General features: G+C 45.2%; 1 protein-coding gene across 2 annotated transcripts; it reads right to left on the reverse strand.

Annotated features, from left to right (window-relative positions):
- Positions 1–17680: 17680 nt before the first annotated feature.
- On the reverse strand, positions 17681–57324 carry UBE2Q2 (ubiquitin conjugating enzyme E2 Q2). Of its 2 annotated transcripts, none has more exons than XM_077264266.1 (13): positions 56804–57324; positions 51206–51310; positions 42786–42890; positions 38401–38457; positions 37371–37511; positions 36619–36703; positions 35508–35568; positions 35196–35286; positions 30382–30440; positions 28400–28448; positions 28033–28128; positions 27891–27957; positions 17681–19934 (listed from the first exon to the last, which is right to left on the reverse strand). In XM_077264266.1, exons 1-13 carry the CDS (start codon positions 56960–56962, stop codon positions 19903–19905), a joined length of 1107 nt encoding a protein of 368 aa, XP_077120381.1. In that variant the 5' UTR covers positions 56963–57324; the 3' UTR covers positions 17681–19902. The 2 variants fall into 2 exon arrangements, with proteins under 2 accessions (XP_077120381.1, XP_077120380.1); XM_077264265.1 differs by having other exon boundaries at positions 27850–27957; positions 56804–57192.
- Positions 57325–72089: the final 14765 nt, after the last annotated feature.

Below are 72089 nucleotides of genomic sequence, written 5' to 3' on the forward strand. Positions count from 1 at the left end.
GAACAGGGGTGGATCAACTGGAGGGGATTCCACCCACCCTTTCCATAGATCCAATGAGAAGGGATATCTTGCCTCTAGAGGGTTCAGTCCTGTGAAACGTTTATCTGTCCGCTCCCTATACCTCTGAAGTAGGTCCTGAAACTCGGGATGATTGGCAAACATCCTATGCAAACGTTTAGTCTTCTTAAAGGACACAGCATGATATGGGACAGAAATAGAGTCCTCGTCCACCTTCAGGGTTTGGGTGACGGCCTCAATGAGATGGATCCATTGTCACCTGATACTCAGGCGAGTCCAGGTCGAGAGACTCTTAAGAGTCCTGGTCGCTGCAAACCCCTGGTGAGGGGGAGCGAGAAACGGAGCTTAAGGATGCAGAGGCACGAGAGGGCCCGGGAAATGTACTATGGGTTCGTTTTCTAGCTGTCCGTGTATTTTGTGCCCGAGTGCGGCCCCTGCAGGCCGACTGTCCCCATGTAGAAAAGGAATCTTCAAAAACAGGCACATGGATGCCCCGACCCGTGGAAGGTTCCTGGAGGGACTCAATCGCTTTAGCCAATGAGGCCATGGACTGCGACAGTGACTAAGCCCACTCAGGGGTACACTGGGTTCGGTAGCAGCAGCGGGCTCCTGAGCGCATTCGGGGTCACAAGCTTTGCAGAGATAATTACTCTGTCCCCGGGTAGCAAAGACTGACCGTACATGAGGTGAAGAACACTGTATGGGTTTTGGTAGCCTTCCTGGATGTCTTAGAAAATGACATGGTGTACCCCAGTATGTCCTGACTCTGCTAAGTGCCCCAGTGAGTGAAGAGTAATGCCCAGGGATATACTGCAGGGAATGCCAATGTGTTGCAGCCCAGCTCTTACCCACGGTCCTGTGTGCCCAAAGCGGTCCTCTCTTTGCAAGAAACCAGGCTGGTGTCGCAGATTGAAATGCACTGATTTAGCACATCAATGCATTTCTATTGCACACAAATCATCATGAGTAGCAAGAAGTGCAAGTGCTTGTTACTCGAGTTTGCATGGAGTATCAAGGGTGCTCAAGTGACACATTCGAGTCCCGGCATCTAAGCCACAAAACATGGGGACGCAGGGAGCTGAACACGTCACTTGATGCTCCATGCAAACTCGAGTAACGAGCTCTTGCACTTCTTACTACTCATGATGTTTTGCATATCCGAGCACCCTACGCAAACTCTAGCAACGAGCACTTGCGAACAACACTAATCATGATTTAGGGTTTCACTGTAAATACATCATTGTAAATACACACCTGTACTTTGCATCTCCCAACCTCATTATAGATTGTAAGCTCTCATGAGCAGGGTTGTTTTATTTTGCTTTAATCATATTATTGTTAACGCTGTTACTTATGACTTGTGCTTGAAACCGTTTAACTGTAAAGCGCAGCGGAATATGTCGGCACTATATAAATATTACTATTTAGGGTGCACCAGAATGCGTTGATGTTCCCATTCTTGGACTCTATATGGAAGTAAAGCTGCTTTAAAACGAAATGAATTAAAAAGAGGGATTTTTGATACTCACTGTAAAATCTTTCTTGAAGCCTTCATTGGGGGACACAGGTAACCATGGGGTGTATGCTGCTGTCGCTAGGAGGCCGGCACTAGGCAGAAAAAGGAAAATAGTTCCTCCCTTGCAGTATACACCTAACGTCAGGCACCAAGTACCTCAGTTGGTGTAAAAGAAGAGGAGAAGCAACAGAACTCAACATTTGTACCAACCCAACAACAAAGACACGTAGGTCCAAAAACAGGTACAAACAGTTAGGGAGGGTGCCGTGTCCCCCAATGAAGGCTCCAAGAAAGATTTTACGGTGAGTACCAAAAATCCCTCCTTATCGCTTCATTGGGGGACACAGGTAACCATGGGATGTCCAAAAGCAGTCCCGAGGGCGGGAACAGAAAGAATGCAAAGAAAATGGACTTAGGTCGGCCAATGCGCAACCGCCACATGCAGCACCTCCCTACCAAAGCCTGCATCAGACAAAACATGGGTATGAGCCCTGTAAAACCTCACAAAAGTGTGCAAGGACGACCAGGTCGCGGCAAATCGGGAAGGCCGAAGCCTGGCGACGAACAGCGCAGGAAGCCCCCACGGCCCAGGTGGAGTGAGCCTTCACCCCCGAGGTAGGTCGTTCGTCCTGAACACGGTAAGCCTCCGGTATCGCCGAACGTATCCAATGGGCGATAGTGTACTTAGAAGCTGGGAGCCCCTTTCGACTACCTTCAGAGAGGACAAAAAGGGAAAATCGGATTGACGAAAGGAAGCAGCCCGAGAAAGATAGACTCGAATAGCTCTCACCAAATCCAGCTTGTGGAGGGACTTCTCCAGGGGATGAACCGGAGAAGAACATAGAGAAGGGAGGATGATGTCTTTATTCTTTATTGATATGAAAAGAGCCCACCTTGGGAAGAAAGGAAGGAACCGGTCTGAGGACTACCTTGTCCTGATGTAGAATCAGGAACAGGGAATCAGAAAAATAATGCCGCTAACTCAGAAACCCTCCTTATAGACGTAATGGGAATAAGGCCACCTACCATGACAGGAAAGAAACAAATATCTTGAATGGGCTCAAAGCCGCTGAGAACAAGATTAAGATCCCATGGTTCTATCGGAGGATGGTAAGGTGGTGCCAGGTGGGGGCAACACCCAGAAGAAAGGTCTTCACTTGGGAACGGGAAGCAAGATCCTTCCGGAAGAGGATAGAAGCAAGATCCTTCCGGAAGAGGATAGACAGAGTGGAGACTTAACCCTTGAGGGTACTGCGCTATAGACCCCGAGTCGAGACCCGCTTGAATGAAACCAAGAATGGAAGGGAAAAGGACATTGGAAACAAGCTGTTCTCCTCGCACCCCCGGAGGAAAGCCTTCCAATATCTGCGGTAAATGCGCAAGGATGCTGGTTTTCTCGCTCTAATCGTGACCTGAATGACCTGTTGAGAAAAAACAAAAACAAAAAAAAAGCCTCATTCAGGACTGCGGCCTCAACGGCCATGCTGTTAAATTCAGAGACTGAACCCTGGTGGGCTCTGCAAGAGATCTGGACATTCTGGAAGCCTCCAGGGGACATCTGAAAGCACGGGAGAAAAGTCGATCTTGTAGCCGGACATAACTCTCTCTTACCCAGGCGTCATCGACCACAGACAACCATGCATCCCTGAAGAGAAGAAGCCAGCCTCCCACCCTGGAAAGAGTTCCAGGTGGGGGTGACCCATCACCTAGAAGAGAATCTGTGAGAGCGGGACCCAGAGGGCTTTGAGGAGCGGCCCTTTGGCCTCCAGTAAGGTGCTGGTTTGAAGGCTGGCTTCCTTCCTTTCCCTGGAGTGAAAGAACGGTCCTGCTGGGAGGAGGTTCCTGAAAAGGAAAAAAGGTTGAAAGTAATGAAAAGACAGAGAACCTTATGTTAAAAGGATGTTTAGGCCTAGACTGAGGCAGCGAGGTGCATTTCCCTCCAGCAGCATCCGAAATTATCTGGTCCAGCCTGGACCCAAAGAGCCGAGAACCCCGGAAGGCCAGGTTGGCGAGTGACTTCTTAGAGGTTGGGTCTGCGTTCCACGCTTTCAACCAAATGATGTGGCGCATGGCAATAATGTTGCTGTTTGCCCTGGCGGAACAGGATGCGGCGTGTGCAATCTGGTCTGCCAAATCTTCCAGCTTATCCGTAGAAGCTGCTGCTACGATGCCCTGGCGAAGAATTTTGGCCCAGACAGATGGTTTTCACGTCGGAGACGGAAAAAGGCGCTGAAAGACTGTGGGCGCCTGAAGGACTGGAAAAGAGCGTGATGAAATTCAAGCGCTCAGGCGGGAAAATCAGTGGGAGGTGTGGAAGGGAAGAAAATGGCAGCGACTGAACGACCTATTAAGGGACTGGAAATAAAAGGAGGGTCCCGCCTGTGCAACGCTGCCCGGGAAGAAGAGAAATGGATGCTAAAAAGCACCCTGTCCTTATCGGGAAGTGACCGAACCTGCCTGCGCTGCTGGGGTAGGGAGGAATAATACATTACCTGCAGGTGGGTCCATGATCCCTCTTCACAGCGGAGAATCACATCAGGAGCCCTCGGGTGGAGAGGTCGCTGGCATCAGGGATCCTCCTTCCCGCACCGTCTCCAGACAGTGTGGAAGACTGCGTCAACCCCTTACAAGAAGGGGAAGGCCACCGCTGGTGACCACCGTCTTCCTCTCGGCCCTCTCCGAGGAGATGGGTGAGGAGGGGAAAAAGGCGAGGACTGGCCACTGGGAATCACCCTGAAACACCCGTATGGGTGACAGGGGATAAAGTCCTGCCTGCTGGTCCGAGAGTGGGTGACACCACACTGCGCTCTCTGTTGCATATGTGTGGGAAAACAGGGTGAGAAATTACACCCTGTTACCCTAGATGAACCTGAAAAACAAAGGGAAAAGATTAATAAACACAAACAGGGAACCTGCAAAAGAGGGATTTTTGGTACTTACCGTAAAATCTTTCTTGGAGCCTTCATTGGGGAACACAGGACAATCATGGGTGTATGCTGCTGCTGCTAGGAGGCTGACACTATGCAAAAAAAGGAAAAGGCGTAGCTCCTCCCGGCAGTATACACCCGACAGGCACCAAGTACCTTAGTTAGAGCAAAAAGCAGTAGGAGAAGCGACAGAACTCATAACAGTAAAAGTACCAACTCAACTAGGGTCTCCAGGCCCCAAACATGGTACCAGAACAAACCAGTAGGGAGGGTGCTGTGTCCCCCAATGAAGGCTACCAAAAATCCCTCTTTCTTTATCGCTTCATTGGGGGACACAGGACAACCATGGGACGTCCAAAAAGCAGTCCCGGAAAAGGGTGGGTAGAAAGGAAATGAGAAAAGGTCTCAGGTCGGCCGGTGTGCGACCGCCGCCTGCAGTACCTTCCTACCAAGACCTGAATCGGACGAGGCTTGGGTATGAACCCGATAGAACCTCGTAAACGTGTGCAAAGACGACTAGGTTGCGGCATTGCAAACTTGTAAGGAGGAGGCCTGGTGGCAAACAGCCCAAGAAGCTCCGACAGCTCTGGTGGAGTGAGCTCGCACCCCCGGAGGAGGACGTGCCTCATGAACACGGTACGATTCTGAAATTGCCGAGTGAATGCAGCGCAAAATGGTGGATTTAGACGCTTGAAAGCACTCCCGACGACCCTCAGAAATGACAAGGAGAGAATCGGATTGACGGAAAGGAGCGGTTCTAGAAAGATAGACCCGAATGGCCCTGACCACCTCAAGCTTGTGAAGGGACTTCTCCAAATGATGAGCCGGAGAAGGACAAAATGATGGAAGGACAATGTCTTAGTTGATGTGGAAGGCCGAGACCACCTTGGGAAGGAACTCTGGAACCGGTCGAAGAAGGACCTTATCCTGATGAAGAATCAGGAAGGGGGAGCGACATGACAGGGCTGCCAACTCAGAGACCCTCCTGATGGATGTAATGGCAATGAGGAAGGCGACCTTCCAAGAGAGAAGGGAAAAGGGCACATCATGAAGAGGCTCAAAGGGAGCAGCCTGAAGAGTGCCAAAGACCAGGTTAAGGTCCCAAGGGAGGACGGAAAGGAGGGGCGATATGCGCAACTCCCTGTAGAAAAGTCCGAACCTGGTGAATGGAGGAAAGGTCACTCTGAAAGAGGATTGACAGAGCAGACACTTGTCCCTTGAGTGTGCTGAGGGATAAGCCCGAATCGAGACCAGACTGTAGGAAACCGAGAAGATCCGGAAGAGAAAAGGACATTGGAAAAACTTCATTGGTTTCGCACCACCGGAAGAACGCCTTCCAGTACCTGTGGTAGATATGGGACGAAGCCGGTTTTCTGGCTCTGATCATGGTCTGTATGACCTGGGAAGAGAGACCAGAGTTTTTCAAGACTGTGGCCTCAACGGCCATGCCATTAAACTCAGCGACTGAGAACTCTGGTGGTAGAGAGGACCCTGCGAGAGGAGGTCTGGCCGATCCGGGAGTCTCCAAGGAGTGTCCGCGAGCATGTTTACGAGCTCGGCGTACCACGGCCGCCTTGGCCAGTCTGGCGCTATCAGTATGACTGGAATCCCTTCCAACTTGATCTTTACCACCCTTGGAATCAAGGGGAGGGGTGGGAACAGGTAGGGAAACAAACTGGGACCATGGAATTACCAGGGCGTCGTGGCCGACGGCAAGAGGATCCCGGGACCTGGCGACAAACTGAGGGACCTTGTGGTTCATCCGGGATGCCATAAGAGCGACGTCTGGCGTACCCCAGCGGAGGCAAATTTGATTGAAGACTGCGGGGTGGCGTTCCGCCCACCGAAGAATCTTTGCCACTTCTGCCATTACTTGGCCGCTGCGAGTCCCGCCCTGGTGGTTTAAGTACGCCACGGCCGTGGCGTTGTCTGACTGGATGCGGACGGGAAGATTCGACAGAAGAGAATGCCAGCGGATTAACGCAAGGAAGATTGCCCTGATCTCCAGAAGGTTGATGGGAAGGAGAGCTTCCTGGGTGGTTTAACGGCCCTGAGCCGTGTGTTGTCGGAAGACTGCTCCCCACCCGAGAAGGCTGGCATCGGTGGTGATGACCTGCCACTGAAGGGGAAGAAATGATCTTCCTCTCAGGAGAGAGGAGGACAGCATTCACCAGGTTAGGGACTGACGGACCTGGAGAGGAAGGTGGACGGGACGGTCCAAGGACCTGTTCCAGGTGGATAGGAGGAATAGTTGGAGGGGGCGGGTGTGGAACTGGGCGAAAGGAACAGCCTCCATGGAGGCCACCATCTTTCCCAGGACTCCCATGCAGAAACGAAGTGACTGAGGGGCTGGGCGTTTGAGAAGGCGGACCGCCTTGAGGAGTACTGAGAACTTGTCCTCTGGGAGGAAGACCCGAGCTAAGTTCGTGTCGAACACCATGCCCAGGAAGGACAGTCGTTGGGATGGAATCAGAGAGGACTTGGTCCGGTTGATAATCCAGCCGAGACGGGTCAGGGTGTCCAGGGAGACCTGGAGACTGTGGGCACAGTCTAGACGAGAGGACCCCTTGAGCAACAAATCGTCCAGGTAGGGGATAACGAGGATCCCCCTGGAACGAAGGAGGGCCATGACCACCGCCATGATTTTGGTGAAGACCCTGGGGGCAGACGCTAAACCGAAGGGGAGAGCCGTGAACTGGTAGTGATTGTCCCGGACAGCAAACTGAAGGAATCTCTGATGCCGTACGCAGATGGGGACATGAAGGTACGCATCTTGGATGTCGACCGAGCAGAGGAACTCCCCGGGTTCCATGACGGCGATCACTGACCGCAGGGATTCCATTCTGAAGTGGCGAGGTCGGACGTGGCGGTTCAGAAGCTTCAAATCCAGGATAGGGCGAGAGACCCGTCCTTCTTTGGGACTACAAAAAGGTTCGAGTAGATCCCGCAAAAACGTTCTTCGGAAGGAACGGGAACTACGACTCCGGCGGCGACCAGAGACGTTACGGCTTGAAGCAAGCCGGGTAAATGGGACGGTTGCTTTGGGGGGCGAAAGAGAAACACCGGATTACGTACCGGTAATGCTCTTTTATAGAGCCACGACAGCACCCACTTGAGAGAGGGGATCCGCCCCTTAGGAACAGGAAACCCTATGGAGAGAATAAAAGGGGCAGTCCCCCTCGCTCCCACAGTTGGGTTACAGAGAATGAGAGGAACCGCCCACCAGTATTAGTAGGCAATCCAATATCATCGTTTATCTTTAGTTAACATAAGTATAGCTAACTACAAGAACCATTCACCTTTATCAGTGCTCATATATAAAATTTACTTATTAGGGAGGGAAGTGAAGGGGTGCTGTCGTGGCTCTATAAAAGAGCATTACCGGTACGTAATCCGGTGTTTTCTCTTCGCCACGACAGCACCCACTTGAGAGACTTACAGAGATAGTCATTTGGGAGGGATCACCGTGTTAAGAACTGATCTACCGAAACACAAGTCAGATGAGGAAGACAAGTCCAATCTATAGTGAGTATAGAAGGTAGTAGGAGAAGACCAAGTTGCGGCCTTACATATCAGTTCTATTGGAACCTCCGCTCTCTCAGCCCAGGATGAAGACATCGCCCGGGTAGAGTGTGCTTTTACAGTCTCAGGCAGATTCTCCCTTTTGCTGAATAGGCCAGACAAATTGCGTCCTGAATCCATCGAGACAACGTGTTCTTCGTGACACCAGAACCTTTCTTGTGGCCCTGGAAGGAAACAAAGAGACCTGCTCTTCCTCCAGGGGCTAGTTCTGTCTAGGTAAGCTATTACTGCTCTTTTTACATCTAAAGTATGGTACCTTTCCTCTTCCTGATTTGTGGGATTACTATAGAAGGAAGGAAGGAAGGAAGGAAGGAAGATCTCTTGGGATCTGTGAAACTTGGACCCTACTTTAGGTAAGTAAGAAGGGTCTGTTTTTAAGACAATCCTATCCTGGAAAAATGACAGAAAGGGAGGATCTACCGATAATGCCTGAATATCGCCTACTCTTCTGGCTGATACTAAAGCAACAAGGAAAGTTGTTTTAAGAGTAACATATTTTATATGGGCTGAGTGTATAGGCTCAAATGGTCCTCCTGTTAGGGCCTCTAGAACTAGATTAAGATCCCATGGTGGTATGTGGGGAATCTGGATTGGTTCTGCTCGTTGGCATGCTGAGATGAACCGGGCTACCCATCTGTCTCCTGCAATATTGTGACTATACAGAGCTCCTAGAGCAGAAACCTGCACTTTTAGTGTACTGACCAATAAGCCTAAGTCACGTCCTTTCTGAAGAAATTCTAAAATTGCAGAAACAGGAATTTCTTCTGATAGAGCTGCAGGGTAGAAAGTTAGACATTTTTTCCCATATTCTCACATATATGGTTGTTGTAGACCTCTTTCTACTGAGTAGAAGGGTATCAATCAATCTCTCTGAAAACCCCCTTAGTTTTAATAGTTGCCTTTCAAACACCAGGCTGTCAACCGTAAGCCCTTCACATGAGGGTGGTTGAAGGGACCCTGAGAGAGAAGGTCATGAGTCTCTGGAAGGATCCATGGATCTGCAACCGACATGGCCCTGAGGCACGAAAACCATTGCCTCTTGGGCCAGAATGGTGCTATTAGGATTATGCTCACTTTGTCTTCCCTTATCTTCCTGATTACGGTCGGGAGTATTAATGGAGGGAAGGCATAAGGTTGTCGGAATGTCCATGGAACTTGGAGAGCATCTAGGATATCTGGGTTGTCGGACAGGAACAATGAAGCGAACCTTTTCACCTGTCTGTTGCCTCTTGTTGCAAACAGGTCTATGTCGGGGGTGCCCCACTTCTTGGCTATCATCTTGAAGATATGCCGACTGAGTACCCACTCTTCTTGGTGGAGAGTGTGACGGCTGAGGAAATCTGCCTTCGAATTTTCCACTACTCTGACATGCAATGCCGACAAAGACCGGAGATGTATCTCGGCCATAGATAGGATCTTGTCTGTTATAGACATGAGAGTTCCCGATCGTGTTCCTCCTTGATGGTTTATATATGCAACGGATGTCATGTTGTCTGACAGTATCCTTGTGTGAGTTCCGTGTAACTGTGGAAGGAATTTCCATATGGCATGATAAACTGCTTTCAGCTCTCTTCCATTAGAGGACTCATTCGACTCACTAAGAGACCATTGGCCCTGAACTATCTGGTCTTCCAAATGTGCTCCCTAACCAGTAGGACTGGCGTCAGTAAAAATTATTTTTGAAGGTTTAATCACCCAGTTGACTCCACCGATCAGATGGTCTGGTTCTAACCACCAGTGGAGAGATTCTAACACATTTAATGGGAGGCAGAGGTGACTACTCAAATGTCCTTGTAATTTTTCATCTTCACGTAAAATTGTGTATTGTAACTGCCTAGTGTGGAATTGAGCCCATGCAACCGCCGGAATATATGATGTAAAGGAACCCAAAAGAGACATACCTTCTCTAAGGGAAATTACCGGGTTATTAATAACTGATTGTACTTTCTTTTTTATTTGTAACTGTTTGGATTCTGGGAGGAAGCATCGCTGACATTCAGGCTAAGTTCACACGTTGCAGAATTTCCGCGGAAATTTCCGCGGCAATTCTGCGCCTCCTGCCGCGGGTATATCGCATGCAGAATTTGCATGCATATACCCGCAGAAAACTAGCATTTTGCAAGCATAATTAGCTTGCAGAATGCTAGCGTTTTCCAAGCGATCTGTAGCATCGCTTGGAAAACTGATTGACAGGTTGGTCACACTTGTCAAACATAGTGTTTGACAAGTGTGACCAACTTTTTACTATAGATGCAGCATCTATAGTAAAAGATCGAATGTTTAAAAATAATAAAAAAAAAGAAAAAAAAAAAAAAGGTTATACTCACCTCAGCGGCGTCCGTTCCTAATGCTGTGTGTTCAGGACCTTCCATTGACGTAGCGGTCACGTGACCGCGGGTCATGTGACCGCGACGTCATCGCAGGTCCTTCACACACACCTCGGAAGCCGCTGTAGAAGGTCGGGCCGCCAGAGGGTGAGTATATCGCTATTTATTTTAATTCTTTTTTTTTACCAATTATATGGTGCCCAGTCCGTGGAGGAGAGTCTCCTCTCCTCCACCCTGGGTACCAACTGCACTTGATCTGCTTACTTCCCGCATGGTGTGCACAGCCCCGTGCGGGAAGTAAGCAGATCAATGCACTCCTATGTGTGCAGAATCGCCGCGATTCCGCAATTTTAATGAACATGCGTTTTTTTCTGGATTGCGATTCCGCTCAGGAAAAAAATGCAGCATGTGCACAAAAAAATGCGGATTGCATTCTGTTACATAGGATGCTTAATGTTAGCGTTCTTTTCGCGGTTTTATAGCGTTTTTATAGCGAAAAACCGCGAAAAAAACGCAAAAAATCTGCTACGTGTGCACACAGCCTAAGGGTACCGTCACACAGTGGCATTTTCATCGCTACGACGGCACGATTCGTGACGTTCTAGCGATATCGTTACGATATCGCTGTGTCTGACACGCTACTGCGATCCGGAACCCCGCTGAGAATCGTACGTCGTAGCGGCAGCACGGTGGCGCAGTGGATAGCACAGCAGCCTTGCAGCGCTGGAGTCCTGGGTTCTAATCCCACCTTGGACAACATCTGCAAAGAGTTTGTATGTTCTCTCCGTGTTTGCGTGGGTTTCCTCCGGGCACTCCGGTTTCCTCCCACACTCCAAAGACATACTGATAGGGAATTTAGATTGTGAGCCCCATCGGGGACAGTGATGATAATGTGTGCAAACTGTAAAGCGCTGCGGAATATGTTAGCGCTATATAAAAATAAAGATTATTATTATTATTATTATTATTATTATTATTAACTTTCTTTCGTCGTCTAGTGTCCCGCTGTGGCGGCATGATTGCATTGTGTGACACAGGTTGTATACGATGTGCGCACAGTAACCAACGGCTTCTACATCGCAAATACGTCATGAAATTATCGCTCCAGCGCCGTGTATTGCAACGTGTGACCGCAGTCTAAGACGCTGGAGCGATAATCATACGACGCTGCAACGTCACGAATCGTGCCGTCGTAGCGATGAAAATGCCACTGTGTGACGGTACCCTTAGAGTCTAGGATAAGACCCAGAAATGTCTGACGGGTTGTTGGAGATAATCTGGATTTTTCCCAGTTAATTAACCATCCCATTTCCTGTAGAGATGAGATTGTATCAGATAGGCGCTGTTCACATTGTGAGGGGGAGTTTTCTACCACCAGAAGGTCATCTAAACATGGAACTATGAGGGTATCTTTTAATCTTAAAACCCACATTACTTCCGACATTAGTTTAGTAAAGACTCTGGGAGCTATTGACAGTCCGAAGGGCCTTGCTGTGTATTGAAAATGACGCATTTGCCCCTTGATCATGATTGCTACATGCAGATATTGCTGGTGTTCAATATAAATTGGTAGATGGTAATATGCATCTTTTAGGTCGAGGACTGCCATAAAGCACCCAGGGAATAGAAGTTTTACTGTGGAACTAATTGATTCCATCGTGAAGGTTTGATTTACTAGAAAGATTCAATTTTTTTTTTTTTTTTTTTAATTTATTATAGTCCTATATGATCTGTCAGGCTTTGGGATAAAAAATAAAGGGGGGTAAAAACCTTTTTCCCTCTGATGGAACGGAACTTCCACTAATACTCTCTTGGATAGGAGATTAATTATTTCCTGTTCCAAAAATTGTTGTTGGGCTTGAGACTTTAAAGAAGTCAATAGGAATGAGTCCGGAGGGACTCGGGCAAACTTTAATTTTAAGCCTGAAGTTATGAGGCTAGTCGCCCAGGAGTTAGATGTTACTGCACACCATTGTGTGGTGAAAAAGGACAATCTGCCACCTACTGGCAAATCTGCATTAATGCGGTTTGTCTTCCATTTTAAATGGACGTTTCCCGAAAAAAGAGCCTCTTTGTTATCTCTATTGGCCCAGCGGTTTTGGTTTTTTAAAATCCCTTCTTTTATTAAGGATGGGTCTTCGGAATGCTCTCCCTGGCAAGGAAGGCCACATAATTTGGTTTTTGTTTGGGCGTCTCCCTTCCAATCTTTTAGCCACAGGGCGCGACGGGCCGCGTTAGTGAGGCCTGCTGACTTGGCAGCCAACCTGATAGAGTCTGCAGATGTGTCCGCTAAAAATGCTGTAGCGCCTCTGATTAGGGGTAAAGAAGAGATCAGTTTTTCTCTAGACAGGCCCCCTTTTAGACCTTCCTCCAGGTCATTAAGCCAGACTAACATGGACCTTGCCGTACATGTAGCTGATATAGCCGGTTTGAATGCCCCAGTACATGACTCCCATGCCCGTTTTAACAAAGAGTCAGCTTAACGATCTAGGGGGGCTTGTAAGGAACCAGAATCTTCCACAGGCAGTAAGGATTTTTTGGACGTAGATGCCACCGCTGCGTCTACCTTCGGGGTTTTAACCCACGCAGACATGTCCTCATCCTTAAAGGGATAACGCCTCTGATGACGATGGTAATCCTCTCTGCCCCTGACTCTCCCATTCTTTCTTAACCAGATCTTTGATTGGTGTTATTACGGGAAAGGTAGGCCTTTTCTTTTCTAACAATCCTGCGAACATTATATCTTGCGATGTCCTAAGGTCTTTACTTTCTTTTATACCCATGGTGTTACATACAGACCTGACAAGATTATCTATACTGTCTGTAGGAAAGCACATATCTTGCTCCCCTTCCGAGGAATTATATTCCAGGGACACATCCGTATCTTCCTTATCAGAAGAATGATCTGATCTTGGAGAATTACACTTTCTGAACTACGGAACGCTCGTAACTCGTCCCTGAACATCTGTCTGATGTCCTCGGATCTTACAGAGGCTTCCTCACGTAAGGTGCTCTCAATACAGACATAACACATTTTCTTTGTGTAATTATCCGGGAGGGGCTGGGTACATAAGGCACATTGTCTGTGCTTCGATTTTTCCGATCACTTTTTTGCCTAGGGTATATAAATAAGAGGGGCCATGATTAGCTTAATAGGGAGGGTACACACTCACCCCAGTGAAGCAGATGGTCAAGGTACCGGCCGTAGAGGAGGAGATGCAAGCGCAGGCTGAGATGAAGATCGGTCAGATCTCTTCTCTTTTGTGCTCTTTGAGGAGGATTTTCGTCCGCTGCTTGCGCTGCTGCGAGGGAAGTTAGCTGTGACCTCTGAAGGCACCGCTGAGTCCTGAGGTGGCGTCGCCATGCTTGGACGCCGAGGAATCAGAGCCGGCGTCATTCAATGCTGGGCGCCGCCATCTTCCTGTTGAACCCGGAAGTCCTCACTACTTCCGGGTCGCGGCCATCTTGGATCTTGTGTGCACTGCCCGGCATCATCTCTCCTCTGCTCTCGCCCTGGACGCTTCCACATCACCTCTAGGGGAGCCAAATGGCAGTTACACACTCGCACATATCGCTAGCAGTAGCGTTGCGCATCCAGCATGAATACCTGCCGCAGGCCCGCTGATGCGTCCTCCTGCCCGTGATCCATGCGACCTCCTGCCCTGGCCTCACGGAGCCTGCCAGCAGAGGGGGGAAAACTGACACCAGGACCCCCGACGCTGCTTCCAGCACTGGAGCCCCTGCCGTCCTCACAGGTAAACCGCACAGGCGGCATCCAGGCTAGGTATCCTCTTCTCCATGGGTTCCCTTAGGAACAGGAAACCAACTGTGGGAGCGAGGGGGACCGCCCCTTTTATTCTCTCCATAGGGTTTCCTGTTCCTAAGGGGCGGATCCCCTCTCTCAAGTGGGTGCTGTCGTGGCGAAGAGAAAAGAAGCGATTTTCCGGGAGGGTAGAAAATTCGATCTTGTACCCGGAGGTGATAATCTTTCTGACCCAAGCGTCACTGATCACTGACAGCCAGGTGTCTTTGAAGAGAAGAAGCCTGCCTCCCACCCTGGAAAGACTCCTAGGTGGGGGCGACCCGTCACTTGGAGCGGTATCTGTTGGAACGAGGTCCGGAAGACCTGGGAGGTGGAGCCCTGGATCTCCACAAGAGGGTTTTCTACGTTCACCTGTGGTAGCTGGTCGCTCTTGTTGCGAACAGGAATCTGAGGCTGCAAACGGACGAAAGGGGCAAAATGTTAGAGGAGCCTTTGGGTTAAAGAAGCTTTTTGGCTTGGACTGGGGGAGAGAGGTACTCTTGCCCCCAGTCGCGTCTGAGATAATTTGATCCAGACGAGCGCCAAAAAGCCTGGAACCTTGAAACGCCAAGTTGGTGAGAGACTTTTTGGAAGTAGCATCTGCATTCCATGCTTTGAGCCAAAGAATGCGGCGCATAGCGACAATGTTGCTGCTTGCCCTGGCTGAACAGGCTGCTGCATCTAAGGAGGCAGTGAGAAGGTATTTCCCTGCGTGGTTAATCTGGTCGGCGAGGTCAGCCAGCTCGGTAGGGGAGGCCGAAGCCAAAATGCCTCGGCGGAGAATCTTGGCCCAGGCAGATATGGCCTTAGCCACCCAGGTGGAAGCAAAGCTGGGGCAGAGGGAAGCACCCGTTGCCTCAAAAGCGGATTTGGCCAGCGCCTCAATTTGTCTGTCTGATGCGTCCTTAAGCGACGCGCCGTCCGGTAAGGAGAGAACAGTCTTGGAGGAAAGACGGGAGATCGACCTTGGGAGATTCAGCCCACTTGGAGAGAAGATCGGCGCTAAAGGGATAGAGCACGTCCAGATGTTTTCTACCCGAAAAACGTTTTTCAGGATGTTCCCAGTGTTTAGACAGGGTAGACTCAAACTCCTCATGGGTAGGAAAGGAGCGAGAGGGACGCTTCACCAGCTTAAGGAAACAGAGGAATCCTGGGGGGAAACCTCGTCTTGTTTTAGTTTGAGGGTTAGCGATATAGCCGAAATAAGACTATCTACGACAGCCTGCATGCTAGAAGCCTGGTCTGAATCGGAGTCAGAACCGGACTGGGAATCCACATCAGATTCAATGTCCTCCTCCGAAGAGGGGAATTGGGAGGAGGAGAGCAGTTTGAGCGCTGCGGAGGGACCTGGAGAACCAGACGAAGAGCCAGAGTCCTCTTTCTAGAGCGGCTGGCTGATTTGTCTCCCTGTGGTTCAGGGTCAGGTGCGGCTGACTCGCCATGGAAGACGGTCGGAGCGCTGGTGGCTGAAGGCTGTGGAAGACGTTCAAGCGCCTGGACCAGGGACTGAGATACCTTAGTCAAATCAGAGACCGACTGCGAGAGAGCAACGGCCCACTCAGGGGGAGGGGGAGCGCCCCCATCCCGAGAGTCAGAAGCTTCCTGCGGGGAAGACATGGCAGGAGGACTGCAGGACTGGCAGAGAGGCGACGATTGGCCTACAGACCACTTTATCTTACAACGAGCACAGGCGTAGTGAGTTATGGTAGGTTTGGTAAGGAAGAAGAGTTGGACATAAGGATATTCTGCAGCACTATACTACAGAAAAGGCTAAAGGGCCTAGTGGTATGGATAATACCAGGGAGGGGCCAATATAGCGTCGCAATCCTACTGCACCGCAGAGCAGAGTTGTCCGTGTCCCCCAACACACGATGTCTCCTGTGCACGGAGCTGCTGAAGCAGGAAGTGCCAGCAGAGAAGGGGCGGTGCTGTACTGAGAGGAATAAGCCAAGGCTCCTGATAGGGCCGCACTGAAAGGGAAGGGTGTGCCCGGGATGTAAAAACCCCTCTGAGTGGAGGAGGAAAAGAGCGCCGAAAAAGTGCGCCTGATAAGGGGGGCGTGGCCTATCGGAGGGGCGTGGCCGACCGCAGCCGTGAAAGTTAAAAAAACGGCCGTGACTCTGTGTGAAAGCACTGTATATTTAGACAGGGAAATACTGCTGCGGGGGAGCGGCTGCTGAAGCGCTGGTACCTGCATGCTCCGGTTCCACAGGTAGAGGGAGAGAGGATCGACCAGGGGCCCGATGAGAGAGGGGTCGCTGGAACAGAATCCTTTGTCCAGAAGACGGCCTCGAACCCAAAACAAGGGGGAGGGTCACCGCTGGTGACCACCGTCTTCCTCTCAGCCCTCTCCGAGGAGATGGGTGAGGGGGACTGTTTGGGAAGGACCGCCACCTTAAAGACCCTGGAGCACCTGGGAGGGTGACAGGGGATAATGTCCTGCCGGCGGTCTGAGAGCTGCGATGTGAACGACACCACACTGCTCGCTCAGCCGCCCTCCTGGGGAGGCAGGGTGGGAGATTGCACCCTGAATGCTGTATCTGAAAAAGAAAAGCCAAAATGTTAAAAACAACAAAACCTGTAAAGGAATCAAGATTAGCAGCGGATCTGAAGATCCAGGTCCACCTCCTACAGACACTAAGCACAAACTGAGGTACTTGGTGCCTGTCGGTGGGTGTATACTGCCGGGAGGAGCTACGCCTTTTCCTTTTTTTGCATAGTGTCAGCCTCCTAGCAGCAGCATACACCCATGGTTGTCCTGTGTCCCCCAATGAAGCGATAAAGAAAGAAAAAATGCGGATCTGGGATTAGATCCAGGTCCACCTCCTACAGACACTAAGCTTTAACTGAGGTGCTTGGTGCCCGTCGGTGGGTGTATACTGCTGGGGAGGAGCTATTTTCCCTTTTGTGCCTAGTGTCAGCAGCATACACCCCATGGTTACCTGTGTCCCCCAATGAAGCGATAAAGAAAAACATTTTTTTTTTTTGCTCCCTCACCATTTACTACTTTTGCTATAGTCTCTGGCAACGACACCTTTTCCATGCTCCGGAAGAATACAAGCAGCTACAGTGAGCTGGCTTCTCTCCTCTTTTGCAGATCATACTTTTGGGGCATGTCACTGCTCCAAAGCAATGAGCTACATCAGACAACTCATGGATGAGAGTGGTGCCTGGAAGGATCACTTCTGGGTTACATTAATAAAAAGCATGCTGGCTATAAACTATGGTTTTCATATATTTCCACCACTATCTTTAGCTCATATATGGTCTACTTCCATAAGGAATCATGTGGGCAGGATAAAAACAAATGTGGAGGATATGGAGGAGCAAAGTTGAATTATGCAGCACAGGATTATTGATTTTACATTACCCCTTTGCTCCATTTGTTTTTAGAAAGCAATTTGCAAAAATACAAACATATCTGCTGTTTCATGTTCCATTTTATTTCATGTATGCTGCAGGAATCTACAGTACAGAGAGAAATAATTAAGAACGCAGAATCAACAAGTTATATCTTAAAATGGTTTAATCATAAACTTGATGCAAGTTTACAGATTACTGTACATTGCCAAATAAGTCTGCAATGAAACGAAAAAAAAACAACAAAACAAAGCCCAAAAGCATGCCAAGTCAGCAACCTTCTAAACCCTATAAAAAAATCAATTCCACTTAGAATATTTTCAGGTTTTTGTCTTGCCTAAAGGTTCAACGAAAGATGTTAAACAGGGGTTGGTGGTGGTGGGGCCTTATAAAACATATGTACAGGCAAAAATATAGAATGGAGCACCCAGGGAGAGGAATATCTTTAGCCAGATCCTGCAAGGTACCCACAGAAATGGTGTCTGCAATAGTACAAACCATATTGGAGATTAACAAAACAAACATCAACATAGCAGAATATTGCATATCTGTTATGGGGGATTCAGACAATAAATGGCAAGATCCAGAACAAAAGCTTTGCGCCATCTTGCTCTGCATACCAAGTGTTAGAGGTAAACAAATACACATGAAGATACAACAGCAGTGATCCTAATGGGGTCAATCTGTAAAGTAACGGGGGAACCCACAAAGGAATAGCAGTAGACAGACCTACAGATTAGAACGGGTTGAAGGTCTTCAGAAAAAAAAATTTTTTTTACAGATCTGAGTAAACTTTGTATGGCTCTATTCACAGTTTGGTATCTGAAATGTCAGAGACTGTTAGAGAAAAATGCGTCTTCCCTGAAACAAAGTATCGAAAACTTTACCAGAGTCCAAATAAATGCCATTTCCTCTATCAGAAAGCACAGATTCACCCTATTAAAAACACAAAAAGGCAACCATAGAGCGAACCCCACCTTTAACCCTTACTATACAAAAGTAATGTCTACTTACAAACTAAAAGACATTTGGCGAGGAGAAAACAAATAAATGTGGGCCGATGTCAAGTTTACAATGTCTATAGAGCGGTCATCCTGAAGAACAATGTCTCCTGCTAACCCTCTTTATACAAAGCTGTACAGTCTCTTGCCTATTCAAAGTCTTGATTATGTGCCATTCACATTGAATTTAAAAAAAAAGTCAACAGAATTGCAACAACCCGTAAAAAAGAAAACATAATAATCTTAGACATTGGTTTGCTTCCATGGGTATTAAAAGTACCAGAAAAATAAATGCGCGAAACAGGGAGAAAAAAAAAAATACCCCCCACACTACTGAGACTGTAACCAATAGACTAAGCAGGCCAAGGTGTAAATTCCAGGGGCAGTTTAGGTGCAATGATCTAGATGCACGTCCTAGGAACTTTTTGGGGATGGGTAGTCATACTCCAATTTAGAAACAATGCACATAGACTAAGGTTAAAAAAGGCAGGAAGCTGAATCCATGTGATTACAGTAGTTACTCCGCCATCTCACGCTACCAGTGTAGCCTAGGGTTTAGGCTGGGTGGTTACCCTTTTCAGAAACTGGAAGAGGATGACAAATAACCACTGTAACTACTGTATACTATAACATGTGGGTTTGTTGCAAATGTACATCAGACATTTAGATGCAGACTAGTAAAATGTCCTACAACCAGAATAAGCAAATAATTGCAAAATCCTTAACATTTTTGAAAGAGTCATTGCAGTTAAATAATCTCCTCCGATCCTAAAAGGGGGAAAAAAAAGCCCCAAGCTGGCATTTTTCAAGCCATTCAGATATTTCTATTTAATGGCCTTTTAGTTTAATCTACCACAACATATTTGGCAATGCTACAATGTTCTTTGATATCTGACTGTAGCCCGGGTACTAGAATCACCTGCTGCAACAACTTCTTAAAAACTGTTCTTAGAATTTTAATAGTATCAAACATTTGTTTGGCTTTAAATGAAACTATACAAAGCAGTTTATTTTGCAGAGAACATTCTGCAAACAAACAAAAAAAAAAAACAAAACAAAACAAAAAAAAACACATGAACGAAGTGAAAGCAATTTACAACAGTCTAATAAAAGTGGAATGCTGTAACTAAGCTATATCTTCTTCTTTAAATAGGGCGTTAAAATATTTGGAGTGGCCTCTTCAGTAAAGGCAGCTGCTCTCGTTGCCAGAGATGCAGACTTGGTCTAATATACAGGTCAGGTCTGACAGTTCTTTATCTAATAAACTAACATTCTGTACAGAGGACCAAAAAAAGGGCAATATCGGATCGGTTTTGGAAAGAAATAGAAAAACAAAATGGTTTAAATCTTGGTCCAGGTTCGGTTCAAGTTACCCATCTTCTTTTGGAGGAGTGTACCAGCCTATATACAAAAAGAAAAGAAATCTATGATTTACAGCAGAGCACTGTACTTATCCTATAGACTAGTAATATTGTAAAGTCATGTTTACAAGTGTAAATACAAGACAATGGTCCAGAAAACAAAACATCACATGTCCACTAGGTTGATTCATACTCCTCATGGTCACCCAAATTCTAGCGATCAGAGGGGATTCCATCAGCTGGAACCCCAATGACCAACTTTTAACCCAAACCTATTTTAGCTTTAACCCCACCTTCCTGATGTGGCCAATTTCCGTCTTTTTTCCTCCTCTCTAATATGTGAGAACGGCTCAGATGGAGTTATCGACAACCAAAACCCAACTCAAACATAACCCATTCACACCAAAGCCAATTTTCATTCATGCGCTTATTCCCTCCACCTTCCCAGAGTTACAACTTATTTTTCTGTCCACATGAGACATATAAGGGCTTGTTTGTTGCATGTCGACTTGTATTTTTGAATTACACCATTCATTTTACCACATAATGTAATGTAAAACCGGGGGGGGGGGGGGGGGGAGTTATGCTGCTGTCCACTAGGAGACGACACTATGCATAATCTGAAAAAGATTAACTGTGGCTCCTCCTCTGCAGTATACACCCCTGGACGGCATCAGCCTTCTCCAGTTTGGTGCAAAAGCAGTAGGAGGAACATGAATAACAATTATGCCTGTAAGAAGGCAACTATGTACGAGCTCAAGAAAACAATATGAGAACTCAACAGTTACAACGGCCCGGAAAGGGCAACAGGGTGGGAGCTGTGTCCCCCAATTAGAGGCCAAGAGAAAGATTTTACGGTGAGTACACCAAAATCTCCTTTACTCTGTCGCCTCATTGGGGGACACAGGACCATGGGACGTCCTAAAGCAGTCCCTGGGTGGGAAGCAATGGACGAATATTGTGCAGACAGGCCCCTATACTTGGGGAACCGCCGCCTGCAGAACACATCTAGCCAGGCTCGCGTCCGCTGAGAACTGGGTATGAACCCTGTAGTGTTTAGTAAACGTTTGTAGGCTAGTCCAAGTGGCCGCCTTACACACTTGTGCCGAAGCCTAGTGCCGAATGGCCCAGGAGGCCCCTACCGCCCGTGTAGAGTGTGCCATAATACCGGCTGGAAGAGGAGAATTCTTAAGGTGGTAGGCCTCTTGCATGGTGGATTTGATCCACCTGGCAAGGGTAGCTTTGGAAGCTGGCAGACCCTTGTGGCTGCCTTCCGGAAGGAGGAAAAGAGAATCAGACCTCCGGAAGGACGCAGTCCTAGACCCGTATATACGCAATGCCCTGACAAGGTCAAGCGTATGCAGAGCCTTCTCCCCTCTATGAACCGGGACCGGACAAAGGGATGGTAGTGAAATGTCCTCATTGAGGTGGAAGTTGGACACAACCTTCGGAAGGAAGGATGGGACCGTACGAAGAACTACCTTGTCCTGGTGAAAGGCCATAAAGGGCCGTCTGCAGGAGAGAGTGCTGTCAGTTCAGACACCCTGCATAGCGAGGTGATTGCCACCAGGAAAACCACCTTCTGGGAGAGAAGGTGGAGCGGGACCTCTTTAGGGGTTCGAAGGGTGGTTCCTACAATGCTGTCAGGACCAGGTTGAGGTCCCACGTTTCTAGTGGTCGTCTGTAGGGGGGAACCAATCGGGAAACCCCCTGAAGAAAAGTCCTTACTTGCAGCTTGGTAGCAATGCGCCTTTGAAAAAGCACTGAGAGGGCTGACACCTGGCTCTTAAGCGAGCCTAATGACAGCCTGGCCTCCAGACCCGATTGGAGAAAATCAAGTACTTTGGGTAGGGAATAAGGGAGTGGGGTCTGGCCACGAGATTCATACCAGGTAAAGAAAGCTTTCCCGGTACGGTAAAATCTTGGCAGAGGCTGGCTTCCGTGCCCGGATCATGGTTCCAATGACGTCCGGCGAGAGCCCTGCCTGGGTTAGAACCCAGGTCTCAAGGGCCACGCCGTCAAATTGAGAGCCCCTGAGTTCTGGTGGTAGAACGGGCCTTGTGATAGAAGATCGTGGCGGTAGGGGAGACGCCAGGGGGCATCTGCTGTAAGTTGTACGATGTCGGCGTACCATGTACGTCTGGGCCAGTCCGGTGCAATTAGGATGGTTGGAACTCCCTCTTGTTTGATCTTCCTCACCACTCTGGATATCAGGGGGAGAGGTGGAAAAATGTACAGAAGCTGGAACTGGGTCCAGTCCTGAACCAGAGCGTCTGCTCCCAGCGACCGCAGATCGTGTGTTCTGGCCATGAAGTTGGAGACCTTGGCATTGAAGTGGGATGCCATTAGGTCCACATCCGGGGTCCCCCAGCGATGGCAGATCTGGCGAAAAATTTCACGATGGAGAGACCACTCTCCAGACTCGATTTCTTGTTGGCTGAGGAAGTCTGCTTCCCAGTTGTCCACACCTGGAATGTGGACCGCCGAGAGAACCGACCCTGTGTCCTCCGCCCAGCGGAGGATGTGTGACACTTCTCGCATCGCCTGGGTACTGCGGGTCCCCCCTTGGCGATTCACATATGCCACAGCCGTGGCATTGTCCGACTGTATTCTGATGCGAGAGGCTGCCAGTAAGTGATTGAAGGCCCTCAATGCCAGGAGGATAGCACGAATTTCCAGGATGTTGATGGGCATGGTCGCTTCCACTGGGGACCACTTGCCCTGTGGTGTAGGTGCACTGCACCCCAACCCGTCAGGCTCGCATTGGTGGTCAGAACTTTCCAATGACCTGTGAGAAAGGATTTCCCCTTTGCTAGCAAGGTTGGCTTGAGCCACCAGTGCAGGGACCTCTTGGTTGACGACATTAGCCGGAACTCCCTGTCGAGAAAGGGTTCTTGTCCCAGGACTTGAGGATGGCTGGTTGGAGAGGCCTGAGACGAAACTGGACAAATGGGACGGCTTCTATTGCTGCCCCCATCCTGCCTAGGACTCTCATGGCAAACCGGAGAGATCGAGGGGGTTTGCGGAGGAGGTTGCGAACTCCTAGACGGAGAGCCAGTGCCTTGTCCTTGGGAAGGAGCCCTAGACCCGTGGAGGTGTTGAATAGCATTCCCAGGAAGGTCAGAGACTGACTCGGGGTTGGTGATGACTTTTGTAGGTTGACTAACCAATCCATGCGACTCAGAGTGTCGATTGTGATTGAGACGCTGAGCTCGCAGTCCTTGAAGGTGGGAGCCTTGAGTAGATCGTCCAAGTATGGAACGACTACTATGCCTCTGGAGTGCAGGACGTCCATGGTGGCTGCCATGAATTTGGTAAACACTCTGGGAGCCGTGGCGAGTCCGAACGGGAGAGCCACGAACTGGTAGTGGTCCTGGTCGATTGCGAACCTGAGAAATCTCTGATGAGCAGGTGCAATCTGTATATGCAGGTATGCGTCTTGTATGTCTATGGAGGCGAGATATTCTCCCTTCTCCATGGACGCAATAATGGACCGAAGGGACTCCATGCGGAAGTGACGGACCCGTATGTATTTGTTGAGTTGTTTTAGGTCCAGTATGGGCCGCACGCTGCATCCTTTCTTGGGAACTACGAATAGATTGGAGTAGAAACCTTGGCAGCGCTCGGCCATGGGGACCGATACTATGACTCCTGCTTGAAAAAGCGAGATCGCTTTCCAGAAGGCACGAGCCTTGGCTGGTGGTTTTGGGGGGACAGAGAGGAAGAATCGGTCCGGAGGGTTGGAGGTGAAGTCTATTTTGTATCCGGAGGACACTAGTTCCCTGACCCACCTGTCTTCTGTAATAGGCAGCCAGACTTGATGAAAGAGCAAGAGTCGGCCGCCTACGGGTGTGGTGTCTTCCGGGGTCCGTGAGTCATGATGAGGAGAAAGTCTGACATTTTCCTCCTCTAGGTTTGGACTGGGCTGCTTTTGACTGCCAGGTCTTGTCCGACCTTTGCGTTGATCGTGAGTTGGCCCTGCGTGGGGAACGGTTACGATTTTGTGCTGGACGCGAGACGGACCAGCCCGAAGAATTCCGAAAGGATCGGAATAGAGTTTGGTTACCCTTCTTGTAAGTGCGTTTAGGTTTCAGTTGGGGAAAAGAGGTACTCTTACCCCCGGTAGCGTTGGATATCGTGTCCAACTGTTCACCGAAAAGACGCCCACTGAGGTAGGGGAGGTGCGTGAGGGACTTCTTTGAGGCTGCGTCGGCTTTCCATTCCCGCAGCCAGAGGATACGCCGAATGGTGATGGCGTTTGATGCTATCCCCGCTACACCCCTTGCTGAATCCAGAGCTGCATGAAGCATGTAATCTGCTACGACTGCTATTTGAACCGCTTGGTCTGACAGCTCAGGAGCGGATGCTTGGAGAGCTTGTAAATTTTTGGCCCAGGCCAGAATGGCCTTGGCAGCCCAAACTGAAGCGAACGCGGGAGCCAGGGATGCCCCTGCGGCCTCGAAAATTGAACGAGCCATGCGTTCAACCTACCGGTCTGCTGCGTCCCTGAGGGTTGAGCTATCTGGCAGTGAAAGGAGGGTCTGTGCTGCTAGTCTAGAGACTGGGGGGTCCACTTCGGGTGGGTCTGTCCACTCCTTGGTATCCTTCTGCGGGAAGGGGTACCTTGCCTCCAGATATTTTCAATTAGCTAATTTTTTCTCAGGCTGTGAGCTGCTTTTTAAGGATCGCTTTAAACTCTGGGTGGTTAGAGAAAACGGCTTCAGAGGTCCTTCAAAGGAAATCTTGTGTTCTGGGGCCTCTGGTGGCGGATCAGAAATGTCCAGCACCCGATGGATGGAAGACATTAAGTCCTCAACCAGCGCAGTATTGCTAGGGGGGATTGGGATCAGTGAGCCCTCCGTTTCCTTATCTGAGTCGGAGTCACAGATGCCTTCCGAATCCTGTGTATCACTGAGGCGTCCCCTGCTGGGTGAGCTGGGGAGGAGGCCTTCTCTGGTCGGGGATTGCGGAGATCTGCATTGTCTGTCCCTGGAAGGGGACGGTCTAGCTGACCTGGAACTACGGTGTCTCTCCCTAGAAGGGGATGACCGAGTGCTATGGGATGACGTAGATGGACTGTGGGTCCGCTTGCGTCCTGACTTAAGACGTGGATGTGCCAGGGTCGTTCTGTCCCTGAGCCAAGCTCTCCCTTTGGGTAACGGTCATACCGAGGCGTGACTCTGCAGAGCCTGAAGCAATGTGGATGTTAGGTTATCTATAGACCGTCAGATTGTGACATCTGAGTGACCCATTCCGGCGTGGCATTAGACACAGAAGCATTGGCAGGGGCCTCTTGGGGCTCTGACACAGTAGTCTGAGTGCAGTCCTGGCAGTGTGGGTAGATACTGCCACTGGGGAGAGCGGTCCTGCAGGCTGTGCAGAATGCATAATAGCAGTCCTGCCTGGTTCTCTTGGACCTTGAGCCCGGCATAGTGCACAGAGTGCAGAAGGGCTTGCAGAGGACGTTATAGGGGTAGCTATGCAGAGAACCCTATAGGGGAGCCTTATAGGGAATATGGATTCACAGCCGAGTAAAACAACCCAGCTGTGATCTTACCCCACCAGTTTGCCCCTAGGTCCAGCGCCGAAGATCCACAGTCCTGTGTCCCCCGGAAACTGGCTGGCCTGGTCCTGCAGGGTTAATCCTTGCTGCAGTAGAAATGGCCGTCGAGGAGAAGAGGCAGGGGGAGAAGGGGGCAGAGAGCTGAGAAAAAGGCGGCAAAGCTGTGTAAAAACGCGCCCTTTCTGTCTCGATCCGCCCCCTCTGACACTGTAGAGTATCATATTTGTCATCCGGGGGGCGGGGGGTGGAGAGGAGGCGGTGGCTTCAGCTAGGCCGAAGCCGGGGCCTAAATTAGATGCCTGATGCCCAGAAGGGCTCCAGGCCGGCGCGAAAGTCCGGGAGAGGGTCGGATCTCAACCGGACCCGACCCGGATTTAAAGGCAGGATAGCGGTGGGGCTGTAAGCGGAAGGGGGGCCCGGTGAGGGGTCCCCCTGAGGCAGTATAGAGCTGGTGCTGCCGCAGAGACAGGGGCGCAGGGAGCCCTGTGTGTGTGCCATGCCTGCCTGCACTCCCCCCGGCCCCAACAGGAGCCCGCAGCTGGGCTGGGGTCCCTGGATGCAGGCACAGTGTGCTGGCCCATTGCTGGGAGCTGTAAAATGCTGCCTATACAGGCCCTACCTGAGGTGTCTCAATTTAATACCCCCAGAGGGGGATAGGGAGGGTGCTGTTGTCACCTTCAGGGGCCTTTATCCTCGCCTCGACCTCAACCCAGAAACCAAAAGGAATTGGGGAAGGAGTGGGGGTCTCGACTTCGAACCAGCACCCGAGGGACTGGGGAAGGAGCAACATGGGGAATAGCCATCTCTACTTCAACCGGGCACCCCGTAATAGGGGGCCGAGGAAGGAGCCATGCCAGGAGTCTCGCAGGAGACCCACTTTTCTTCATCTGTAATCCGTCGGAAAAAAACGGAGTAAAAGAAAAAACGTCTTAGGTGTGCCTCCTATGCGACACTAAGCAAAAACTGGAGAAGGCTGATGCCGTCCAGGGGTGTATACTGCAGAGAAGGAGCCACAGTTAATTTTTCAGATTATGCATAGTGTCGCCTCCTAGTGGACAGCAGCATAACTCCATGGTCCTGTGTCCCCCAATGAGGCGACAGAGTAAACATTGTTTTATTTTAGGAATTGTTTGGTAAAAAAATACTTCGCAATATGATTCTCCTCATCAGTAGGATTATGGCCATATCAAACATGTCAAGGTTTTATTATTTTAGTGGCAAAAAAAATAAATTCAAAGTTTTGAAAAATTACAGTTTGGTTGTATTGCCATTTTCTGAGACCCATTAAGTTTTAGTTTTTCAGCCGTTAGAGCTGTGGAAATGGCTTATTTTTGCAAGGCGAGAGTTTTTTCAGGATACAATTTTTGGGATGGATATAACATGTTGATAGCTTATTGCAGGATTCTTTGTAGCATTGCAGCAGCCAAAAAAAACAAAAAAAAACCGGATGGTAATTTTGGTGTTCTTATTCTTTTCTGTTCACAGTTTATTGGGTTATTTTTATATCTTGAATGATATCTTTTTGAACGTGGCGTTACCATGCATGTACTTTTATTTTAGCATCTTTATTTTTAACGGGAGAAAAGAAAGCCTTGATTATGTTCCCCACTTTTCTTTGGATTTATTATGTCCCCTAGGATACTTGAACCTGCGATCCAATTACTGGTACTATATACAGCAATAACAGTATTGCTGCATATAGAGAAAATCAGGATCTCCTTTGAAACCTGGCCACAGGTGCCGTAATGACAAGCACAGAGTTCTTCAACAGACTCCCTGCTGTCATTACAACCCATCAGCGACTTTCCAACACATCATGGGTGCGCCAATGGTCGCACTGAACATCGCGCCCCCCTGCTGTCCGATTGATAGTGGCCATTAAAAACGGGACGGTCAGCAAAGAATGACTGTTCAAACCAAGAACAGATGCTTGGTGCTTTACGGCAGATCTCTATGAAGCCAGACCTGTCAAAGAAGGGGGTGGAAATGGAGCGAAAACAGGCAGGTGGAGAGGTGTACTTCAATGATCAGCCCCATCGTCAAGCACAGAGCGGCAGGACAGAGTTTGAACAGTCATTCTGTGAAGACAGTCCCTATAACAGGTAAACAATCGCAGGCAGTGCTGTACGCCACCTGTGGTTGTCAGAGGCAGGTCCTGACTAACATAGCCAATACCTGCTGTGTATGGGGTGAACTCACCTTGTGGCAGATATCAGAAAGGCGTTAGAAATCTATAATAAAGCTTAAAGGAGTACTATTAGAGAATCACAGGAGTATATGCTTCTGCATCCCCCTAAACCATTTCTACATTGGTTTAGATCTCCTTCTGTTATTAATCATTGATACCAACTACATAGCCTATAGTTTTCTACTCTCTTCTTGCATCTAGTACCTCAGAAAAGTTTATATACATTACTGTAAAGAAGAAAATACCATTCTTCTCGTGGATCTGTACTAGTGATTTGTAGGATTGCTGTGCTCGAGCAAGATTATACTGATTCTGGAAAATAGAAAACAATGTTAGTAATGCTGGTAATTGCAGCTCACTATTCTCTCATGGGCTCCTATGCCTCACCTTATTGGCTCCAAATTGCACACGGGCTTTCCCTTTAACTAGGGTAGCATTAATTTGCATGATAACAGACTCTATGGAATAGGCACTGCTCCAGCCCTAAAAGAGGAATGGAAAGTTACAAATCTTAAAGTTACAAAACGTTAATTAAAAAAAAACAAACATATTTTTATCTCTGAATGGGATTTTAAAATCTGTCTTTCACTTGATCTAATCTATTGGAAGCTGCTTAAAAAGGATGGGTCCTCTTGTTAAATACAGGACCTGAATAGTAATTGAGAGGAAAAAGGTCTTTTAAATGGGTTTTAAGCATATTTACAATAAAGCAGTTAACAATAGAATTATATGGCAGGCAAGCTGCCGACTCTACCTGTTTAGTAAGAAGCTCCATGCACAGAGCACCTCCACCCAGTACATACCTGGAAGAAAGCAGAAGACATTTTATTTCTACCAAGTAAAGCCAGTGTACTTCCATTCTCAAATAATGGCTCGCTCACACAAAAACAGTCGCAGCATGCTGCAAAAATCAGATTGCACGCACTCATAGAAGTCTATGGGTGCATGTGAAACATCAGACTGCACTCAGATGTCACCAGAGTGCAGTGCGATTCCTGCAGACGCCGGCAAGGAAGGAGATGTAGAAATGACTTTCTCCTTCTCCTCCACACCGATACTGCAATTCTCTTGTGAGAGGATCGGGGCACAGAGCACTGACTCAGGAGCTGAGTGTCATTAGCATATTGCTCTCGCATCGGATGCGCTCGCTGGTGTGACTCCAGGCTAAGGGGTTCTGCAACATCCAGCGATACTACTCAGGCAAGCCACTAACATTAGATAGTTGCTAATACTCAGAGGGGTCCTACTACAATTGTGATAATCCATAACGCATCTCTATTTCAATGCAATAGTCACTGGCATGTAAAAAATTGTTTAGGCAATAGAAATCAAATTTCTTTAACCCCTTACCAATATATGATGTACCGGTACGTCATAAGCCGGTTACCTGACTTTCACCACACGTCGACTGATTTTATCAGCCTTTACATGCCTATAATATGTTCACTTGTTAAATTCCGCTGTCAATCTTTGACCGTGGCATTTATCGTGCATTGGCAGGGGAGCACATCATTCCATGCTCCCATCTGCATACTTGTGACATGATCGCAGTGCTCTGATGGATTGTAATAACAGCCGAGGGTCTGCTGAAGACCCCTGTGCCTGTTCATTACGATTCTCCTGTCAAAGTCAGCATTTAGCAAGCATTCATAGGAGGAGATCAGGATTTTAGCTATACATAACAGTAGAACAAGTGATCAGACTATGTTTAAGTCCCATGAGGGAATACAGTAAAAAAGTTTAAAAATATGAAAACTATAAAACAAAGTTCAAATCACCCCTTTCGCCGCATATTTAAAAAAAAAACAAAAAAAACCCCACACATTTGGTATCACAGCGTTAGCAAAAATCTGATCGAAATATAAAATAAATTAATTTTGATTGTTAAGAAGAGCAAGGAGAGGAGAAAAAAAACCAAAAAAAAAAAACCGTCAAACTGACAGAATTACGCTTTTGGCCGCCACAACATTGCAATAAGAGGGGATCAAAAAGTCGTATCTACCTGAAAATGGTATCCAGAAAAGTCTGCACAGAGAGTTAAAAAAGTAAGCCCTCGGACAGCCCGACATCCTGTGGATCTCGGAAAATTTGTGGTGAAGAAAATTTTCAGAAAAACAAAACAAAAACTGACCCACAAAATCCTATTGCCAAGTCAGGTTTACCGTATAGACTACATGGTAAATAACTCCAAAAAACGGATATTGCACTATTGTCACAATTTCAACGTACTTGGAATTACTGCTTTCCAGTGCATCACATGATAAAAGGAATTGTTTCATTCAAAAGTAAAACTAGTCCCGCAAAAAACAAGCCCTCATACCTTCATGGGCATGGAAAAATAAAGTTATGGCTCTTGGAAGAAAAATGGGGGAAAAAAAAAAAAAAAAAAGGCCATGGAGTGAAGGGGTTAAGCTGGAGTAGACATCTAAAAGCAAACTCAACCTGAGCCCTTCTCACATATTAGAGCAAATGTGTTATATTGATCTTCTGTTGTGAAAGCCCGGCTCTATATTGTATTGTGTGACTTATTTATACAATAGAACTAAAGATAATAGAATGTAAGTCCGCAAGGACAGGGTCCTCTCCCCTCTGTTCCAGTCTGTCACTGTAAACCTGTTTACTGTAAATGATATCTATAACCCTGTATGTAACCACTTTCTCATGTACAGCACCATGGAATTAATGGTGCTATATAAATAAAAAAAAAATAAAGGTCTCATCAATTTTAATACTCACCCCCCAGAAAGTACAGGGGATACTACTCGAACAAATGGAGGATCAAATGGAAAATTATCCTGTAGCAGAAAGAAAATATAAAATTATGGTATATGTGAGAAAAACTACACCACCAAAATATATTAGATCTAAGAGTACTAAAACAAACAAAAAAATATGCACCAATACATGTGTTAACTGCTTCAGGCACGTATACAAATAATCTTTAAAACCCTTTCTGAGGACAACCACGATTGAATTGGTGTACCAAATCTAAGGTCTTCAAGTAAAAAGAACAAAACATCAAAAACATGAGATATCCAAGGCTGTTAGGGACAACTCCAGATGCAATAGTAACAGCCTTTGGCATTAATTTTAACAAAAACGAGGACTAAAATCAGAAACAATGTGTAATATACACCCATACTGCCCCCAAAGAATTTATGAGGCCCAGTAAAAGTCAGCCGCTGCTAATTAATTGTGACCAGCTCCGGGTCATTCCATATCAAGTGATCCAAATATGAATATTTTTTTTACCTGACGTCTTTAGATTTTTTTTATTTTTATGAAGTATAACTTTAGTTAATTACAAATTAAAAGTTTAGAATTTTTCTCTTCAGTTTATTTTTTACAGATTTTTAAAATTTTAAAAAAGCACAGATTTTGGCCTGGTATGGCTTTACATTTTTTTATCATATCTCGGGCTAGAATTAAGATAAAGAGGTGGGAGAGGCATCATTTTTCTCAGAACGGTACCAGCTTTCATGTGATATGTCACAAGACTATGTTTCTTTATATTTTGTTTTGGTGAAATCAAATCAAACATTTTGATGTGCAATTCTGAAAAAAACGTATGTTTTAAAATTGTGAAAACATGCATGTGTGTTACTTGTGTCCTTGTTTATATTTGTACAGGGATTCAACTTGGGATCTATCAAGTTTGTATTTTTTTAAGCTTTGAATCATCTGATTTTATGTTTGTGTGAGTTTCTTCCCCTTTTCTTTTCAAATTACAACTTATTGCATTCAACACTTATATGTAACAATAAAGAAACGCAAAAAACAAATACCGAAGTGCCAGAATAAATACATCTTAATTATCATAACACAACTTGCTCAGCATTTTCAACCTGAATGCATTGAACAAGCCAAAAGAAAAAACGTGATCATATCCTCAAGTGTGGTTTTCTAAATACAGTCTGATCCTAATATGTTAAAAACCAGATTAAAAGAACCAATATTTTTACCACCTATTTATACATGGAACAATTTTTTTTCTACTATATCACTAAACATGTCATTTCTGAAGTGTTTAAGAAGAATAGTCCAGTAGTTAAATCCTCGTACTATAAAATATGAACTAATCAAACAATTAATGGTAGGTTTTTACACTGGCCTGTTATCATCAATGTGTCCCTTCTAGTGGGTGAAATGTCATCTTGTCCATAAGCGCTCACTAGCAATGGCCGTTTCCTTCTGTGTCAGAGTATGTGCGGCTGTCATGGTGCTCGGCTCCACCTGAGTTATATCTGTTTTTTGTTCACTTTTACAATGTCTGATTTTCTTGGATACACAAAGGACGGCGCTGGACCAGAAGGTGCAGAAAAGTCCTTTCTACGTCTTCATTTTCACAATCTTTGGAGAGTCCAGTAGCCGCCAGCGCCGATCATATTCACAGGTCACATAGCCAGTTGTGTCGTCCATTGCCGATCTTGTGCCGCCTTCTACCACGTCATGGACGTCACTGTCTTTATTTCCACTACATGTGATGACAGTCCGGTATTGCTGAGTCCCTGTGATGGGTTCTGCTTCCTGTAACTGATGTTATAACAAACTCTCCTCCTCCCCGTAGTCCTGGTTTGTACAATACATGAACTGGATGTTAAGAGTATTTTTCTCCCTCCATTTGAGGAGTTGCCTGGGTGATAAGATTTGGTGGGAATACGGCCTCTGGAGGCCCGAGCTGCCGGCCTGTCATCTGCTCTGCAGTCACTGTGTACCCCTGGTCATTCTCAGCCCTAACAAAGCTTCTCCTCTGTCCTCTCCTGCTTCTAAGCTCTAACATAATAAAATAATACAGTAATATCTAGCAATCATGGATTATTTGGTAAATATAGACCCCACACTTCTACACCACAGGCTGAACAGACCTGAAATCAAGATTTTTGAACTGACACTGTAATAGTTTTATTTTTTAAAATATGATCCCATCACGATCCCAGCTTGTATTTTGGTACAGATGTGAACAGGAGCATAACAGGCACATGTGCAGTTTTTGAAATTTTTAAATTAAACGTTTTTTTCGGAAATGCGTTTTAAAGTTTTGCGCTTGCGTTCGCATAGGTAAAATATTATTAAAGATACTCTTGTGACATATCTGGTGAAAGCCTGTACAGTTCTGAGTAGAATGGTGTTTAATTTTGTTTCTCTATCTCTTTTCTAGCCTGAGTTATGGGGAGAAATGTAAAGGCAGGCAACACCGAAATTCGCACTTTTTCTGAACTTTGAAAATCAATAAAAAAAAAAATATCTAGAATTTTTTTTCCTTCACATTTTGCATTCTCTGACACTATTACCAAATAACAAAATCTCAAAAGAATTAAAAATATAGTGGTAAAAATCATTGATTCACTTGACATGGAATGACCCCTCCATAAAAGCAGAAGCTTTGGCAATTTGCTGGTCTGGAGAATTCCAGTGTGTTAATACAATTCAAAAAGGGAAGCAAGTCATGAGTAATGATCGGGAAAAGCAATAGTTGCTGCCCACCAATGTGGGGAGTGTTAGACGGACATTTCCAAACAATTTAGAGTCCACCATTATAAAATAAAAGATTATCCAAGACAGTGGAAAATCTTTCCAGGAGTGGACATCCTAGCATGTTCCTCCCAAGGTCAGAATGTGCAAGTCTCAAAGAAATTGTAAAAAAAAAAAAAAAAAATAAAAAAAAAAAATCTAAGGCTAGTTTCACACCAGCGTTTTCCTGATCTGCGTCAGGCTGTGGACTTCCTCCGTGAAGCCCCGCCCCCCGCCGCTAGCTCCGCCTACTTCTGCATGCAGCCTGTGTACCTATATTTAACATTAGGTACGCAGGTCCTGCCGCAGTATGCGGATGGTGCCGCATGCGGCGTTTTGACGCTGCAGATAAGAAAAAAAAAATGCTACAGGCTGCGTCCTACGCTGGTAGCTGCAGCGTCAAAACGCCGCATGCGGCAGCCTCCGCATACAGCGGCACGACCTGCGTACCTAATGTTAAATATAGGTACACAGGCCGCATGCCGGCCGCATGCAGAAGTAGGCGGAGCTAGCGGCAGAGGGCGGGGCTTCACGGAGGAAGTCCGCAGCTGCTCCATACGCAAGTGTGAAACCGGCCTTAGAGCTAAAGCTCAGACTATTGAAGCCTCTGCCATGTTAAATATTCAAGTATATGACCATGCAATTAGCAAGAAATAAACAAGTCCAGAAGTTTAGCAGGGTGGCCAAGAGAAAGACTTCTTTCTAAAAAAGGATCAGAGCAGCATGGCTCCAGTTTGCAAAGCTGCATCTAAAGCAACCACGAGACTTGTGAAAGAATGTCCTCTTGATAGGTAAGACCTAAGTGTAAATGGTTGGCTAGAATGCTCTGAGCATATTGGCAAATACCTACCTCGGCGCATAAGCACAAACACCCTAGACAAACTGTCAAACAGTGGAGGAGTGGCGATTACTTGGGCTTGTTCTGCAGCCACGTGACCTAGGCCCCTTACAGCCATTGAGTCAACCAGGAACTGTTCGGTATGCTAAAGTATTCTAGAGTCAAGTGTGAGACCAACTATCCAAGAGTTAAATCTTGGCTGAAACTTGGTCATACAACAGGACAATGTTCCCAAGCACAGCAGCAAAGCCACATCAGAATGGCTGAAAAAGAAAAGAATAAATGTGTTGCAATTGCCCAGTCATGGGCAGACCCCAATTGGATTGAAATGCTGTGGTGTGACCTTAAAGAGCTACTTACTGATCGTAATAAAAAATGGCTGCCGTCACATATCACAAGCTGCAACCCATCCTAGTCATGGGTCAGGATGGGTTGTCACCTAACACAACACTACAAGATATTTGTTTGGATCGGCAGGTTTGTTCAAAATTCTACTCAGACATGTCTCGAGTAGTGGTTCTTCAGTCTGTCACCTGTCCAGACAGGCGACTAAGAGGGGGTTGAGGCTTATATTTGGATGGCCATTTTGATCACATTCTTGGAAAACTCCTTTAGGAGAGCTGAGCATAAACGAATGCTTATTGAGGGTTATGGGCAATGTTGTACAGAAGAGTGGGCCAAGATTCCTCCACAACCAGGTGAGAGATTGATAAAGTCACACAAAGAAATGACGACTAATTCCGCTACAAAACTGATGATTCATAGGGTGTACTTAATTTTCACACAAAGTTTGTGCATTTTGGCCTCGTTTTTAAGAGATGAACACAATAATGTATACCGGTGTCAGTATTATTTGAGGCTGTCTTTCCTAATCTTAATGACGTTCTAAGGACCAAATAATTATTTTTAAAATGTCATGATACATAAACCATAGGATTCTAATACTTTGTAGGGGTAGGGCAGTGGCGTGCATGCAGTGGTATGCCCAAGATCAGCAAATTGTCACTTGTTCTGTGGATAGGCGACACCTTTAAATGTTGGGAATAATACTTTAAGAAATGGATGTCAAATAATAAATTATGCAGAAAAAAAATAAAATAAAATAAACTATCTCCAGTTGCATTGTTGGTTAATGAACTTAAATAGAAGTCTAGCACAGGCAGGTGTTGGCACAGTATACCCCGACAACTTCATACGTTACCTTAAAGGAAAAATTCAGTAAAATGCAATCTATTCCCTCCTTCTCTTTTAAGACCAGAAGGTCACTATGTAATGGACTGTCTGGATCAACCCTAGAAAAAAAAAAAAAAGTTCTTGATCAATCCTATATAAAAATGTTAATAAGCAATTTGCTCTTTGGCAGGACTAGATTTTACATGAACATAACATTATGTACCCCGGACTACTGATTTGGGTAAAAGATTACAGTAACCTTAGCCCCTTACATATTCTTCACCACCAAGGAGGCGAGTTTTACCCAGACACTAAAAATGGAGCAGACAAGTGATCTTACTTAAGCAACTTAACGTGCCACTCGTACAGACTGTCATTTACAAGTTCCACGGAATAAATTCCTAGAAAAAGAGAAAAAATAAAAAAGGTCAGCAAATAACACATCGTTATACGTAGCTAAATCAGGATGTGGATTACTGGAGACCTGCCCTGGAGATTTCCCCAAGCACGGAGGAGTCCATGCACAAGGCTACAGATCGGAGCACAGGGTTAGACCAGGGCCAGATTCAGACTGCCGCACAAAAACATGGGCCAGTCACATCTGCAAATTGTATAGTGCTTGACCGCATAGCAGCCAAGTGCAGGCGTTGCCTTCTATTTACATGCACTAACAGTTCAAGCGGACATTTTCTTTCCCCAAAGAGACCGCTTGTTCGAGTGGAAAATGGGCCATAATGGGTGTATGTCCATGGTACAGATGGAGAGCACACATTTGTATAATATGCTTATATGAAGAGGACCAGGGGCAGACCAAAAAAAAAAAAAAAAAAAAAAAAAAAAAAGCTGCCTATCTAAACCATCTATGAGTAAGGACAAAGTCCGAAACGCATCAGGCGTGCGGGGGATGTTTGCCCCCTGACATGTAATGACACGTTTTAAACTTTTTACAAGCAATGGATTAAATAAAGACTAAACTTGCATTTTTATGGAAGTCACCTGGTGCTGGTCTTTCCTCTTTGCCTGTCTAAACCACTGCCATGAAAAGCTGCAGCTCCTAATGTGAAGTGACTGAATACTTTTAAAAAGGAGAGATTATTGGATTTTTGGCTGAGGTGAGAACATTTTCACCTACGTCACTGTTGCACAGGATTGTTAGATTTGTTCATAAGCAATAGAGTGGGAAAAACCAGTTATTCATAACACCAAAAATTTGACATTTGGAAAATTAGGCCAAGGAATTGAAATTAACAGTTTATACTCAACGTCCTTATGTCAAGAACACCGGTAATTAGAAATTATCAAGTCTAACATGGGCTACAACTAAAAGGGTATGATATTCTCCTTTCAAAAGAGAAGGGGGAAAAAAAAAACCTAAATATTTTTTTCCCATTGACAAGTAGGTAAGCCAGTCTCCATTTATGTAAAGCATAATTGATATATGATCAACAGACCTGTTTTATAACTCTGTGACCTGTATATATCCCTGAGCTCTTTCATGAGACGGTCAGATGCTTGTACGGATCCAGAAACTGCACCCTAATACCAGAAATAAAAAAATAAAAAGCCATGTTACATTTTTAGTTACACCCTTTAAAGAAAACTAACCTTCGTTTGTGGCTTTCCATTTAGGAAAACACTAGGAAGCCACAGACCGCACAATTATAAACACACACACACACACACACACACACACACACACACACACACCTCCTTCCATTCATTTTTCTTTTTAATAATTTTTTTGGGGTAGAATCTGAGCAATTGACCAAAGAACCCTACAAGTTTAGCAAAATATACAGAGGAAGGGTGATCGCTGAAGACCATCCAGACAAAGGTGTTGTGGACTAAGTTCATAGTCACCGGCACTGCTCCATGCAATCAGTCAGATACTTCATTCACACTAAGCAACAGAAATAATTGGGGAATGTCGTACTTTCTCCTCTTGGATATTTTGTGGACAAATAATTTGACGATGAGATGGGTGAGATGAAGGCACCAAGAATCATTCTGACCCAACAGAAGTAGAACAATTTACAGCTGTAGAACTATTTCAATCTCCAATGGATTCTGTGTCACTACGAATTGTGGTTCTGGAGGCAACACCCTGCTGGAGGAGTGTCTGATAAAATGGTCAGAGTAGGTTTCATGTCAGTGTAAGGAATCCATCTTTCCTATAAAATGTAACCAAACCTTATTCACTCACATTAAGGTGGTCCTGTCTTTGATTCTTTCGAATCTTCTCTAAGATGGCAAGGTTTTCTTTTTCAATGCCTTCATCCTCTGACTTCTTGCCATCCACTGGCTCTTCCTCCTTCATGTCATAATGATCCAAGTCTTCAATATCCTTAAAAAACAAAGTTTAGATCTTTCTACAAATCTTTTAATGGGAGAGTTGTAACTTACCCTTTTAATGTATAATAAAGTATGTCCTGTAAACATTCACATTGATCTACAGCATAAATGGTATAAATTAAAAAAAAAAAAAAATATATATATATATATATATATATATATATATATATATATATATATATATATATATATATATATATATATATATATATATATATATATATATTTATATTTATTTCAGGGGACTGGCAGGGATGTTCAACAGCTGAATCTCCCAAAGATGACAGATGCAAGGATCCCAAAGTCACCTGTGTGATGAAAGCGCCCATGCAGTGATCGGGCATGTCCACTTCCATAGACCCGTAAAAGGGAATGTAGCGGTGGTCATGCATGTGCACCATTGTCCCTACTGCCATTCAATCATTAGGGGTCCCAGAGCCTCCATTGTGGGTGATGTGGCATCTAGCAGTCATTTATCATTAATTCTATGGAGTGATGGGATACAGATTCTTTATGGGACCACCCATTCTGGCCTCTTATAATAGGGTTTGCAGTGCTGGAGAAGACGGAGAATTTTTGCTATATTTTCTGCATTGCATTTCCTTCTGTCATATGCTCTTTATTCTGTCCGACACTGCAGAAGATCAGTCATTTCCCATGCCTCCTTCACACAGTTTGGTGTCTGGCTTCAGCACAAGCCTTTTCCTAATACTACATATGCCAACAGTGTTACGGTAAGATGTGCACAGAGGGATCGCAGTCAGGAGGCATGGAAAGGAGAGGACATCCCTCTAATGATCACAATGTACACACTATATAACATATTGCTGTGCACAGCTCCCACAATCTTGGTGACTTGTTAGCACCCCCCCCCCTCTTACCTCACCCATGTCTTCCTCCTCTTCCTCTTCAGATGTAACTTCCTCTGTTGTGCCATTCTGCAAACATTTAAGTAAGAAAACGATAACTGAACATTGTTAGGGTCCAAACTATACACAGGTCATTACGATTTATGCATCTCCTTGTGCAACATTTTCTTTCCACTGCAATGCTCCTATGTATATCTGCAGTCACAGACTACAGTCATCTGCAAGTCTTCAGATCGTCCTTTCCTTCTGTCTGCAGATTAGCAAACTGAAGCCCAAGGCCACATGACACAGGCTTGCTTGTGATAGGTGCAGACAGGCTTGCAAACAAACTAAACCTAGAACTGGGACATTTTTAAGCCACTTTTTATATTTTTGATACACAAAAGGTTTAAATTACAGATCATCATAGCATCATGATAAATGGAAATGTCAGCAAGAATTGATTATTTCTATGGTCATTACCAGCTCAGCCACTAGATGTCTCACTAACATGTCATGGTCTGTGCACAAGTGGAGCACTTAGCGCAGAAAATAAGTAGACCGGATTATAAACGTGCCACCTACACTTTAGTCAACTTGTATTAAAAACACACACACTTTTAAAGCATTTCATCATAGCTTGGTCAGTGTTTAACAGAGTTTCATACTTTTTTTTTCTCCCGAGAAAAAATAAAGTTCTCAACATTCTGATATCAAACAGTCTGGGAAAACCAGAGCACACAGATGGCATCAGACTTGTATTGGTGAGATTCATCCAAGACCTGGATAAAGAATGGACAGGTCTCCATAATTGTGTGGATCAGTGAGTACACAAAAAAAAACAAAACAAAACAAAAAAACAAACAAACACAAGAACAGCTGCATAACCGATATGAGTTGCATCCATGAAAAACAGGCATCATATGCGAAAGTGTGGGGTCTGGACAAGTCCTTAACGGAGCTGAGGCAATGGAAGTGCTGTGTCCCACCCATAGCACTTTCAGACTAAATATTCGTATCACTTCTAAGTGGATTTCTCTGCAATGGTGGAGTGTTTTTGGTTTAAAAAAAAAAGGTATGGATTAGTTTGTGATCAAATAACCGAACACACAATCGGTTTGGAGGGGTGAGGTATAATGAGCTGATCGATATCCATTAAACACATCAACAGATATTCTTGTGGCAGAAAAACTCACAAACATACTATATTAAAGACTGGAATCAGGAACAGCCTAGCTCCCATGTACTAGATTTTGTTTTTCAGCCTACCATGGAGCCATACAGTCCACCTGTGTGCCTCGGACTTACTGCATGTCTGTAGGAGATATTCTCCCCTAGAGTTCTACTCCTACAGGAGAATATTGCTCTTAATGTTGCCATCAAGCATTTCTTGGAATGATCAAAGTGCCAATAGCCAAAAATGGTGATCAACAAGATGTTCTCCCACAATCTCCTGCTAAAGATGCCGTAGAGAGGTGTAATGCCAAGCACAACAAAAACTTTCAGCGTCATGCCAACTGACAACCTAGCAGGCCACTCAATGCGACATGTGGGTATACAAACCATAGACATATCGACTGTGCATGTGACTGCAACTACTTAGATTGCATCTGATTTCATGTACAAAACCCCTTTAAAGGGAACCTGCTAGAGTTTCAGAGAAGACCCTCACGCTGTAATCATGCAGTATTTGTACTGTCATGGGTTGGCAGCATGATTTGCCTCACACATCTTTAAGCCACATCCAAAGCTATACTAAATAAATAAATATAAAAAAATATATACACATACATACATACATATATCACACACACACACACACTGGTGTTCAAGAGTCCTGCATAGGATAAATTGATTATTCAAATTTTAAACATATCCTGTCGAATATCTTCGATGCTAATATGACATATTATATATGGTTTTGTTCAGAATACAATTTTGCATTCTCTCCCTGTAATATTTTTAGCTTTTGAAGCAGTTTTGCCTGAAATTATTGCAACAATATGGGAATTGAACGCACAACTAAATATTCTACAGCTTCAGATCCAAAATTAGCCAATCACAGATGAGGTTCTTGTGACCAATCATAACCTGGATATGGCAGCCAATCACATTGCATTGCATCACATCTGCTGCTTTGTTTGTTTGTTTTATCTGTTGGTCTATCTAGTGAATCATACTGTAGAGTTTTATGATGGGAGCCTTCAGATTTTTGACAGCGGAGGATCGTGTGCGAGTTGTGGTGCTACATGAAGAGGGTTATACTGGCCATTGATGACAGCCATACAAAGGCGAAAACTGTGGGCATTGAAATATTTAAAATGGAGGAAGGAGGAGTGGGAAAAAGTGCTAATTAGTGATGAAAGCACTTTTTGCATTTTAGGAAATGATGGCAAGTCTTATGTGAGAAGGTTCCCACATGAAGAGTACAAGCCAGAGTGCTTGAGCTTCTCTGTGAAACATCCGATGAAAGTAATGGTCTGGGGCTGTATGGCAGCCAATGGTGTTGGAAGAACAAGGTGGCTACTATTGACTGGCCAGCTCAGTCCCCGGACCTCAATCCAATTGAAAATTTGTGGCACAATGTATCATTAGAGATATCTAGAAAACAGCCAAGGACCAAGAGTGAGTTGATTGAGGCTCTGATAAAGGCCTGGAACCACATCATCACTCGTGAACATCTGCAGAAGCTTGTTCACTCAATGCCACAGAGATGCACGCTGGTGCTCAAGAGCAAAGGCTGGCCAATAAAGTATTAGAAGCTGAAGATGCACTCAAAAGGCCCTTTTCAGGACTCTGAATTAAATAAAAAATAATAAATCTTAAAAAGTAAAATTTAAGTCTGTGTGAACTTGCATTGGAAGTTAATGAACTTAGAAACCTGTTCACCATTCTACACACTGTACTGGTGTAGGTATGGTTATGCTGTAAAAAAATCAAAAATGCACATACCATAACAATTTATACACTTGGGACATTCAAAAATGAGTATGGCATACAATGAGGGATTACAAAAACATATATACCACTTTCACTGTAGAGATGCAGAAGTGTGAAACAGTTTTCTTCACGCCTATGCAGGACTTTTGAACATGTATATATATTTATTATCCCATCTGAATATTACACTGCAATAGGATTCTGCTTGTGTTTTTTCTAAATTTAAAAGGTGTTGTCCTAGCAGTGGATAAAGGTACCTTCACACGAAACGACATCGCTAGCGATCCGTGACGTTGCAGCGTCCTCGCTAGCGATATCGTTTAGTTTGACACGCAGCAGCGATCAGGATCCTGCTGTGATGTCGCTGGTCGCTGAATAAAGTCCAGAACTTTATTTGGTCGTCCGATCGCCGTGTATCGTTGTGTTTGAAAGCAAAAGCAACGATACCAGCGATGTTTTACACTGGTAACCAGGGTAAACATCGGGTTACCAAGCGCAGGGCCGCGCTTAGTAACCCGATGTTTACCCTGGTTACCAGCGTAAAAGTAAAAAAAAACAAACAGTACATACTCACCTGCGCGTCCCCCAGCGTCTGCTTCCTGACACATACTGAGCGCCGGCCCTAAAGTGAAAGTGAAAGCACAGCGGTGACGTCACCGCTGTGCTGTTAGGGCCGGAGCTCAGTCAGTGTCAGGAAGCAGACGCTGGGGGACGCGCAGGTGAGCATGTAGTGTTTGTTTTTTTTACTTTTACGCTGGTAACCAGGGTAAACATCGGGTTACTAAGCGCGGCCCTGCGCTTAGCAACCCGATGTTTACCCTGGTTACCCGGGGACCTCGGCATCGTTGGTCGCTGGAGAGCGGTCTGTGTGACAGCTCTCCAGCGATCAAACAGCGACGCTGCAGCGATCGGCATCGTTGTCGCTATCGCTGCAGCGTCGCTTCGTGTGAAGGTACCTTTAGGGTCGCACCTATGAAGAAGAAAACAAACAAAAACAAACAAAAAAACACATACTCCCATCCTATGCAGTTACAGCACTTATGTTCCCAGGGCTCACGTGAGGTTATGACATCCAGCCTTCAGACATAAGTTATCAAGTGGAAGTGAGCGGTTAGCCGCAGCTGTCATATCCTCGCGATTACGTATACGTCTGAGCAACTATTAGTTCTCGCATTAGGCAGGATCTAACAGGCTCACGTAGAGGATGGGAGATGCAGGGGGATTTGCTAGAACCCTGGCTGCCTTAGCAACCAATTGGTAGAGAAATGGGCTTGAAGAAGAAACCCTCTCCCTCTGTAAAACCAGTTGGTTGCTAGTGTCATCTTGATTAGGATGGGAGTCTAAAACAGCACTGCGTGGGAATAAAGGTTCATAAGATAGAATTTTGCTCCCTTTCAGTGTGTATTCTTCAGTTTCTTTCCCCTTTGGGCTGGCTTACCAGGTCCATAAACATGCCACCCTAAAGCAAGGATTAATACCTGTCCTGTAGGCAGAGGCTGATCCAGCATTTCAACGTCTGGGTGCTGCGGGAGATTGTAGAGTCTGCATAGGTCACAAATCAAACGCTTCAACTGCTGCAGGAGCTACAGGAGCAAAAACACATTCATGTTAGGAATAGTAAAAGCCGCATGCAATACATCTCCCAAGAACCTCATCATCCTGTGCCCCACACACACACACGGATGAAGTTCATGCGACGTCATTAATTTGTTCCGGTAATAAATAAAATATACATTTTGTATGTTTAGACACACACATAGCTAAGATATGGAACGGATTAACAACGTCACATGAAATTTTACTTTAACGTGACTTAATCAGGTCTTTCCTGGCTGGAGAAAGACCTGTCCAGTCGTGTACTACACCAATACAATTGTTTTCCTAAAATAGCATAGTTGGTACCAGAGTCAGTGGAAGTGCTCAGCCATGTGGTTCGACATATTGGGGTCTTTTGATCAATGTCAGGACTCTCACTTCTCAAGTGACAAGGCCCAGCATAGCCATTAGCTACACTGCTACTACTGACAGCATGCAAGCGGGAACATTTATTTTTAAAGTGAGAGTTTCTTTAGGCATCTGCTTTGTGCAGTTCCTCTATTAATCCTCCAAGAAATGTATAAATTGACAAATGGGTGTTACAATTGGGGGAGAGGATGTTGTCCATTCAGAATCTACAATATCAAACTATAGGGACACATTCCTTTGACAAGTATGTGTTGCTGGTCCCCCTGTCACTATTGATAGTTTTTGGTTCATGTGTCAATTTTTACAATTCTTGTATCAGTTTTTCCAAGTATGGAAAAATAAAATTAGCTTCTGGGGTGGGGAATCTTTTCTGCCAAGGGTCATTTGGATATTTATACCATCCTTCGGGGGCCGCACAAACTCCACCCACAAAGTGCATCCTGACTCTGGCACTGGTGTCAGGATGTAATCTTTTAATGCATGCCCTTCAGTGTTCAGTAGTGAACATTGCGTGTGTGTGCTAACAGAGCAGGAAGAAATTAATGAGCTAGTGGCAATCAAAATACAGCTCCCTGCCCAAGAATGCGGTCCCTGAGAATCTGCTCGGGGGGCCTGATAAAAGGTCATCGAGGGCCGTAAATGGCCCGGGGGCCTGAGGTTCCCCACCCCTGCATTAAAGGCACATACCATGCACCCAGATGTACTACCCTATAACACCATAAAGGGAACATTGAACATGAACATTTCCAAGCAAAGTGTCGGGTGCAGTGGGTTCCTAGTTCTCTGCTGTTCTATCTTATGTCATTGAATGTATTACTGTGGCATCTCTTATGTGCAGCTTCATAGTGTTTAAATTATTTTCTAAATGTTATTTTGGGAGCCTGCACATGTCTGGGGAGTCGAGTAGTGCCTTATATTCCTTGGCTTTTCCTTATTTTGTATAGTATTTTTCCTTGTTGATACACTTATAGTTGCTTTTTCCCCATGCACTATTACACACTGCCATCTTGTGGTAGACATTGAAACTGCAGGGTATACATTCTCAACAAGGCATTTTTCAATCCTATGGTGTGTACTTTATTTTAGATGTGGTTTTTGCTCAGACATCTGCTTTGCACTTTGATATGCACCATCCATTAACCAGTCTAACTTAAGACAGCACACAGACTAGACCTGTGCCCCCCACCCAATGACTTAGATAACGGATAAGGATCGAAAGTAGGACATTTTTTTGTTGTTGTTATGTTTATACTTTGACAACTATTGGTAAAAAAAACAAAAAAACAAAACGACGTGAAAAGGCGCACTCATTGTAATGGATCAGTAAGCTATTGGTAAAAAAAAAAAAAAAAACAGATAGAATAAGTGGCAAAACATCTGTCAAGTGGAATAACAGTTACTGATGGTATGAAACTGAATGATTTTATGGGGAGCACGAGAATTCACTCCAGAGGTCTGACAGGTCCTTTAACATTATAAGTAACATATAAAGTATGACATTGTACAAGTCATTACTTCTTGGTCTCCGGTGTAACACACCCATGTGATAATCACTTTTGGAGCACGCCCATGTTAAAAAGCTGAAATTGATGGATATTCACAGTTATGATGCAAGCAGGCAAACTCTGTGCGGAGACTAGTCATAAGTAAGATTAGCCACAGAAGCTCGTATGACGATGACTACATCCTGCAGCCACTTATACAGGGCTAGCATTACATGCCCGTGGCTGCGGCGCGGTGGGGATTCCATGACACTCCCTGCTGCGATTTCTTTCATGTACAGCTTTATCCACACATCTGACCTACTTAACGGAACACTAAACCTCGCATACAGGTGATCACCAGGCCTGCAGTGTCTTCAGGATTACCGACATGTCCGTAAAACAGCGAGAGAAATCCTGCAGAGAACACAAGTTAATCTACTGCTGATCTGTTCCATTTTGGGCTGGGGGCTGGACGAGGGATTTATTGGGGGACACAGGAAACGTTGTGGTAAACAGAGCAGAGGCTATTGGTAAGGAAAAAGGACGGGGGGGGGGGGGGGGGGGGTCAGTAGCCCATTTCACCCTTTACTTTTCACAGAATCTCATGCAAAACGTTGATTTACTGCATGATAGGGACGTGCCAATACCGAGCTAAAGATTGAGAGTTTTTTTCTCCCGGTAGAAACCTTATTTTTAGCCCTGTGTTTTTTTATATTCGGATGTTAGTATAACTGACAGGCCGTGCAGAGCAGAGAAACATGGCCGCTTTCTTCACATGTATAATAAATTTTTAATCCTTAACTTTGTTTAGCCCCAATAGGTGACTTGCACTTTTTAGTGCCATTTTACCTATAATGTACTCGCCCTCTTAGGCCTCTTTCACACATCAGTCTTTGGCGGTCAGTCTCAATCTGGCGAATTTTGGAAAAAAATAAAAATAAATAAAAACTGATCCGGCGAATGTTTTTTTTCTCATCGACTTGTATTAGCGACGGATTGCGATGGATGGCCTTCGGTTTCATCAGCCGTTCACCGGATCAGTCAAAAAATTGTTTATCCTCCACACTTTATACCCCAACATTTCAGATCAATGCTTTAGAGGATGTGGCGCATTGGGAGATATGAAGCATATTTGGTGGGAGTGTCCGATAGCCTCGACCATGTGGCGGGAAGTAGGATTAATAATTGAAAAAATGTATGGCGAGGCAATACAACCTGACCCGACCACATTCCTCTTGGGAGCCAAGTATCCAGGATTTTCTAATAAATTTCACAGGCTGATAAGCCAGTTGCTTATGGCCACTAAGCTGCATATAGCTACCAACTGGAGGACGCCATTTCTCTCTGTCCAATCAGTTAGAGAGAAAATGAATTCAATCCTCTTATATGAACGTATACATGCGACTAGGGAAGATGGGTGGGAGGCCTTCTACCAAATTTGGAAACCGTGGATGGATCTTAACACGAACTTGAATCTTGAACAAACCTTGACTTTATCTATTTGAAGCTCCGTTGTCCAGTGAGATTCTGATGACAATGGGGTTGAGCCAGCGTTGAGTGGGGTGCGGGGAGGCGGAACTCACAAAACGGAACAAAGTATAATCTTGTCTGGTAAATATACTGCAGCTTACTGCGAAGTAAAGAGCAGAATCTCATTTCCCTCCCCATTTTCCCTCTGTTATGTCCCCCCATGTCCTTGTCTCGTTTTATTTGTATCTTTGAAACTGTGTTAATGTATGTACGGTTTTACTTCTTTGTTTAGTTTAAAGCTTACTGAACTCCCTTGTAAGGGAATCTGTTGTTCAATTGCTATGTTATTGGAAAAAAAAATTAGTGAAACTAAAAAATTGTTTATCCGGTGGCCAGAGAAAATGGACATAGTAACGTTTTGTGTCCGTCGAAAAAACGGACAGCGACGGATCCGTCGCCATCCGTCGTTTGAATGGAAGCCTATGGCGCCGGATCCGTCAAATGACGGAATCCGGGGACGGATTTCAATTTTTTTTTTTTTTTTTAAACTGAGCATGCTCCGATTTGTTTTAGGATCCAATTAGCTGGATCAGCTAGTCTGATCCGGTGAAAAATCAGATCCGTCGCATCAGTTTTTCACAATCTGACGGATCCGGGTTTTTTTTCAACATTTGACAAATTGCAAAAAACTGATGTGTGAAAGTAGACCTCCATAATAACAGACAAGAGCTTTCTGGAGCTCCCAGAACAAGACAAATTTATATCTAGGAGCGCCATATTCCAGACAACGAGAGCCAAACTCGGCCTCTGCTTCTTCGTCTGGCCATTTGTAGCCTTTTGGGTTCTTCATTGTAGGCCATGCTAGATTATAGATTATAGAGCAGGGGGTGTCAAACTGCATTCCGAGGGCCTCAAACCATGCGTGTTTTCAAGATTTCCTTCTCATTGCACAAGGTGCTGGAATCATTCTGTGCAGGTGATTAAATGATCACCTGTGCAATACAAGGAAATCCTGAAAACATGACCTGTTTGCAGCCCTTGAGGAATGCAGTTTGACACCCCTGTTATAGAGCATATGAACAAGGCATGATTTAGCCGTGGATGTAACCCTAAAGAGACTACAATACTTTTTTATTTTTATTACTTTCCCCATCTCTGCACTCTTTTTACAACAGCCAATCCTCAGCGAAACACCTGTTGCTGGTTCTTTATCTCCTATGTAAGGGGTCATTTGCTTTTCACAATAGGGCAATTTTATCAAGATAAATGTGCCTGAGTCCTAGCATAATTTGCACACACAAAAAAAAAAAAAAGAAATTCAGTAGCAAGTTTTTTCAAGGAAATTAAAAAAAACAAAAACTTCCTTTTTAGGGACCTATATGTCGTAAAATCCCCAAAAGTGAGACCATTTTAAAAACAGCAACCCTCAATGTATTCAAAACTGCTGTCAGGTGGTTTATTAACCATTCAGGTGCTTTTCAGGAATACAAAGCAGCATGACAGGAAGGAAAAATGTTATTTTTACCACCTAAATGTCACCATCTTCTGAACAGGTCAGGCTGCAATTTGTCATGGCAAACATCAGGACCACACAATCATGATTTCTGGATGACAAAAGGGGTTAAATAGGGAGCACCCTCCCACACTCTTAAGGCCCCGTCACACTTAGCGACGCTGCAGCGATACAGACAACGATGCCGATCGCTGCAGCGTCGCTGTTTAGTCGCTGTGTGGTCGCTGGAGAGCTGTCACACAGACCGCTCTCCAGCGACCAACGATGCCGAGGTCCCCGGGTAAACAGGGTAAACATCGGGTTGCTAAGCGCAGGGCCGCGCTTAGTAACCCGATGTTTACCCTGGTTACCAGTGTAAAATGTAAAAAAACAAACACTACATACTCACCTTCGCGTCCCCCGGCGTCCGCTTCCTGCACTGACTGAGCGCCGGCCCTAACAGCAGAGCGGTGACGTCACCGCTGTGATCTGCTTTCACTTTATGGCCGGCAGTCAGTCAGTGCGGGAAGCAGACGGCAAGGGACCTGACGGGACACCGGAATGTGAGGATGTAGTGTTTTTTTTTTTTTTTTTACATTTACGATGGTAACCAGGGTAAACATCGGGTTACTAAGCGCGGCCCTGTGCTTAGTAACCCGATGTTTACCCTGGTTACCAGTGAAGACATCGCTGAATCCGTGTCACACACCGATTCAGCGATGTCAGCGGGACCTCAACGATCAAAAAAAGGTCCAGGCCATTCCGACACGACCAGCGATCTCACAGCAGGGGCCTGGTCGCTGCTACGTGTCAAACATAGTGAGATCGCTACTGAGGTCGCTGTTGCATCACAAAACTTGTGACTCAGCAGCGATCTCGCTAGCGACCTCGCTTAGTGTGACGGGGGCTTTAGCCATTTAGATTCTGTAGTAACTATTGACAGCAGCATCTAACAGGGTTAAATGACCGTGGTTTGTGCCAACACCAATTGTGGCTGCAGAGTGTCAGCTGTACAGGTGGCAGCTGCTGCATTTTCACTCATCGGGGGTGGGGGATACTGTTCTCTAATGTCACAGGTCAGTTTTAAGTCGTAGTGGCTGTGGTCACTAAGGGGTTAAATATCAGAACTGGACACAACTAATGTAAAGCTGTGCACCATGTCCAACATATTTAGCTGGATTAGAAAATGCTACATGTAGCGTTTTCTGATCAGGCTCTGAAAACTAACAAGGTGCAACCACTGCCAGACGAATGGGAATGGTGCTGTAAAAAAAAGTGACGGGATCAGTTTTGCCATCAGTTTCCCTCTGGCTAGAAGGGAAAAAAACAGATGGCTGGGACAAGTGGAAACAAACCCTAACTTTGTAAGTCTCAAACTTTCCTTCCTTTTGCATCTACTCCAGGGTTGGGATGCAGAAAATAGCTAATGAAACCCACAGTGACATTGTCATGTAACATCACAACTTTTAGATATAGGAAAAAAAAACAAAAAAAAAAAAAACAAGCCACCCCTCCCTTGGGCTAAAAGTAGAAAACATCATCCACAATCAGATAACAAGGCAGAGAAAAGGACTTGACAAGCCCTAGTTACAAACAATGGATGTTAAAAGAAAAAAAAAAACATTAAAAAAAAAACAAAAAAAAAAAACACACACCTCTCCATCAGCCTCTATGTTTGCCACTTGGCCCGCTTTCTGCCATCAGTTATCTCCAGAACTTCTGCCATGTCCAGGCCCCGTAGGTCACCGAGTGTCATAAGGTAGTGACATGGACATTGTGACCCCAAGACTCGCAGTGACCACCGAGGCCTGGCCTATAGAGAAGAGGCCAGCAAATGTGGCTTGCCTGCAAACGGAAAGAGGACCGTATGCTGGTCGGCTGAAGCAGTCAGTATCACAATTTTTTTTTTTTTACATACGTATCCGGCATAAGAACAAAGCTACAGAATGTAAAAAGCTCAAAACCTGAGGCGGCCTATATTTAAAGGTAACCGAAGAGCACATTAAAAAACAGACTACCGTATATACACTAGAGTATAAGCTGACCCCCCTAATTTTGCAACAAAAAAACTGGGAAAACGTATTGACTCGAGTATAAGCCTATAGGGTGGGAAATGCAGCAGCTACCGGTAAATTTCAAAAATAAAAATAGATACCAATAAAAGTAAAATTGAGACATCAGTAGGTTAAGTGTTTTTGAATATCCATATTTAATCAGGAGCCCCATATAATGCTCCATACAGTTCATGATGGGCCCCATAAGATGCTCCATACAAAATACGCCCCATAAGATGCTCCATATTAATATACGCCCCATATAATGCTGCATAAAAGGTTAATAATGTCCCCATAAGATGCTCCACAGAATTTGCAATTGTTACCATCCACCTCTCGTGTCTCCCCTTTTTCCCCTCATAGTTTGTAAGATTGCGAGCAGGGCCCTCATTCCTCTTGGTATCCGTTTTGAACTGTGATTATTGTTATGCTGTAATGTCTATTGTATTATTGTATGTACAAATCCCCTCTAAATGTAAAGCGCTGCAAAATATGTTGGCGCTATATAAATAATAATAATAATAATATTATGCCCCATATAACGCTGCACAAAAGTTGATGGCCCCAAAAGATGCTCCATAGAATATTATGCCCCATATAATGCTACACAAAGATTGATGGCCCCATAAGATGCTCCAAAGAATAATGTGCCCCATTTGCTGCTGCGATTTAAAAACACAAAAAAACACATACCTCTCATCGCTGGGGGCGAGGTGCCAATGTCCTGAGGAGGCGGGGACACCGGCACGCTATGGGGGCCAGGTTCAGGAGTCACCGCTGGCTCAGGACACCAGCACTTGCGATATTCACCCATCCCATCGCCGCTGTGTCTTCCAGGTCTCTGCAGAGACTGTTCAGGCACAGGGCGTGCACTAAACACGTCATTGCGCCCTCTGAACTGTACGTCACAGCCAGCGGATGTGGAAGACAGAGCCCGGCGGTGGAACGACAGGTGAATATCGCATGGCTCACCCACCCCAGTCATACTCACCCCCTCTTGACGCGGTCCCTGCTTCTCCGATGGTCGCCGGCAGCTCCTTCCTGTGTTCAGCGGTCACATGGTACCGCTCATTAAAGTAATGAATATGCGCTCCACCCCTATGGGAGTGGAGTCACGTCCATATTCATTACTTTAATGAGCGGTACCACGTGACCTCAACACAGGAAAAGCTACGGGCGCCGGAGACCATCGGAGAAGCAGAGACCGCACCGGGAGCAGGTGAGCATGATGTGACAGCCGCCACTCCCCCACTGACCCCCTGGGACAATTACTCGAGTATAAGCCAAGAGGGGCACTTTTAGCCTAAAAAAATGGGCTGAAAATCTCGGCTTATACTAGAGTATATACGGTATTTTAATCATTGCCCAAGAATTACGAATTGAGTAGACCAGATTTGGGGTTGGGAGGACATGTTTAGGCCCAGTAGACTCACCAGTGTGTTGCTCTTCTTAATATCCTCCAAGCGTTCCAAAACAGAAGTCAGATTTGGGTCATCTGATTCCACAAACCATATTGGTGCAGAAGAGGGGTAAGATTCCTACAGGAAGAGGAAATGTATTTAAATATGGATTTTTATTAGAAACCACATTTAGAAAGTTATCACATGCAAACTATAGTTACAATGTCTAATCTAGCAACATGCAATGCCCCTAAAGGTCATCAAGAAAGAGGCAATGTTTGACCTGCAGAAAGGTGTCCTACCTTCCTTCCAGTAGGGAAATGAAAAGCAGGTCAAACTAACTATGAATTTTTTACTACTTTTAGGCTTTTGTTTCTCATTGTTGATAGACCGGAAATCAAATAAATGCTAAATAACATGGTGAACAAAATACTGAGATTGAGTTAAAAGGAAGTACACCATTATTGTGAACTAACATACTAAAGAATATGTGTCAGTCACTTTATTTTCCTTCTATTTACATATGTAATAGTGCATGTATTAAAATTCTTCTCCCTCACGTGACCGCTCTTCGGCTTGTAAGTTTACGAGAGCCAAATCAAGGCTCTGTAGATCACACAGAGAAAGGGGCTTCCAGCCCTCATAAACCCTAGTGTGAGCCAATCACTGGCTTGCAGTCATGTGACCCAGAAGTGAACCACAGAGGCGCAGGAAACCAGGAAAGACTGGAATGGGAAGTAGTTACTACACTTGTACTGCTTCACAGACATAATTAGGAGAGACTAGCATGGGGGAGGGTAACATCTGCTGAGAGAACTGTCACCTGATAAGTGGTCACACTCCCCTAAATACTTGTTACACACAACCAAACAACAAGATGACTGTCTGGACTGACTTATGGCTCAGAGGGTTTATTGCAACTGCCTTCGCTCTAAACACCACCCTAAATTAAAGAGCTTCTGCAGCAGTATCCAGTCCTTTCCTTACACACAAATCACTGACATCCCATGAACAAACCACCACCTAGGGCCAAAGATTGCCACTGACGTCTGAAGCAAGCGGCCAATCAGACGAGGTTTACAGAAAGTACTGTCTAGGGGGAGCCACCCAAAGTCTGCCCTGTGCGCGCTGCATCCAATGTAGGGCATAAGCTGGCACCTATTGAATCCATTGCAGATTGTATACAGTACACTGTGCAGGTTCTATGCAGAAAGAGATTTGTGTGCTGCCCCCAATGATTAATCAGGACTTTTCAATCAATGGTTGGGTCGGCAGCCATCTTAGATGGCTCTTCCATAAACAAGAGCGCTCGCTGAATTGTCATTTGTGCTCTATGAAAGCCATAGCCAGACATACCTGGCAGAGACTTCTCAGGGAGACCGTATGATCAATGGGCCAAAATCTGACATACTGGACTGTCCAAAGAAATGGGCTAGGGGCGCACAAAATTAGAACGTCAGCCGAACTAGTTGATATCGGTGGGTTCGGCCAACATTAGTTTAATGTGTATGGGAGGCCTAAACATGCATTGGAAATACAAAAAGCATGTACCCAATTGGTGGCTATGAGCAACTGTTAAAAAAAGATATTCACCTTTTTATTTCATGTGAAAACCCAAATATAGCCTGATTTACTGAAACCACCCAGTCAGATTCAAGTAGTTCCCCATTAGGGGTCTGGGATATCCAGTTATCGGACATCTGCAATTAGGAAAAACAAGGATACCAGAAAACTGGACGGCCAACGTTAACCCTTTTTGATATCTTAGTATTGTAAGAATGGCCAAGTTCCTTAGCCTGCCCCAAATACAAAGGGTGCAGGCTGTGTTGTACAGCTGATACCATACTGGTGATGGTCTATAGTGATGAACATTAGATAAGAGGCAATGCTGTACACTATCCTAGCGAATGCGATGTATATCATAAGTTTCCAATTTCTTCACGTATTCTCCAATATATATTATTTGAATGATCAAATAAAAGTGATAAAAAAAAATAAATCTAACAAGTAAAGAAAGTTTGAAAAAGGTTTTAAAAAGGTAAACCCACACCAAAATATAAAAAGTTCATATTGTCCCATTTTATCATTTGTTAAATAAAAAAAAAATGAAAATAAATAATTGCATCACTGCATCTAGATAAGCATAAGGTATTAAGAGGTTATTTATCCAACAGAACTGCTATTTTTTGCCTGATTTATGCAAAAAAAAAAAAAAAGGCACCCCAACCTTTTTAGCTTTCAATCTTTAAGGCTATGGCTCTCAGAAAATGTCCAAAAAAAAAAAGAAAGGTTGACAACCAAAATTAACACTTCAATTTTATTGCACACTATGAAGCATAAAAACAAAACAGAAAAAATAAATAAATGGCAGAACTGCTGGTTTCCCCTCCATTTCAGTATATGATATGGTAAAGCAAGCAGACATGCAAAGCCTCATACTGCTAAAATAGAAAAATAAAAGTTATGACCCTTGTAATATAGGTATGAAAAAATTAGGAACAAAAACGAAAGCTTGAAGCAGCGAGCAGGTTCTAATGTAAGTAGCCGTAGAGGTAAGAGAGCTTCTCTGCAGAGAGATAACACAGATCAGGGCGACCCAAACAGAGAAGTTCAGACATTCTACCAAGCCAACAAGAAGGTCCCCGGACACATGATCAGCAGTGATCTCGTGCATTACTGGGCACCCACTCAAGTTTTATCAGTGTAAGATGAGGGCATGCTCAGCACTCAAGAGGTGCAAAAGTTTGAATAGAGGGAAGCCCTGAAAGGCTATGTGCACACGTTGCGGATTTGCCTCTGGAATTTTTTGTGCGGATTCTGCATCTCTTGGCAGAAAATGCAGGTGCGGATTTCATGTGTTTTTTTATGTGGATTTTGTGCAGATTTGCTGCGGATTTCTTGCGTTTTTACCCCTGCGAATTTCTATAATTGAATGGGTAAAAAAACACTGCAGATCCGCACAAAAGTAGTGACATGCTACTTCTTTGTTTCCGCACCATTAGCACAGCAATTTTTTTTCTTCATCGATTTACATTGTACTGTAAATCACTTGCAGATCTGCAGCGTTTCAGCACGGTAAAAAATGCTGCAATCTGCAGGAAATCCGCAACGTGTGCACATACCCTGAGGCTATGTGCACACATATTCTGGTCCACTGCGGATTTTTCCGCAGTGAATTTGATAAATCCGCAGTGCAAAACCGCTGCGGATTTACCACGGTTTTTCTGCGGTTTTACAACTGCGGATTTCTATTGGAGCAGCTGTAAAACCGCTGCGGAATCCGCAGAAAGAAGTAATATGCTGTGGAATGTAAACCGCTGCGTTTCCGCGCAGTTTTTTCCGCTGCATGTGCACAGCGTTTTTTTTGTTTCCCATAGGTTTACATTGAACTGTAAACTCATGGGAAACTGCTGCGGACCAGCAGCGTTTTCTGCAGCGTGTGCACATACCCTTATTAGGCAAAGCCAGAGGTAGCCTACATAAGACAATCATTGTAAAAACTGCTACAGCCCAGGCATTCTCATGTGCATGGCCATTTTCAAAGGCTTCTCCAACTGGTACAAAGCCGAGTACGGGGGGGGGGGGGGGATATTAATATACTGAAAACTCCCACTTCAGTGACGGCTTCATGCAGATTTCAATGCCGCTAGATACCATACACAACAAGCACTTTATTTTTGGCTTCCGTGTTTCCCCCTCACTCTACTTGGCATCTGTGGAATTATGAAAGGCAGGCAAAGCCACCGATCTGTGAGAAATCGGACAATAATCTAATGTGCATGGATCCAGATTAGTGTCACATACTGATAATTGGGAATGTTGGACCTAACAGGCCAGGTCTCAAGCTGCAATCAGGAGAAATAGTTGCCCATTTGTGCATGTTCTAAAGTAATGGGAAATCACTGCCACATGACGGCGTCAGGCAAGATAAAGTAAGCTGCCATACCCCACTGGTCCCCCCCTCACAAGGCAGGCAAGATAAAGTAAGCTGCCAGACCCCACTGGCCCCCCCCCCCCCCACACACACACACAAGGCAGGCCAGATAAAGTAAGCTGCCAGACCCCACTGGTCCTCCCCACACATAAGGCAGGCAAAATAATGTAAGCTGCCAGACCCCACTGGTCCCCCCACACATCAGGCAGGGTAAAGTAACCTGCCAGACCCCACTGGTCACCCCCACACATCAGGCAGGGTAAAGTAACCTGCCAGACCGCACTGGTCACCCCCACACATCAGGCAGGAAAGGTAAAGTAACCTGCCAGAGCCCACTGGTCCCCCCACACATCAGGCAAGATAAAGTAACCTGCCAGACCCCACTTTTTCCCCCCCATACATGAGGCAGGCAAGGTAAAGTAACCTGCCAGACCCACTGGTCCCCCCCAGACATGAGGCAGGCAAGGTAAAGTAACCTGCCCGACCCCACTGTTCCCCCCCACACGTCAGGCAGGGTAAAGTAACGTGCCAGACCCCTCTGGTCGCCCCCACACGTCAGGTAAGGTAAAGTAACGTGCCAGACCCCAGTGGTCCCCCCCACATGTCAGGTAGGGTAAAGTAACGTGCCAGACCCCAGTGGTCCCCCCACACGTCAGGTAGGGTAAAGTAACGTGCCAGACCCCACTGGTCACCCCCACACGTCAGGCAGGGTAAAGTAACGTGCCAGACCCCTCTGGTCGCCCCCACACGTCAGGCAGGGTAAAGTAACGTGCCAGACCCCACTGGTCGCCCCCACACATCAGGCAGGGTAAAGTAACGTGCCAGACCCCTCTGGTCGCCCCCACACGTCAGGCAGGGTAAAGTAACGTGCCAGACCCCACTGGTCGCCCCCACACATCAGGCAGGGTAAAGTAACGTGCCAGACCCCACTGGTCGCCCCCACACATCAGGCAGGGTAAAGTAACGTGCCAGACCCCACTGGTCGCCCCCACACGTCAGGCAGGGTAAAGTAACGTGCCAGACCCCTCTGGTCGCCCCCACACGTCAGGCAGGGTAAAGTAAACGTGCCAGACCCCACTGGTCGCCCCCACACATCAGGCAGGGCAAAGTAACGTGCCAGACCCCACTGGTCGCCCCCACACGTCAGGCAGGGTAAAGTAACGTGCCAGACCCCACTGGTCGCCCCCACACGTCAGGATGCCTGGTTTGGAAAGTTTTCGCAGTTCCCCGATTTGACTCCGTGGATAAATAGTGCAGAATACAAAGTTACGGAAACAAGAGTGCGATCAGCGATGACTGATCCGTCAGAGCATCGAAGCTTCTCGGAGACGGCCGTGGCACCATGGAGACTTCTCCATAACTGAGCGGACATTTGTGCCGCTGCCCTCGTGGGGTTTCTGGGTCAGGTCCGATTCTCAGATCCCTTTACCATAAACACTGGAGCCTTGTGACTAGAAGGCAGCGAGAGGGGACGCCATCCCCGTAACCCCCGGGTCCTCTGGGCGAGGAGGTGGCCACAATCCCCCCCAATATGGGCTAGTGCTGTACTCATAAGGGGCACAGGCAAGTGGGAAACTCCAGGCAACTCTGCTGACCACCTGATGCTAATGGGGGCGCTAGAGGAGCCGCTGTGCCCACCTCCCGTCACCCAGTGCCGCACAGAACAGCCGGTAGCCCCCCGCCGCCTGCCTACACACCGTGATGTTGCAGTGGATGGTCAGGGCGCCCCCGGTGCTCTGGATGAACACACAGTGCAGCTCGTCCAGCCTCCAGCTGATGATCCGGAACCTTTCGTGCTCTTTACCGAAGATAGACTCAAGGAGTCGCAGCTCGGCCTTCAGCCCAGACACCGACATCTTGGCCTCATTTCCGCCCGGCGGAGGCCCGAGGAGACAGCGGGGTCATGCCCGGGGCCCGAGCTCTCCGCCCGGCCTGTACGAAAGATGGCGGCGGCCTGTCTTTGTATGCGGAGCGACGCCACCGAGGGCCACGGAGAGCGATGCTTCCGGCGCAGTGACGTCAGAGACGGAGCTCTACCGAAAGGAAGCACCCTTGCGCACTATTGATAAAGCTTTGCTGTCTGTGCGCATGCGTGGTGAGGGCACAGGAACTGGGGAGTGGGGAGTTTGGGAAGGCAGGCCTAGTGGCGAGGATTGTTGTCCAGTCAGGCGGCGCTGAGTGCTGCCCAGTTCTGTCAGTGCTGCCCAGCCTCAGCCTCAGGCCGGAGACACACTGGTGCGAGATACGGCCGAGTCTCGCTGGTTAAAAGCAAGCTGTGGCACCTGCACTCCGGAGCGGAGCGTGCGGCTCCATGTATTGCTATGCAGCTGCACGCTCCGATCCGGAGTGCCGGTGCCACAGCTTGCTTTTAACCAGCGAGACTCGGTCGTATCTCGCACCAGTGTGTCTCCAGCCTCAGCCTCAGCCTCAGCCTCAGCCTCAGCCTCAGCCTCAGCCTCAGCCAGTGTGACGGCCCCAGTGCAGACACGTACAGTGATCTGCAGGTCTGCACACCGCCCTATAGGTGGCATGTTCTGCTCACACAGCTGCCGGGCCATGGCCATGCTATAGTCCTCAGGTCAGGTGGTAGTCGCTGCAGGCACTTGTGTTCCTCCTACATAGATACTGGCAGTTTTCAGTTTCTGTGGCTACAAGGTTTGCAAAATGAACAGTCCATGTCGCTGTATTAATGACTATTTTAGGACTGACGCCTTGGAAATTGGTGGTAAAGCCCATCCTAATATGTGCACATAGTCCATGATCCCCGAGCATGTGGCATGGCCGTCATTTGGCGGTCGCTATGCTTTCACCACAACAGTCAAGGGCTTGGGCCTTGTTTTTTTGTGGCACCATTTTGGACAATGCTAAAGTTGGTTTCTTAGTCATAATTTTTTTTTACAGGTTTAATAATGAGCAAAAATGATCATATTTTAAAAAGCAGTGCAGGGAGGTAAGCTGAGGCGAACACGCATGACCGCACCTGTAATAATTATTTATATAGCGCAAACATATTCTGCAGCACTTTACAGTTTGCACACATTATCATCAATGTCCCCAATGGGGCTCACAATCTAGATTCCCTATCTGCACCTCCCAAAAATGTACAAGCAGCGCAGAAGTGGACATCAAGGTGGGCTCAGATGGGTGTAACAAAGGGTTACATTTCTTTAGGCCACTGATCTCCGCTAACACACAGAAAGGGTTGCCTCACCTCAAATTCAGGCTGGCCCAAACAGGTTCTGGACATAAGTGATGTTTGAAAGGGTTAAATTATTTTGAGCTATTTAGCTCACATGACCAGCCCCACAGACAAGGATGTCCTGCATCATATTCAGGTCACTCCAGGCAGACCCAAAAGGCTTTTGGGCATAAGAACTGGCATGAAAGTGGGCAGACAACTTTCACATATTTTAATAAGTAATACGTTTTTTAAAGGGTTAAATGACTTTGGGTCACTCATCTCACACCGCAAGCATACAGATAGGAGGGATGCTCAGATTCAGTTCTCTTCAGGCTGGCCCAAATGAGTTCTGGGTATTAAAGTTGGAATTGGAAGACTGACACTTTTGGTGCCTTTTGGGAAACTGAACTCGCGACACCATACAGAATCGGATGCCCAACATAAAATTCAATTCACTTTTTAAGTTGGCCCAAACATATTTTGGGCAAAAGAGCTGGCATCAAAGTGAGCAGACAGCAAATTTTAAAGGCTTAAATGATTTTAGGCCACTGATCTTAGCAGACACACATCAAAATCAGTTGTTAATATGATGGCCCAAAGATTTTCTGAGCATAAAAGCTGCCATCAAAGTGGGCAAACAATTTCCACAGATTTGATCAAGTAACTGATGGTTACTGCATCAAATTCAGTTATTATTTATTGTGCTTTGCTTACATAGCGCTATTTTATTCCACAGCACTTTACACACATTACACTGGTCTGCAAAAAAAAAAAATTCTGGCATGGACTTTAAGAACAGTTTTACACTAATTTGAGGGTGCTGAATTCAAATCTGATCTTATAATTTCTCTATCACATCACGTTTTTGCGCTATAGGTATATAGCCCATTTTCATGAATTCCATGATAAATATAAGTAGTGTATGAAAAGTACCGGCGGTTTATACGGTTCACTAAGGTAAATTTAGTTTTCATTTAGTCTCCCAATAAATGTGAGAATATCTTTGTTTTCTTTGAACATGCATAATTCCCATTTGTTATGATAACACCCTTGTTTTCTGTGCTACTGGGACAGTAGAGCTACAGCGGAGCATTGGGTGAAAACTGAATGGCCTCAGCGACAGAGTTTGGCATCTGGCGATAAGAATATCATCCATGATCCTCTAGTGGATAGGAAGAACATTGTCTTTCCTCCCTTACACATAAAACTTGGATTGATGAAGCAGTTCGTCAAAGCTCTCAATCACAGTGGAGAATGCTTTAACTATATATGTTCAACTTTTCCTGGTCTTAGTGAAGAGAAGAAAAAGGCTGGAATATTTGATGGACCTCAAATAAGAACACTTATGAGAGACCCAAATTTTATCACATCAATGAATGAGACAGAAGAAAGAGCTTGGAATGCATTTTGTAATGTAGTGCAGAATTTTCTAGGGAATAAGAAAGCAGACAACTATGAAGAGATTGTGGAAGAACTACTAATGAGTCTGCGAAATCTTGGATGTAGAATGAGTATCAAGATTCACTATTTACACAGCCATTTGGACTTTTTTCCAGAGAACCTTGGGGATGTGAGCGAGGAACAAGGGGAGCGTTTTCATCAGGACATTAAAACAATGGAAGAACGGTATCAAGGCCGGTGGGACTCACATATGATGGCTGACTATTGCTGGAGCTTGATGAGAGACAACCCAGAAGCTGTACATCACAGATTAGCCAATAAAAGAAAGTTCAAATAACTGCTATTTGTCATTCATCTGTGTGCCATATATATGTGTTTTTATATTTTGTAGTTTAATGCTGGAAGTATATTTGATTTGCTGAACATAGACTTTGTAATCTTTGTTATTCCTTGATTAAAAATATACAAAATGTAGTACCGAAAATCATGTGTTTTTATCATAAAACATTAGATAGGAGTAATTTTCATCAAAAATTGAAAATATCTCGAAATCCTGATGTGGTAGCCAAAAACTGAGTTCATATTCGTAATCAGCAGCCAAAATTGACTTAAAATATGTTTTAAAATCTTTTGCCAGAAAAATTGCGTTGACCAGTGTTATGAACACTGTCCCCAATGTGGCCCACAATCTAAATTCCCTTTTCAGTATGTCTTTGGAGTGTGGAAGGAAACTCACACAAACTTTTTGCAGATATTGTCCTTGGTAGGATTTGAACCCAGGACCCCAGTGCTGTAAGGGTGCAGTGCTAACCACTGAGCCACCGTGCTGCCCAGTTCACTTCAGACTTTTTGAAAAATGGATGTCAGACTGCCTGGAACAAAATAGTGATGGAACTTCTCTATCGCTTCTTTGGAGGACACAGGAAACCATGGGTCTATCCGGCTAAACCCCCCCTTTCGGAACATGGGCTCGTGCGTATAGCGATTGCTCGTTGGATCTGGACGGCATTTGTAGGCTTACCGGGTCGGAGTGGAGCGCCTTCTTCTGGGTTTAAGGCACACTCTACCCGGGCAGTTGGCTCAGGCAGTTGGCACCCGGGCAGTTGGCTCCTGGCGTTACACATAGGACTTCCGCCCTGCAGCTCTGTAGAGCGATAATTGGTCCTCCACATGTTTGCAAAATTTTTCAAGGTCCATGCCAACGCTTCGGCGGGTGCCAGCTTAGGTAGAAGGACCTTGCAGGTGGCAGTGGCGAGTTCTCCAACTTGATTGGAGTTGTCTACTGTTCCCTCCCCTTGGGAACCGCTTTTGGGCGTCCCATGGTTTCCTGTGTCCCCCAATGAAGCGATAGAGAAAACAGGATTTTTGGTTGCTTACCGTAAAATCTGTTTCTCAGAGCCTTTCTTGAGGGATACAGCACCCTCCCAAGTTGAACAGCTCTGTTTACTGTATTATATTGTTACAGTTTGAGTTTGTGGGTTTGTCTTTCTGTTTTACATGTTTCTTCTCCTACTGCATTCTCGCTAACTGATTATCCTAGTGCCAGTCGGTGGGGTGTACATTGTAGAGGAGAAGCTAACTTTTTTTGTGCATAGTGTCAGCCTTCTAGTGGCAGCAGCATACACCCATGGTTCCTGTGTCCCCCAATGAAGGCTCTGAGACACAGATTTTACGGTAAGCAACCAAAAATCCTGTTATCTCACTACTACGTTGAATAATACTATATTGATCGTTACAATGCAGTTTGGGACACGTATTGGGGTCAGAGAGACTACTAATTTATGCAGCCAAAATTAGTTGCTATGGATCATATGATAAGTATAGGTTTTACTTCCCCCTTCTGTCTGTGTCTTGTAGGGTCGCTGTTTTTGTTCAAAGGGAACCTGTGAGCAGATTTTGCCGCTATAAGGTGCGGCCACTGCCTTTCAGGGATTATCTACAGCATTCTATAATGCTGTAGATAAGCCCCCGGTCTGACTTGCAAGTCAAGAAAAATAAGTTATATTATACTCACCAGGGGGGCGGTCCGGTCTGATGGGTGTTGCAGGTCCGGCGCCTCCCATGTTCTTGGGACGCCGCCGTCCTGCTTCTTCATCGCTCCCCGGCCTCGCGCTCCTGTGCAGACGTACTTCTCTGCCCTTTTGAGGGCAGAGTAAAGTACTGCAGTGTGCAGGCCCTGGGAAAGGTCAGAGAGGCCCAGTGCCTGCGTACTGCAGTACTTTACTCTGCCCTCAACAGGGCAGAGAAATACGCCTGCGCAGGAGCACGATGCCCGGGAGCGATGAAGAAGCAGGAGGGTGGTGTCTCAAGAAGATTGGAGGTGCCAGACCCGAACCTGCAACACCCATCAGACCGGACCGCCCCCCTGGAGAGTATAATATAACTTATTTTTCTTGACTTGCAAGTCAGACTGAGGGCTTATCTACAGCATTATAGAATTCTGTAGATAAGCCCTGCTGACAAGTTCCCTTTAAGCTAAATATTGAGATGTAAACTTTATTACATTGTGCTTACTTAACCTCTTAACGACCGCCGATACGCCTTTTAACGGCAGTAGTAAGGGTACTTAAACCACAGTGCCATTAACGGCGCTGTGGAAAAAGTGTATAGCGCCCCCCAGAGTCGGAATTTCTCCAAGGTTTTGGCTGCCGGGGATAGTTGAGACCCCAGAGGATATGATTTGGGTCGGTTTTTGCCAACCCCACGGTTGCGATCTCCGCTATTAACCGTATAACGGTGACCGCAAAAAAAAGAAAAAGTGCGATTTGCCATTTAATTTCTCTCTCCTCTGATGTGATCGCATGTGACGGGGTTTGCGACAGAGCAGAAAGAGACACCAGGCCGATAGACAATCCAACAAGATTTATTGGAACAGGAACTGGGTTAACACAAATGAAAGTAGTTCTGCAGCGTCCGTAAGTAGTCCACAATGAGTCCACAGTGAATCCACACAAAGGTAGCAGATCCGGGGGTGCCACCCGGCAATCCGACGCCAGGGAAATAGAAATAGTCCTTTAGTGAATTCAATGGCTCCAGCAGATGAGGGACACAACACAGTCCAACGTGGCAGCTTTTTACCCTCCACACTCTGGCACCAGAATCTCGCCTCAGCATAAGATCCCAGCCCTTCCCAAGTCACCTCACAATAACAGTCTTCAGATTCAGTCCTTAAATCCAGTAGGGTGGTGAGACATTACAATTCCATGTGGCAAAAATGATCTCCAATCTGCATACATGATACCAGGATCCAGCTGCAGATTCTTGTCCTTCAAAGCACACAGCATCGACTAACTGAACATGTGGCTTGTTGTCCTACCACTCTTAGTATCTCTGCCCAACAAAGGGGCTGAACCCAACACCCACCCCCTTAAACATGGCTCCAAGGATTAAGAAAGTTCCAGAAACCCCGTCTGCAGTCTCTCTACAGGTTTGAGTATTGGAGATGCCCCCTGCAGAGGGGAACAAAGACAAGCATGTCCCCACCAGATACAGGGCAAGGAATGCTAATGTAAGCCTGATTACAGTATGGTCTATGTGTACAGGCTGGGATGACACTCTGTTACATCGCACATCAGAGAAGAGATAAATAGGGTCCCCGATCACCCCGGTACCTGCCAGTGTCCCTGCATGGCCCCCTGATGTTCCCCGGGCCTCCAGCTTCTTCCAGGAGAAAATGGGGGACGCATGCGCAGTGCGCCTGCCGAGATCTGCCGGCTGGCACCCGGCAACAATAGGGAGACCCAAACACAGTGATCAAAATAAAAAAATAGTAAATAAATCACCCTTTATCACCTGCTTAGTTAGAAAAAAAGAATAAAATAAAGAAAATATATTTCCATTTTCCCATTAGGGTTAGAGTTGGGCTAAAGTTAGGGCTAGGGTTGGGGTTAAAGTTAGAGTTAGGGTTGGGTCTAGTTTCCAAAATGGAGTCACTTTGGGGGATTTCTACTGTTTAGGCACATCAAGGGCTATGCAAACGCAACATAACGCCCGCAGACCATTCTATCAAAGTCTGCATTCCAAAACGGTGCTCCTTCACTTCCAAGTTCTGCCTTGCGCCCAAACAGTGGTCCCCCCACATATGGGGTATCAGCGTACTCAGGGTAAACTGGAGAACAACTTTTGAGGTCCAATTTCTCCTGTTACCCTTGTGAAAATTAAAAATTGTGGGCTAAAAAATCATTTTTGAGGGGAAAAAATTATTTTTTATTTTCACGGCTCTGCGTTATAAACTTCTGTGAAGTACTTGGGGGTTCAAAGTGCTCACCACACATCTAGATAAGTTCCTTAGTGGGTCTAATTTTCAAAATGGTGTCACATCAGGGGCTCTCCAAATGCGACATGGTGTCTGATCTCAATTCCGGCCAATTCTGCATTGAAAAAGTCAAACGGCGCTCCTTCACTTCCGAGCTCTGTCATGCGCCCAAACAGTGGTTTACCCCAACATATGGGGTATCAGCGTACTCAGGACAAATTGCACAACAACTTTGGGGGTCTATATTTCTCCTGTTATCCTTGTGAAAATAAAAATGTTTGGGCGAAAAGATCATTTTTGTGGAAAAAATATGTTTTTTTATTTTCATGGCTCCAAAACAGTGGTTTACCCCCACATATGGGATATCGGCGTATTCAAGAGAAATTGCACAACAAATTTTGTGGTTCATTTTTCTCTTTTTACCCTTGTGAAAATAAAAAAATTGGTTCTAATGTTAAATGTAAAAAAAAGTTACATGTTAATTTTTTTTTCCACATTGCTTCGGTTCCTGTGAAGCGCGTAAAGGGTTAATAAACTTCTTGAATGTGGTTTTGAGCACCTTGAGGAGTGTAGTTTTTAGAATGGTGTCACTTTTGGGTATTTTCTGTCATGTACACCCCTCAAAATAACTTTAAGGCTGCCGTCACACTAGCAGTATTTGGTCAGTATTTTACATCAGTATTTGTAAGCCAAAACCAGGAGTGGGCGATAAATGCAGAAGTGGTGCATATGTTTCTATTATACTTTTCCTCTACTTATTCCACTCCTGGTTTTGGCTTACAAATACTGATGTAAAATACTGACCAAATACTGCTAGTGTGACTGCAGCCTAAATGTGAGATTGTCCCTAAAAAAATGGTTTTGTAAATTTTGTTGTAAAAATGAAAAATCGCTGGTCAACTTTTAACCCTTATAACTTCCTAGCAAAAAAAAAATTTGTTTCCAAATTTGTGCTGATGTAAAGTAGACATGTGGGAAATTTTATTTATTAACTATTTTATGTGACATATCTCTCTGATTTAAGGGCATAAAAATTAAAAATGTGAAAATTGCAACACTTACATTTTCTCCATATTTCCTTTTTTTCATAAATAAACGCAAGTAATATCGAATAAATTTTACCACTATCATAAAGTACAATATGTCATGATAAAGCATTCTCAGAATCAGCGAGATCGGTTAAACCGTTCGAGAGTTATAACCTCAAAAAGTGACAGTGGTCAGAATTGTAAAAAGTGGCCTGGTCATTAACCGCTTTCTGCCATTGGACGTACTATTCCGTCCATGTGGGGTGGGCCCTAATTCCCAAGGACGGAATAGTACGTCCAGCACGATCGGCCGCGCTCACGGGGGGAGCGCGGCCGATCGCGGCCGGGTGTCAGCTGCCTATCGCAGCTGACATCCGGCACTATGTGCCAGGAGCGGTCACGGACCGCCCCCGGCACATTAACCCCCGGCACACCGCGATCAAACATGATCGCGGTGTGCCGGCGGTACAGGGAAGCATCGCGCAGGGAGGGGGCTCCCTGCGGGCTTCCCTGAGACCCCCGGAGCAACGCGATGTGATCGCGTTGCTGCGAGGGTCTCCTACCTCCTATCCCTGCAGGCCCCGGATCCAAAATGGCCGCGGGGCTGCATCCGGGTCCTGCAGGGATTACTTCCGGGTGCCGTGCAGGCTGCAGATGAAAAAAAGAAAAAAAAATTCCTAAATAAAGAAAAAAAATATATATTATTCCCATAAATACATTCCTTTATCTAAATAAAAAAAATCAAACAATAAAAGTACACATATTTAGTATCGCCGCGTCCGTAACGACCCCACCTATAAAACGATATCACTAGTTAACCCCTTCAGTGAACACCGTAAAAAAAAAAAAAAAAAACGAGGCTAAAAACAACGCTTTATTCTCATACCGCCAAACAAAAAGTAGAATAACACGCGATCAAAAAGACAGATATAAATAACCATGGTACCGCTGCAAATGTCATCTTGTCCCGCAAAAAACGAGCCGCCATACAGCATCATCAGCGAAAAAATAAAAAAGTTATAGTCCTCAGAATAAAGCGATGGCAAAATAATTATTTTTTCTATAAAATAGTTTTTATCGTATAAAAGCGCCAAAACATAAAAAAAATGATAGAAATGAGGTATCGCTGTAATCGTACTGACCCGAAGAATAAAACTGCTTTATCAATTTTACCAAACGCGGAACGGTATAAACTACTCCCCCAAAAGAAATTCATGAATAGCTGGTTTTTGGTAATTCTGCCTCACAAAAATCGGAATAAAAAGCGATCAAAAAATCTCCCGTGCCCGAGCATGTTACCAATAAAAAAGTCAACTCGTTCCGCAAAAAACAAGACCTCACATGACTCTGTGGACTCAAATATGGAAAAATTATAGCTCTCAAAATGTGGTAACGCAAAAAATATTTTTTGCAATAAAAAGCTTCTTTCAGTGTGTGACAGCTGCCAATCATAAAAATCCGCTAAAAAACCCGCTATAAAAGTAAATCAAACCCCCCTTCATCACCCCCTTAGTTAGGGAAAAATAAAAAAATTTAAAAAATGTATTTATTTCCATTTTACCATTAGGGTTAGGGCTAGGGTTAGGGCTAGGGTTAGGGTTAGGGTTAGGGTTGGGGCTAGGGCTAGGGCTAGGGTTAGGGTTGGGGCTAGGGTTAGGGCTAGGGTTGGGGCTAGGGTTAGGGTTGGGGTTAGGTTGGGGCTAGGGTTAGGGTCGGGGCTAGGGTTAGGGCTAGGGTTAGGGTTAAGGCTACAGTTAGGGTTGGGGCTAAAGTTAGGGTTAGCTTTGGGGCTAAAGTTAGGGTTAGGGTTTGGATTACATCTACGGTTGGGAATAGGGTTGGGATTAGGGTTAGGGGTGTGTCTGGGTTAGAGGTGTGGTTAGGGTTACCGCTGGGATTAGGGTTAGGGGTGTGTTTGGATTAGGGTTTCAGTTATAATTGGGGGGTTTCCACTGTTTAGGCACATCAGGGGCTCTCCAAACGCGACATGGCGTCCGATCTCAATTTCAGCCAATTCTGCGTTGAAAAAGTAAAACAGTGCTCCTTCCCTTCCGAGCTCTCCCGTGCGCCCAAACAGGGGTTTACCCCAACATATGGGGTATCAGCGTACTCGGAACACATTGGAGAACAACTTTTGGGGTCCAATTTCTCCTGTTACCCTTGGGAAAATACAAAACTGGGGGCTAAAAAATAATTTTTGTGGAAAAAAAAATATTTTTTATTTGCATGGCTCTGCGTTATAAACTGTAGTGAAACAATTGGGGGTTCAAAGCTCTCACAACACATCTAGATGAGTTCCTTAGGGGGTCTACTTTCCAAAATGGTGTCACTTGTGGGGGGTTTCTACTGTTTAGGTACATTAGGGCCTCTGCAAACGCAATGTGACGCCTGCAGACCATTCCATCTAAGTCTGCAATCCAAATGGCGCTCCTTCCCTTACGAGCCCTCCCATGCGCCCAAACGGTGGTTCCCCTCCACATATGGGGTATCAGCGTACTCAAGACAAATTGGAAAACAATTTTTGGGGTCCAATTTCTCCTGTTACCCTTGGGAAAATACAAAACTGGGGGCTAAAAAATAATTTTGGGGGGAAATTTTTTTTTTTAATTTTCACGGCTATGCGTTATAAACTGTAGTGAAACACTTGAGGGTTCAAAACTCTCACAACACATCTAGATGAGTTGCTTAGGGGGTCTACTTTCCAAAATGGTGTCACTTGTGTTTTTTTTTTACTGTTTAGGTACATTAGGGCTCTGCAAACGCAATGTGACGCCTGCAGACCATTCCATCTAAGTCTGCATTCAAAATGGCTCTCCATCCCTTCCGAGCCCTCCCATGCGCCCAAACAGTGGTTCCCCCCCACATATGGGGTATCAGCGTACTCAGGACAAATTGGACAACAACTTTTGGGGTCCAATTTCTCCTGTTACCCTCGGGAAAATACAAAACTGGGGGCTAAAAAATAATTTTTGTGGGAAAAAAATGTTTGTTTTATTTTTACGGCTCTGCATTATAAACTTCTGTGGAGCAGTTGGTGGGTCAAAGTGCTCACTACACCCCTAGATAAGTTCCTTAGGGGGTCTACTTTCCAAAATGGTGTCACTTGTGGGGGGGTTTCAATGTTTAGGCACATCAGTGGCTCTCCAAACGCAACATGGGGTCCCATCTCAATTCCTGTCAATTTTGCAGTGAAAAATCAAACGGCGCTCCTTCCCTTCTGAGCTCTGCTATGCGCCCAAACAGTGGTTTACCCCCACATATGGCATATCAGCGTACTCAGGACAAATTGTACAACAACTTTTGGGGTCCAATTTCTTCTCTTTTCCTTGGGAAAATAAAAAATTGGGGGTGAAAAGATAATTTTTGTGAAAAAATATGATTTTTTATTTTTAAGGTTCTGCATTATAAACTTCTGTGAAGCACTTGGTGGGTCAAAGTGCTCACCACACCTCTAGATAAGTTCCTTAGGGGGTCTACTTTCCAAAATGGTGTCACTTGTGGGGGGTTTCAATGTTTAGGCACATTAGTGGCTCTCCAAACGCAACATGGCGTCCCACCTCAATTCCTGTCAATTTTGCATTGAAAAGTCAAACGGCGCTCCTTCCCTTCCGAGCTCTCCCATGCGCCCAAACAGTGGTTTACCCCCACATATGGGGTATCAGCGTACTCAGGACAAATTGTACAACAACTTTTGCGGTACAATTTCTTCTCTTACCCTTGGGAAAATAAAAAATTGGGGGCGAAAAGATCATTTTTGTGAAAAAATATGATTTTGAATTTTTACGGTTCTGCATTATAAACTTCTGTGAAGCACTTGGTGAGTCAAAGTGCTCACCACACCTCTAGATAAGCTCCTTAGGGGGTCTACTTTCCAAAATGGTGTCACTTGTGGGGGGTTTCAATGTTTAGGCATATCAGGGGCTCTCCAAACGCAACATGGCGTCCCATCTCAATTCCAGTCAATTTTGCATTGAAAAGTCAAATGGCGCTCCTTCGCTTCCGAGCTCTGTCATGCGCCCAAACAGTGGTTTACCCCCACATATGGGGTATCGGCGTACTCAGGACAAATTGTACAACATCTTTTGGGGTCCATTTTCTCCTGTTACCCTTGGTAAAATAAAACAAATTGGAGCTGAAGTAAATTTTGTGTGGAAAAAAAGTTAAATGCTCATTTTTATTTAAACATTCCAAAAATTCCTGTGAAACACCTTAAGGGTTAATAAACTTCTTGAATGTGGTTTTGAGCACCTTGAGGGGTGCAGTTTTTAGAATGGTGTCACACTTGGGTATTTTCTATCATATAGACCCCTCAAAATGACTTCAAATGAGATGTGGTCCCTAAAAAAAAATGGTGTTGTGAAAATGAGAAATTGCTGGTCAAATTTTAACCCTTATAACTCCTTAACAAAAAAAAATTTTGGTTCCAAAATTGTGCTGATGTAAAGTAGACATGTGGGAAATGTTACTTATTAAGTATTTTGTGTGACATATCACTGTGATTTAATTGCATAAAAATTCAAAGTTGGAAAATTGCAAAAATTTTAAAATTTTCACCAAATTTCTGTTTTTTTCACAAATAAACGCATGTAATATCAAAGAAATTTTACCACTATCATGAAGTACAATATGTCACGAGAAAACAGTGTCAGAATCACCGGGATCCGTTGAAGCGTTCCAGAGTTATAACCTCATAAAGGGACAGTGGTCAGAATTGTAAAAATTGGCCCGGTCCATAACGTGCAAACCACCCTTGGGGGTGAAGGGGTTAAGCTGCAAATTGGCTCTGTCACTATTAATGACAAATCTGTTTATTGCTTGAAATTGCATCCTTTTTTGCTATCTTAAGAAATATGTTCTTGTATTGAAGGATTTTGATCCTATTATTCTTTTGATTCTATTGATTCTTTTCTGTAATACCATTTTGAAAAACGTAATAAAATTCAATTATATATATATATATATATATATATATATATATATATATATATATATATATATAAAAAATCCGTAGTAGGATGTTTGAAGTCTTTGGTATTATCCAGGGAACAGTACAAATATTGCATCTGTGCTGCTACAAATGGGGGATCATTCATCTAGAAAACTGGCTGTCCACTCACTTTGATGGAGGTTCTTATGCCAAGAACCTGTTTAGACAAGTCTGGAGTAACCTTAAATTGATGTGGGGCATCCCTTTCTGTGTCCCAAAATTCTATCATTTAAAAAATAGGAGAGAAAAATTCAGAGTGATAAGAAATAATAAAAAATGGCATTATTGTACATATTTTTTATTATGTATACCCCTTTTTACACATAAAGCGCCATGGAATAAATGGCGCTATAATAATAATAAATAATAATAATTCCGCTATTGTTTTTTGGGTTTTGTTTTTATGACGTTCACAATGCAGTAACAATGAACTGGATACATGGGGGTAGTCTAATTACAATGATGCCAAACATGCAGTTTTTTTATGTAAGTGGTGAAAAAAAATTCTGAATATTGTAAAAACATTTTTTTGCTTTGCGTCACTACATTTCGAGACCCGTAACATTTTTTATTTTTCTGTTAATGGGGCTGAGCAAGGGCTTGTTTTTTTACGCAGTGAGCTGACGGATTTAGTCTTATCAGTTTCAGGTGCAAACAATGCTTTGATTTCTTATTAATACATTTTTAGGGCTGTTTCACACATCCTGATACAAGTGTTTAATACGTGTGGCAACTGTGTGCCACATCAGTGTCACACTTACTAGCACCTGGGAATCAGCGGTACAGTTCGCGCTGTTCCTCGACAGCTTTCATCATTCTCCCCTGTTCATGCTTCGATCAGCACTTGCAGGGGAAAATATCGAGAGTTGAATTAAACTGATAGCAGGAAGAGCAGGCGGCAGATGATGGGGGCATTCATAAGCCACTGCCTGCGCTATAAATACATTAAAAAAAACAGCGTGGGTTCCCCTGTATTTTTCATAACCAGCCAGGCAAAACTGACAGCTGCGGGCTGCAACCCTCAGCTGTCAGCTTCAGCAAGGCTGGTTATCAAGAATAGAGGGGTAATCATGCAGTATTCAGCTCAGTGAGTTCACCATTAAAAATTTCACTGTGGTGATCTCACTGCCTTTTTCTCATGGTGCTGAGGTAACTGGGCAGCTGCGAGTTGCTATTTTTAGGTTGGGGAGGACCAATATCCATGGCCCCTTACCAGCCTGAGAATATGTAAATTATAAACTAGATGCCACGGTATTATATTTTACCAGACTAACATATACTAATACCTAAAACTTTAATCTTTATTGAATAATATAAAAAAGACAAAAATGTACAAAGGCCCAAGGCCTGCAAACACATTGATTTGATGCTCTTCAGTATACGGTATACCCCTAAATGGCCCTACCAGACCCTTTTAAACCCTTCCTGCCAGCGGAGATTGGCACCCTAGCTTGTACGCAAAGGGTGAGTCGACGAGAGTGGGGGCGCCACTTTGCGTATTGATCTAGGGTGCCAACCTCCGCTGCAAGGGAGGGACAGTCTTATCAGGGTAAGTGGAGGCAGAGCCAGATTAGGCTTTTATCGTGTCGTCCTCCACCCTTGAATTATGTCCCAAGAATCCGGTCCAATTTAATTTTTTGTATCTTGTTTTCTGAGTCTTGTTTTTTTATTTGATTGTTGCTGTTTTTTTTGGGCTCTTGGTGAGGAGCAGGTTGATATCTATTTAGGACATCACCTCATCGGGTTCACCTTATATACCCCATTTTTCTTTCCAATCACCACGGCACTATTTTCCTGTTTTTTGGGTTATTTGTTAATGACTCGCTGCACTCCATACCTATATAAGGAATACTAGGGTGCATCTAGGGTTAGCCGTCGGTGAGTGGGGGCGCCATTTTGCGTACAAGCTAGGGTGCCAACCTCCGCTGGCAGGAAGGGTTTAATAGGGTCTGGTAGGGCCATTTAGGGGTACACTGTATACTGAAGAGCATCAAATCAATGTGTTTGCAGGCCTTGGGCCTTTGTGCATTTTTGTCTTTTTTTATATTATTCAATAAAGATTAAAGTTTTAGGTATTAGTATATGTTAGTCCAGCCTGAGAATACCAGCCGCCGGCTGTCTGCTTTAGCGT

Source organism: Ranitomeya variabilis, chromosome 5 (genome assembly GCF_051348905.1).
Source record: "Ranitomeya variabilis isolate aRanVar5 chromosome 5, aRanVar5.hap1, whole genome shotgun sequence".
NCBI classification, from domain to species: Eukaryota; Metazoa; Chordata; class Amphibia; order Anura; family Dendrobatidae; genus Ranitomeya; species Ranitomeya variabilis.

Excerpts from the sequence above, each read along its gene's own strand:
- UBE2Q2 (XM_077264265.1), bottom strand. The coding sequence starts at position 56,962 with ATGTCGGTGTCTGGGCTGAAGGCCGAGCTGCGACTCCTTGAGTCTATC. Across the intron at positions 36,704-37,370 it reads AAAGACAGGACCACCTTAAT|GGTGCAGTTTCTGGATCCGT; the intron begins GTGAGTGAATAA and ends TTCTGGTATTAG. Across the intron at positions 30,441-35,195 it reads TACTGAATTTTTCCTTTAAG|GATAATTTTCCATTTGATCC; the intron begins GTAACGTATGAA and ends TTTCTGCTACAG.